Raw genomic sequence first — 68,350 nt, 5'->3', positions numbered from 1 at the left:
CAGAAAAAAATATTTGAGGAACTAGTGGCTTATAATATTTCAAACTTCAACCTACAGATTCAAGAATCTCAATAAACCTCAAGTAGAATAATCATACCTAGGCACATCATATCCAAATTGCTAAAAAACGAATCTTAAGATCAGCAAGGGCAGGGGCTGGAGGGAAAGGATCACATTACATGCAGCAGAATAAAGACAAAAATAACTTCTAACTTCTCATAAGACACAACGTGAGTCCGAAGTCAATGGAATGATATCTTTGAAGTCCTGAAGGAAGGAGGGGAGAACCTGTCAATCTAGACTTCTGTATCTAGCAGACATACCTTTCAAAAATGAAGGCGAAAAGAAGACATTTTTAGAGCAACAAAAGCTGAGAAACTTAGTTACCAGCAAGCCCGCACTACAGAAAAATGTTAAAGAAATTTCTTCAGGTTGAAGAGAAATAATACCAGTTGGAACTCAAATCTACATAAAGGAATGAAGAACACCAGGAACAGTAAATGTATGAGGAATGTAAAACACCTTTTGTTTTTTGTGTTTTTTTTTTTTTAAATATTTCTTTAAAAGAAAATTGACTGCTGAAAGCAAAATTAGCAATGTATTTTTGGGTTTATAGCATATGTTGAGGTAAAATAAGTAACAATAGTACAAGAGGAAAGGATGGTAAGTGGATGTATACTGCTTAAAATCTTATACAGGAAGTGACATAATAGACTATGCTAAGCTAAGGCTGTATATGGCACTCTCTAGAGCAACCACTAAAAAAAAAAAAAAAATGAAGAGGTATAGTTAAAAAGCCAACAGAGGGAAACAAAGTGAACTACCCAAGCAAAATAAAACAAAAGCAAATAAGAAGCCCAGAATGAGATAAAAAGAAACAAAAAGCAGATGGGACAAATGAAAAGCAAATACCAAATAAACCTGGGAGCCAAGTGTAATGGTTCCTGAAGAGATTAAGTTTCTGTGGAAAAGTGCTTAGAAATATTTTTATACTCACCAAATCACATAATCATGGCAGCACACAAAATAAATGGTAAATAGCTACAATAATTTACACGTACTAATTTAATATATTGTTGTTGTTAATTGCCATCAGCTGGGCTCCAACTCATGTCAATCTCATGTACAATGGCACAAAACATTGCTGGCTCCTTCACCATCTTCGTGACCACTGGCATGCCTGAGTTCATTGTTGCAGGCTCTGTGTTTCGGGTGCCTTCCAACCTAGGGGGCTCATCTTCCAGAACTATACTGGACAACATTTTGATGTGATCCATAGGGTTTTCATGGGCTATTTTTAAGAAGTAAATCACCAGGCCTTTCTTCCTAATCTGTCATACTCTGGAAGCTCTGCTGAAACCTGTCCACCATGGGTGACCCTGCTAGTATTTGAAATACCAGTGACATAGCTTCCACCATCACAGCAACACTGACGGATGGTGGAATGTAATATGAATGGGTTTCTAATAATTTCCATTTATTATCTCATACCCAAGAGAAGATTTTAGGACCTTGCTTCCCTGCAGTTTCAACAAGAAGCTTAGAAATTCTGCCTTGCAACAGATAAAATACATCCAAAGACTAAGAGACATTTCCCCAGTGATGAAGGTTATTTTTGATTCTATGGCTGGAAATTTCACTGTGGCTGTTTGAGACAAAAAGCTTTGGGTATAGCTTTTACTTAAGCTGCCTGGCCTAGAGATTCTAAGTAGCTGATCTGCTAGCCTCCTGAAAGAGGCAGTGGAAAGAGATTAGATTTTGGAGCCAAACAGACCTGCAGTTAGGGCGTTGAACAGTCCCCTATATGAACTCTGAGGTCACTCCACAGTTGGTGTGGAGAAAAAGACAATGAGCCAGGTGCAAATGTCCTCATTGAATGTGGGAGAGTGACCTGAAGGTTGACAAATAGCAAGAATGAGGAGCAGGGCCTGGGTATTATAGATGTAAGTAACCTAAGCCTCAAAGCAGGACTTTATTTATGGTAACACTGGAGTTCCAGAGGGCACATTGGGAAAGGTTCTGTGGAAGGGAGGCCATGGGAGGAAGGCAGAGTCTGGGGCTCAAAGCTGCAGAAAAATCATATTATGGGAGAGGATAGGTGAATGGAGAGTGTTTAATTCTCTGTCTCCGTTTGATTTTCCTTTTGTTTTCAGTCAAGTTCTTTAGAAATTGTCAGTCTTCCTGGGCTGTGCTAAGGAGAAGGAAATATTTCGTTATTGCTGTTGATCACAGAGCAGGACACTGGGACAGGATTGAGACCCACGTGTGGACTCCCCAGTTTTGCAGATGCTTGTCAAACCATGTCTCTGTAAAAACACTTGGAGGGCTCCAAGTTTCATTTATTGAGGCGGATTCTTCCCTTACAGATAACATCTCAGATTTAATTCCACCACTGCGGCTATAATGTAAACATGAGCAACATAATCTCCATGTGCTTTGGTTTTCACAATCTATGAACTGTGGAACAGGATATTTATAATGTACCCAACTGACGAGGAGGCTCATCAAATACAGTAATTACAAAGAGTTTTATGTCATGTGTGATAAAATAAAATTAAGACTCCATTTCTCTAGCCTTTAAAAACAATGTGTGATGCAGTCAAGGCACCATTTTACAATGACTAATGAAATCTAATTTAAAGACAAACATCAGTAATTTATAAAATTGAAAAAAAAAATGCCAAGGACTACTAGGTTTTTTTTTTTTTTTTACTTTAGTCAAAATTCACAAACACTTTTTATTTTTTTGTTCTCTAATGACCTCTTGATAGTCATAGAATCTTGTAATGTGATCTACATCAAAATTTTTGCCAGATTCTTACAGATTCTAAAGGTAATCGTTATTCAGGCTTCTTGGTACCATTTTGAAAGAGGCACTAAATGCAAGAACTAGTCTCTTTCCTTTGTCTACTTTACAACTCTACTTCCTTGTCTTTTCAGTGGAATTTAGGATGCTTCACTGTTTTAACCTGGCAATAGCCTCCAAATTAAAGAAAGGCATTTGTTTGACTTGTAATTCTTTCTAAGGTAGAACTTTCTTTTCAGTCCTGAAGTATAAATTGGACTTTTAAAACTTGCTGAAAGCAGTGTCAAGGGGGTCAGTGTCCATGGTAGAGTTGTCCCTCTAGCAAGTTCTGGGAACACCTCACTCCAGATTGCCTCGGTCCAGAAGCCTATAAAGCAGGCAAAGGCAAATCCAGTTACGTAATCATTTCCCAAATCCGATGTTTTGATGCTTTGTTTTACTTTTAGATGTGGCCAATTCTGAAGGCCTCTGAGCCCATGAGCAAAATTAAATACACACACTGATGCTGAGCAGCAGGCGAACTCCCACACACAGAAAAAACACCACTCAGTCAGACTTCAGCTGTCTGCATGGCAAAGGTCCTAAAAGAAAGACTTTGCACAAAGCTTTTGAGGTCAAGAAACCCAAGCCTACATAGAATAATTTGCTCTTACTTTTTTGTCTTCATGGTTCTGATTTTTAAGTGTAGGGGATTACCCATTGCCTGGAGCTCATTAATCACGGTAGCTTTTGATTATGAAAAGTGCAATCCAAAAGATAGTACTCTGAAGACTTGGCAGGGAGCTTCTATGCCCATCCTGAAACGTGCCAGAATACCCTGTGCTCTGCCAACTATGATTACACTTGGCATTAATTGAAGATGCTGATAGATATAAGCCTTCCTGAGTTGAGCCACCTGGAGCAGATTAAAATCTAGGTCCTGCCGGTGAAGAGGTCTGAAGGATTGGAATACAAGGCTGTTTTAATATTTCCCAAGTCAGGCTGTTTAGAAACATCCATACATCAAATGTTCATGGATCTCATACAATTTCCTTCTCAGGGGAGAATTCAATTACCAGTAACATGAAGTGGGATTAACTCATTGTGGCGAGCCATCTGGAGAGAGAAGAGTCACTATCCCCTGTAAATATGTTCAGTGATTCGCCACCATGATTTTGAAGAAGTTGCTGGAAGTGTTCAAAGGCATAAATGATGTTTCTTATGAAAGCCTTGTTCAGTTGACTGATGAAATTAAAGTGCAACTGGAGGAAAATTTACACCTCCCTGTATTGTTAGATATAGTGCTGGAAGATGAGCACCTTAGGTTAGAAGGCAACAATGGACTTAAGTGTGCCTTTGCTCGCGAGAATGGCTGGGCAGTGTTTCCTTCTGTTGCACGTGGGGTTGCCACCATGCGGAGCTGACTTGAGGGCAGCCAACAATTCTGCGCTGAACTATCCCTCTGCCACAGGAGGGCGATATATAGGATTCAAGGACAGGCTTGGGTACTTGAAAAGATTTAGTAGAAAGCCTGTGGGAATCATCCTGAAACTGAAGATTGTTGCATATGTAAACAGAATGCTCATGAAAAGGAAAATGGGTGGAGGAGACTGACAGAGTAGCTCCGATGAGTCAGAATTCAGCTCTTTAGATCTATTCTAGAGTGTCAGATAAGGACGCACCTGAAGAACAAAGAAATAAAGTTAAATTAGTCTCAGAAATTAACACCCAGCAGAGTGCAGGAGGCAGAGGAAGCCTTCACATTTTAATTGAAGAGAACTAATTGGCATAAGAAGCCCTGGTGGCACAGAGGTTAAGTTCTAGGCTGCCAACTGAAAGGTCGGTAGTTTGAACCAAACAACCACTCCTGGCAGTCAGCTTCCGTAAAGATTACGGCCTTGGAAACCCTGTGGAGCAATTCCACTCTGTCCCATTGGGTTGCTATGAGTTGGAATTAACTCAACGGCAACAAGTTCTTGGTTTAATCTGCATTGTCTGGGGATAGAGACAAGATGGCCCAGACATGAAGAACTTGGGAGACTGAGGGTCAAAGTCAGAGTCCTCTAGACCAGGTCATACTGCAATGATGCCAGTCCTCAGAGTAGTAAGGATGCCAGTGCTCTGGAGGGGGAACTGAACCTCAACTAAAAAATAAATGCTGGCCATAATAATTTGACTAGGAAATTACTGTACTACAGAGGCAGTACCAGATAGATTAGGAAAATATACAGATTTCTAAAAACTGGCTTCATCAAATATTTTCCATCTTTATAGTTAAAATTCCAATGAAGTATGCACGAAGTATCCTTTTTAGTTTGTAAATAAATTATGATGTATCCAAACAATAGTACAATAAAGCCATTAAAACTATAAAAAAAAAAACTATACACATACGTAAATACATATAATCATATATATATATGATTTTGAGTGATATTCATAAGCCTCATATAAGCTTTCAGACGCAGGCATTACGCAAAGGGAAAATGACAAAACTAAATAATATAAACTACATAAAATATATCATGACCAAATTGGCTTGGTCTCAAGAATTTAATGATGGCTTAACATTAGTAGGTATATCTATTAATATAATGAGTAAATTCACATAGTTACAAATTTTAAAAAAGGATCACCTAATTAGATGCAGGAAAGTCAACAAAATTCAACACTCATTTACGAGAAAAGCTCTTAGTAAACTAGCAATAAAATGAAACTTCTATATCCTGATAAAAATTAACTACCAAAAATCTACAACAAACATCATATGTATTGGGAAAATGTTAGAAGTGTTCCCTTTAGAGCCAGGACCAACCCAGGGTGCCTGCTATCACCACTTCTATTAAACATTTATTAGAAGCCCAAGCCAGGACAATAAGATTTGAAGGTGTAAGGACTGGAAAGGAAGAGAGTAATCTACTCTTATCCACAGATGTGTGATAAGATGGTTTTCATAGAAAATTTAAGGAACTCTTTAAGACAAAATGCTGTATATGACAAGAGAATTTGGCAAGACTATTGGATAAAATATTAACATAATAAAATTGAACTCAAATACACAAGCAACGAACAATAAAAAATTAGAGTATGTAATTAAGCACACACACAAAACCAAACCCGTTGCCGTCAAGCCAATTCCGACTCATAACAACCCTACAGGACAGAGTAGAACTGCCCCAAAGGGTTTCCAAGGAGCAGCTGGTGGATTCGAACTGCCCACCTTTTGGTTAGCAGCCAAATGCTTAACTACTGTGCCACCAGGGCTCCAAGCACACACACAAATTAGCAAAAGCAAAAGTTACAAGGTATCTAAGAATAAATCTAATAAAGTTGTAGAGGCTCGTTATGGATAAAGGCATAAAACTGTAGGAAGACATGAAAGAAAACCTAAATAAATCGAGAGTTACATTATTTTAATAAATATGATTTAAAATAGCTATTTTCTGCTCCTTAACCTATAAATTCAATGCAATTCCAATAATATTCCAATAGTGTTTTTTATGCTACTAGATTTCATATGGGGCCCTGTCTTTTTCTAACCAAAAAGTCAGCGGTTTGCATCTACCAGCTGCTCCTTGGAAAACCTAGGGGGCAGTTCTACTCCGTCCTATAGGGTTGGTAGGGGTTGGAACCAACTGACAGCAACAGGTTTGGTTGTTGTTCTTTTTTTTAGATTTCATATGGAAGGTGATTTTACATTTCATTTTGAAGAATGGAGAGCCAAGAGTAGCCAAAAATTTTTTTGAAGAAGGGAGATTTATATTTGGCAGATACTATAACTTAATATAAAATTACAGGACTGAAACAGTGTGGTATTGGTACAGGGATAGACAAGTAGGCCGATAATAAATAGACATTTAATAAATGTTTCCAAAACAACTGACCGTTCTTGTTTAAAAAAAAAAAAAATCAAATTTCTACCTCACATTATATGCAAAATTCAATTTCCAGTGGAATAAAAACTTAAATGCAAAAAACAAATCTGTTAAACTTTTAGAAGACAAATAGAAGAATAACACTGCACATTGGTGAGAATGTGGGAAAACAGGATAGTTTATCCATAGTTAGTACAATCACTTTGAAGAGCAACAGGGGGGTCATAATAAAGCTGAATGTTGAGCATTATTCCTTGTTATTATTCTTTGACCCAGTAGTTCAAAGTCTAGATGTCTACTCTAGAGAACTTCAGCACAGGAGGTTTGTACAAAGCTGTTCATTGTTGCAAGGTTTGTAATAGGTAAAGAATTAAAAGATTCGACTGTCTTTAAAAAGGATAAGGGATGTCTTTTAAGAAGTATAAAAGATTTTGCTAAAATAGATTCTATACAGCAGTTTAAATGAATGAATCAGATCTGTATCTGTCTGTCTGTCATCTATCTCTTTCTTCCTATGTATCCACAAATCTTTAAAAACATAGTATTGAATGATAAAATCAAGTTGCAAAATATACCTAAGTATGATGTCATTTATGTGAGGTTCTAAAACACACTAAACAATGTCATTGGTTATAAAAGTACGAAAATACACATGGAAATGGGGAGAGAGAAAAGGAAAGGAGAAGAATAGGGAGTGGAATTTATATGTAGTGCCATGCTTAGTTTCTTTGGAGAACAAGAGAAGGTGCAAGGAGAAAAAGGGAAATTTGAAGCAAATATAACAGAATATTAACATCCCTATGTTAACACATTATACTGGTTACATAGATATCTATTACATGGTTGTCCTTGTTTTCTGGATATTTTAAATGTCTCATAATTAATTATTTTTTAAAGATACTCCTGCTATATGAAGTGGAAAAAGCTACAAAGCTAAATATTTCAGTTAGAACTCTAGGTTCTAAAGATAGAAGGCCCATTTCAAACTGGTTAAAGAAGAGGGGATATTTATTAAGTTGAGTAAATAAAAAATCAAGATGTAACCTTCAGGTGAGTTTGATCCAGCAGCTAAACAATGTCACCCATGACTGGGATTCTCTACATCTCTCTATTCTGTTTTCTAGTTATTGGCTTCATCTTTGGTTATATGCAATCCCCTCGATCCAACAACCAAAGCTACAGACTCTCGCTCGTGGTGTTTTCAGATCTTAATTGTCACATTATGTTGTCCAGAGAAAGAAAAACAAAGCTTCTTTTTCCCAGTTGGCTCAGCAAACAATTTGCTGCATCTCAATGGCTCAGTTTGGCTTATATGCCCATCTGTGAACAGATCCTCAGGGCCAAGAGTATGGGATCAAGTAAATGGCTTAAATCAATCAGCATCTAGAGCAGTGGCTCTCAGTCGAAGGCAGTTGTGCTCCCCAGAGGACATTAGACTTAACATAATGCACTGGAGACATTTTTGCTTGTCATAACTGGGGTCAGGGAGTGCTGCTGGCATCTAGTGGGTAAAGGCCAAGAATGCTATTCAACACCCTACAATGCATAGACAGTTCCTCCCACTCACCCCCCCACAACAAGGAATTATTTGGCCCAAAATATCCATAGTGCCAAGATGCTATATGAGAAACCCTGCTCTAGATGCATCCAATCTAAATTATATGACTAAGAATGGCAGAAGGAGTGTTATAGAAAAGTCACAGTGAGTGCAGAGAGAAGGGAAAATAATTAAAATGCATTGACTACAAAGATATGGAAAAGACTGAAAGAATATACACCAAAATATTATCAGCAATGATTTCTGGGACAGTATTCAAGAATTTTTTTTGCTTACCATACTTCTATTTTCTAATTTATCTAAAAATGAAAATGAAATATTAGTGAATTTTTTAAAAATCATTTGAAAAGTGCAAAAGAAGTATAGTTTCACCAAAAAATAGTAACTTCCTCTAAAACTTTATTCCTCATAACAGATCAGTTTCATGGTGTATGCTTTTACATGTTGTTATTGTTAGTTATTAACTGTTTTGTGTTCTGTTTTTTTCCCCTTGACAGTATTTCACATAGACCATTCCATAAATCCAGACAGTCTTTGTATTTGACATTTTAATGGCTATATAATATTTCATTGTGTTAATAAGTCAAGGTTTACTTATCCATTTCATGGTTCTTAATGATTTGGATTCTTCCGCCATTATGAAAAGCATAGCTATAAACATCTTTGCAAAAATAAAGTTATCCAAGGAGGTGGAGCCAACATGGTGCTATAGACAGAAGCACCATGCCATCCCTCCACAGGAAAGACCTGAAAAACTAAATAAAACAAAGACAAGCATCAATCCTGGAACCCTAAGTATCAAATAAAGAGAACAAGAACTCAACCAAGCACGAAATGGAATAAGAAACTGACACAGAACAGAGAGTGAGGAGAGGTAACAGAGCGAAGGTCCCTTATCAGCTAACGCAGCACAGATTCACCATCTTGGACTCCTGTTAGAGATCAGTGGACAGGGAGTATGGAAAAGCAGCTTCATGGAGCTCCCAGCAGAGGACAGAGCACCCAGTAACCAGTGATACACGCTTTCCCACCCCCCCCAACATTCTTCACCTTGCTCAGCCTCCACTGCTCCCAGTGGGCTGCAATCACTCGAGGTGCCAGTTCTGTACTGCTTGGATTTGCCCCACCCACACTGACCAGCTGCTTCAGTGCCATTTCTTTATTTATAGTACTTTTTTTGGCTTCTTTTGGTTTCTTCTCTGTCTCTCACCCCTCTCCCCTGCACCCATCTTTATCTCAAACACCTGGCCCCATGTGCCATCTTTGCTTCTTCTTGACAGCCTGTGAAGTGCTGCTTGGCTGAGGAACTTCTTTGCCAGTCTGCGCCACCATGCTGGTGGGATCCCTGGAGCCTTTTTTATGTTTATTTTTCTTCATTCTTCAGTTTCTTGTCTCTATTTACCTTCTTTTCCTGTCTCCTGAATACCTGGTGCTGTGTGCCATTTCCACCTCTTCTAGCCAGGCTGTGGCCCGAGGCCTAGGAGAAAATTCCCTAGTCAATGGTGGGATCTCTGGGAGCATTTCTTTACTTTCTTTCTTTATCTTTTTCTTTTTTCTTCATTTCTCAGTTTCTCATCTCTCTTTACTTTCCTTCTTTTCCTGTCTCCTGAATACCTGGTGCTGTGTGCCATTTCTGGACCTTCTAGACACTGTGCCCCAAGGTCTGGGAGACATTTTCCCAGTCGTCAGTGGGATCACTGGGGGGATTTCTTTCTTTTTTAAAATTTTTTATTAATTTATTTATTTTTCTTTCTTGACTTTCCTCATTTCTTGGTTTCTCCTCTCTCCACTCCAACGTAGGCTCCCTCAGTACTTTTTATTTTATTTTTGGCTTCTGTTTCTACTCTTTCTCTTCTTTCCCATACACCCTTAGCTCCACACATCACAACCTCCTCCCCCCCTCCCCCGCCTATATGCATCATGCACTGAACTTTGCACCCCTAAGCAGCACAAGCATGGCCTACCGGAACCTGCCTTGCACTGGCCCCCAGACCGACCTGTCGGCCACAGTACAAGCCACAAACACCCCTTGCCAGCCTCTCCCATTCAGCTGGACCTGCCCTTCTGTACCATAGCTGAGCAACTGGCCCTCCCCATTGGACAAGAAGGTGAAAAGTATCATGCCTACGGACAAGTGAACAACAAAGAACACACAGCCCGCCTGCCCAGACATAACCAAATAAAACAAACAAAAAAACAGGATGAAACAAACAAATCCACAATCAATACATAAAGGAAATAACTACTGAATATTCCAAAGACAGCAGACAATATCAAAACAAACAAACAAACAAAAAAACAGGCCAGGATGTTTCCAGTAGGCATCCAAAATAAAACACCAGATGACTTTCCAGTAGAAGAAAAACCATTGCAACTACCTGATAGGGAATTCAAATCTCTACTATTCAGAGCTATCCAAGAGTTGAAGCAAAAAGCAGACAAAAATGAGGAAAAAAATGGACAAATTCATAGAAAAGGCAGGTAAATCCATGAAAAATACAGACAAAACAATGGAGGAATTCAGGAAAACAATAGAGGAACAAAATGTCAAAGTAAATTCACAGCTAGAAATCATACAAAAACAACAGTTAGAAATCCAAAAGATAAACAACAAGATTTCAGCATGGATAGTGTCATAAAAGATCTGAGAAGCAGGTTTGAAACAATGGAAGATAGGATCGGTGAAACTGAAGACAAATACTTGGATATCGCTCTGTTTGAGGAAAAAAGAAAAATGAAGAAACCCTGAGAATGATGAGGGATACAATCAAAAGCAAAAATTTACCAGTGATCAGAGTTCCAGAACAGGGGGAGAAAATGAAAAACAGATCACTGAAGAATTGCTCACAGAAGAGTTCCCTAATATGAAAGATGAAAAGCTGACCATCCAAGAAGCTCAACAAACCCCATATAGGATAGACCCTAAAATAAAATCACCAAGGCATATCATAATCACGCTCCCTAAAACCAAAGACAAAGAAAGAATCTGGAGAGCAGCTTAAGAAAAACCAAAATTTAGATACAGAGGGGAAACAATAAAACGAAGCTATAATTACTCAGCAGAAACCCTGCATGTAAGAAGGCAATGGGATGACATATATAAAACCTTGAAAGAAAAAAATTGGCAACCAAAAATAACATCCTGCAAAACTCTTGTTCAAATATGATGGTGAAATCAGGACATTTCCAGATAAACAGAAATTAAGGGTATATGTAAAAACAAAACCAAATTTATAAGAATTATTAAAGGGAGTCCTTCAGTTTGAGAACAAACGACATCACACAACAGCCTGAATATAGGATGCAGGATCCCACCAGCCAGATAGTAACCTAGGAAATGAACTCTCAAGGACTATTCAAAACTAAAAGATTTAAAGCAGGGAACCAGAGAGATTAATCTGTAAATGACAACAACATCATAACAATAAAAAAGGGAATAAATGGTGTAGGTATAGAACTTTCTAATGGAGAGGAAAGCAAGGAGATACAAAATAATAAAAGACTGGTTCAAACACAGATAAACAAGATAAGGGTAAATTTCAAGGTAACCACAAAGAAAGTTAACCTACTCATCAAAGTAAAGAAGAAGAACATAAAGTCTCAGTTAAAACAAAATCTACAAAAATGAAATGACATCCACAAACAAAAGGAATTCTGTACTGGAAAGTAAGATTAACAAACAAAATGTCAGCACCACACACACACAAAAAAAAGCACTACAAAATGACAGCAATAAACCCACACCTATCAATATTTTTTTTATCAATATTATACTGAGTGTGAATGGCCTAAATGCATCCTTAAAAAGACAGAGAGTGACAGAATAGATTAAAAAAAGAAAAGGATCCATCAATATGCTGTCTATAAGAGACACACCTTAGAAACAAAGATATAAATCTATTAAAAATGAAAGGATGGAAAAATATATATATCAAGCAAATAGCTACAAAAAAAGAGCAGAAGTGGCAATACTAATCTCAGATAAAATAAACTTTAAAATAAATGCACCATAAATGAAAAAGAAGGGCATTACATAATGATTAAAGGGATGATCCATAATGAACACATAACCATAATAAATATCTACACACCCAATGATACGGCTCCAAAATACATCAAACTCTAACAGCACTGAAAAGCGAAATTGACAGTTCCACAATAATAGTAGGAGATTTCATCACACCAGAACATCTAGAAAGAAACTCAACAAAGATATAGAAGATCTAAAGGCCACAATCAGCAAACTCAAACTCATACATATATATAGAACACTCCACCCAACAGCTGCACAGTACACATTCTTTTCCAATGCACATGGAACGTTCTCCAGAATAGACCACATCTTAGGCCACAAAGCAACCCTCAAAAAAATCCAAAACATTGAGATAATACAAAGTATCTTCTCTGACCACAATGCAGTCAAGGTAAAAATTAATAACAGGGAGAGAAAGAAAAAAATCAATTACATGGGAACTGAATAACATCCTGCTTAAAAACCACTGGGTAATAGAAGAAATCAAAGATGGAATAAACACATTCCTAGAATCAAATGAGAATGAAAACACATCATACAAAAACATTTGGGACACAGAAAAGGCAGTCCTCAGAAGTCAGTTTATAGCAATAGATGCACACATCAAAAAAGAAGAAAGGAACAAAATCAAAGCATTAGCTACACAACTCAAATAAACAGAAAGAGAACAGCAAAAGAAGCCCACAGCCACCAGAAGAAAGGAAATAATAACTATCAGACTAGAAATAAATGAAATAGAGAAGAGAAAAACACTGGAAAGAATCAACACAACCAAAAGTTGGTTCTTCGAAAGGATCAACAAAATTGACAAACCTGTGGCCAAATTGACAAACCTGTGGCCAAATTGACATAAGAAAAACAGGAGACGATGCAAGTAACCCAAAAAAGAAATGAAATAGAAGACATTACAACAGACCCAAGTGAAATAAAAAGGATCATAACAGAGTATTATGAAAAACTATACTCCGACAAATTTGAAAACCTAGAGGAAATGGACAAATTTCTAGAAACACACTACCTACCCAAACTAACACAAAATGATGTTGAAAATCTGAACAGATACATAACAAGAGAAGAGATTGAAAAGGAAATAAGAAAACTCCCAACCAAAAAAAGCCCTGAATTGGGGGGGCAGGGCCAAGATGGCAGAATAGTCAGACGCTTCCGGCAAACCCTCTTACAACAAAGACCTAAAAAAAACAAGTGAAACAATTACATTTATGACAAGCTAGAAGCCCTGAACATCAAACACAAAGTTAGAAAACCAACTGAGTGGCAGGGGAGGGAGAGATGGTTCAGAAGCATAGAACAGTTGCTGGACCTGAATCGCCGAGAACCCTCAGGCTGTGGTGGGTTGGTGGTAGCATCTGGCCACAGTTTTCTCAGGGAGAAGCAGCCAGCCGCACAGCCTGCTCACACCTCCGGAACCAGAGAAGAACGGCTCTCTTGGCAAAAGCTAAGTGCTTGTGCATATTTTACTACGCCCCCAGGCCCCAAGCCAGCTTCAGTGGCTGTCGATTTCCCTGGGCCTGAGATAGGTTCTGTTGCATGCCCTGAACCATTCTCCTAGCCTTGAAGAAGGAATAAATTCACAACGGGGGAAAAGATAATCTGCCAACTCCACTAACCTGGGGAGCTTAGGACAGAAGTGGCTCCTGTCTAGATATAAATGGTCTGTGGACTTTGAATACCTTTCCCCCTGCACGGACCTGTGTGGGCCTATTTCAGGATAATAGGCCCTTGTTGGCAGACTGCAACTGTTTCAGCTGTGCAGTGGAGAGGTGGGTGCTTGATGTTTGACACCACTTTGCCTATTAAACAGGTTCCTCACCTATACACAGCAGGGGCCTAAGAACTGGTGGCTCCACTCAGGTCACCCAGCCACCCACAACAGGGGTCCAAGGATAACTGGTACCTCCCAGTCCTGACAACCAAAAGCATTGGGTGCCCAAGGTCCATCTGCAGAACCCACCCACCTGTGCACTCTAGGTAACAGGGATGCACTTTACTCACAGACACTCAGGGGATGGCTGTCAACCCCCCTGCCTTGTTCAAAGAGTGACCCTTGCTGCAACCAGATACCGGTACCTACACCAATCACCCCTGCCCCTCTAAGACTGTAGGACAGAGCCTGTACCACACACTTGATGACCAGCTACCTGAACACCTGAGCTGAATCCATCATACAAGAAAAGTGAATGGACTACCAGACTGATATACCTGATAACAGTCTAGCCATCTGGTGACAGGACTTTAGACCTTGAAAGATGAAAATAATCAAGCTAGTTCACTCAAGCAACCTATGTGGGCATATCAAAACAAAACAAAGCAAGAAACTAGGACACAGGAAGCAAACATAAAATAAACTAATACGATAACTTATAGATGGCTCAGACACGAGAGTCAATAACAAATCACATAAAGAAGCAGACCATGATCACTTCAACAAGCTCTCAAAATAAAGAATCAAGGGATCTTCTGGATGAAGGAGCCTTCCTGGAATTATCAGATGCAGAATACAAAAGATTAATATACAGAACTCTTCAAGACATCAGGAGGGATATCAGGCAATACGCAGAACAAGCCAAGGAACACACAGATTAAGCAGCTGAAGAAATTAAAAAGGTTATTCAAGAACATAATGAAAAATTTAATAAGCTGCAAGAATTCGTAGAGAGACACCAATCAGAAATTTCAAAGATTAACAATAAAATTACAGAATTAGACAACTCAATAGAAAGTCAAAGGAGCAAAATTGAGCAAGTGGAAGGCCGAATTGGTGAGCTTGAAGATAAAGCACTTGGCACCAATATATTTGAAGAAAAATCCGATAAAACAATTAAAAAAAATGAAGAAACCCTAAGAGATGGAAGCAACCAAGGGGCCCATCAGCGGATGAAAGCATAAATAAATTATGGTATATTCACAAAACGGAATACTATGCATCGATAAAGAACAATGATGAATCTGTGAAACATTTCATAACGTAGAGGAATCTGGAAGGCATTATGCTGAGTTAAATTAGTCAGCTGCAAAAGGACAAATATTGTATGAGACCACTATTATAAGAACTCAAAAAATAGTTTAAACAGAGAAGAAAATATTTGATGGTTACGGGAGCAGGGAGGGAGGGAGACAGAGGGGTTTTCACTAATTAGATAGTAGATAAGAACTATTTTAGGTGAAGGGAACAACAACACAATATAGGAGAGGTCAGCAAAGCTGAACTAAACCAAAAGCAGTTTCCTGAATAAACTGAATGCTTTGAAGGCCAGCATAGCAGGGGCAGGGGTTTGGGGACCATGGTTGCAGGGGACATCTAAGTCAATTGGCATAATAAAATCTGTTAAGGAAACATTCTGCATCCCACTTTGGAGAGTGGCGTCTGGGGTCTTAAACACTAGCAAGTGGCCATCTTACATGCATCCATTGGTCTCAACCCACCTGGAGCAAAAGAGAATGAAGAATACCAAAGACATAAGGTAGTTATGAGCCCAAGAGACAGAAAGGGCCACATAAACCAGAAACTACATCACCCTGAGACCAGAAGAACTAGATGGTGCCCAGCTACAACTGATGACTGCCCTGACAGGGAACACAACAGAGAACCCCTGAGGGAAAAGAAGAGCAGTGGGATGCAGACCTCAAATTCTCATAAAAAGACCAGACTTAATGGTCTGCCTGAGACTAGAAGGACCCCAAAGGTCATGGGCCCCAGAACTTCTGTTAGCCCAAGACAGGAACCATTCCCAAAGCCAACTCTTAAGACTGGGATTAGACTGGACTATGGGGTAGAAAATGATACTGGTGAAGAATGAGCTTCATGGATCAAGTAGACACATGAGACTATGTGGGCAGAGCCTGTCTGAAGAAGAGATGAGAGGGCAGAAGGGGTCAGAAGCTGGCTGAATGGACATGAAAATAGAGAGTGGAGGGTAGAAGTGTGCTGTCTCATTAGAGAGAGAGCAACTAGGAGTATATAGCAAATTGTATATAAGTTTTTGTATGAGAGACTGACTTGGTTTGTAAACTTTTACTTAAAGCACAATAAAATTTTTTTAAAAAGCCCTGACTCAGATGGCTCCACTGGAGAATTCTACCAAACATTCAGAGAAGACCTTACACCAGTACTACTCAAACTATTTCAGAACAGAAAAGGAAGGGATACATCCAAGTTCATTCTATGAATCCAGGATAACCCTGATACCAAAACAAGGCAAACACCACACAGAAAAGAAAATTACAGCCCAATATCTGTCATGAATATAGATGCAAAAATTCTCAACAAAATTCTAGCCAATAGAATTCAGCATCATATCAAAAAAAATAATACACTACAACCAAGTAGGATTCATGCCAGGTATGCAAGGATGGTTCAACATTAGAAAATCAATTAATGTAACCCACTACGTAAATAAAAGAATCACATGATCATCTCAATTGACACACAAAAGGCATTCAACAAAGTTCAGCACCCATCCCTGATAAAAACTCTCAATAAAATAGGTATAGAAGGGAAATTCCTCAACATAATAAAGTGCATCTCTATACAAAATCAACAGCCAACATCGTTCTTAACTGAAAAAATTCCACTTAAGAACAGGAACAAGACAAGGTTGCCCTTTATAACCACTCCTACTTGAAATTATACTGGACGTCCTAGATAGAGCAATAAGGCAGGAAAAAGAAGTAAAGGGCATCCAAACTGGCAAGAAAGAAGTAAAATTGTTCCTATTTGCAGATGATACGATACCATACATAAGGAACCCAAAAGACTCCGCGACAAACATACTGAACTTATAGAAAGACTCAGCAGATTAGCAGGATACAAGATAAACATACAAAAATCAGTTGGATTCCTATACACTAATAAAGGGAATAACGAAAAAGGAATAAGGAAAATAATACCATTTATAATAACCCCTAAAAAAATAAAATACTTAGAAATAAATCTAACCAGGATGTGAAAGACCTATACAAAGAAAACTACAAAACACTAGAGGAAGAAACCAAAAGAGATCTACATAAATGGAAAAACATACCATGCTCATGGATGGGTAGGCTCCACATTATGAAAACGACAATTCTACCCAAAGCAATCTACAAATATAATGCAATCCCAATTCAAATGCCAACAACATTCTTTAAAGAGATGGAAAAACTAATCATTAACTTTGTATGGAAAGGGAAGAGGCCCTGGATAAGTAAAGCACTATTGAAGAAGAAGGATAAAGTAGAACTCTGCACTGACCTCAGAACCTACTATATGGCTATGGTAGTCAAAACAGCCAGGTACTGGCACAACAATAGATACATTGACCAATGGAACAGAATTGAGAACCCTGATGTAAATCCATCCACCTATGGTCACCTGATCTTCGACAACGGTCCAAAGTCCATCAAATGGGGAAAAGAAAGTGTTTTTAACAAATGGTGCTGGCAAAACTGGATGTCCATTTGCAAAAAAATGAAACAGAACCCATACCTCACGCCATACACAAAAACTAATTCAAAATGGATCAAAGACCTAAGTATAAAACCAAAAACAAAAAGATCATAGAAGAAAATATAGAATCCACGCTAGAGGCCCTAATACATGGCATAAACAGGATATAAACCATAGCTAACAACACACAAACTCCAGATAATAAACTAGATAACTGGGATCTTCTAAAAATTAAATATTTGGGCTCATTGAAAAACTTCATCAAAAGGGTAAAAAAAGAACCTACAGAGTGGGAAAAAATTGGGGGCTATGACAAATCCAACAAAGGTCTAATCTCTAAGATCTACAGGAAAACCCAACACCTCTACAACAAAAAGACAAATAATCCAATTAAAAAATGGACAAAGGAAATGAAGAAACATTGCACCAAAGAAGACATTCAAGTGGCTAACAGACACATGAGGAAATACTCAAGATCACTAGCCATTAGAGACATGCACATCCAAAGCACAATGAGATACCATCTCACCTTGGCATTAGTGGCAGGAATCAAAAAAAAAAAAATAGAAAATAACAAATGTTGGAGAGGCTGCAGAGAGATTGGAACTCTTATGCACAGCTGGTGGGAATGCAAAATAGTACAACCATTTTGGAAAATGATATGGTGCTTCTTTAGAAAGCTAGAAATAGAAATACCATATGATTCACCAATCCCACTTCTGGGAATATATCCTAGAGAAATAAGAGCCGTCATATGAATAGACATATGCACATCCATGTTCATTGCAGCATTATTCACAATAGCAAAAAGATGGAAACAACCTAGATGCCCATGAACAGATGAGTAGATAAACAAACTATGGTACATACACACAATGGAATACTATGCAACTGTAAAGAACAATGATGAATCAGAAGCATCTCACAACATGGATGAATCTGGAGGGCATTATGCTGAGTGAAATAAGTCAGTCACAAAAGGACAAATATTGTATGAGACCACTACTGTAAAAACTCATGAAAAGGTTTACACATGCACACAAAAAAACCAATCTCTGATGGTTATGAGGGCAGGGAGGGGTGGGGATAGATAAGTGATAACTTCGGTGAAGGGTAATATGGTACACAGTACTGGGGATGTCAGTACAACTTGTACAAGGCAAGGTCATGGTAGCTCCACAGACACATCCAAACTCCCTGAGGGACCAAATTACTGGGCTGAGGGCTGTGGGGACCATGGTCTTGGGGAGCATCTAGCTCAATTGGCATAACATACTTTATAAAGAAAATGTTCTACATTCTACTTTGGTAAGTAGCATCTAGGGTTTTAAAAGCCTGTGAGTGGCCATCTAAGATACTCTACTGGTCTCACCCCATCTGGAGCAAGGGAGAATGAAGAAAACCAAAGACACAAGGCAAAGATTAGCCCAAAGGACTAATGGTCCACAACTACCACAGCCGCCACCAGAATGTGTCCAGTACAAGTAGATGGTGCCCAGCTACCACCACTGACTGCTCTGACAGGGATCACAATAAAGGGCCCTAGACAGCTGGAGAAAAATGTAGAACAAAATTCTAACTCACAAAAAAAGACCAGACTTATTGGCCTGACAGAAACTGGAGAAACCCTGAGAGTACGGCCACTGGACACTCTTTAAGCTCAGTAATGAAGTCACTCCTAAGATTTACCCTTCACCCAAAGATTAGACACATCCATTAAACAAAAGGAGACTAAAGGGGCACAACAGCCCAGGGGCAAAGACTAGAAGGCAACTGAGGACAGGAAAACTGGTAATAGGGAACCCAAGGTCAAACAGGGAGACTGTGGACATGTTGTGGGATTGTTAACCAATATCATAAAGCAGTACATGTGCTAACTGTTTAATGAGAAGCTAGTTTGTTTTGTAAACCTGCATCTAAAGTACAATTTAAAAAAAAAGGAAAAAAAATAAAGTTATCTACCATATTGAGTTCTTTTCTTTGGATTTGCTCCCCAAAGCAGATTTGCCAACTTGAAGGATCTTATGGGTTCTGGGTCCTTGCTACATGTCAGGTTTCTTTCCAGAAAAATAATGCCAGTGGCTTTACAAACAATGCATATCCGAGTACCCAAGGCTCTTTTAGCTTTGTCTTTAAAACATCTCTTATAATAATCTAATATGCATGAGATAGCATATTGGGCTATTTTGATTTGCATTTCTTTAATTATTTGGGAAGCTAAGCACTTCCCAAGTGTTTGTTCACTATTTGTGTTTTCCCTTGTGCAAACTGTTCATATCCTTTAACCATCTGTCCAGTCAGATCTGATCATTGCCCATATAGATTAATATTATTTTCCCTTATATTTATAACAACAAATGTTTATTGATTATACTTATCATGATGTTCCCTGTTTTCTTTTTCCAATTTGGAACTAATCATCTTTTGTCCTTTGTTCTGTGGTTCTTGTTTATTTTTAATTTTCATGCACCTGAACCTGTCAACCTTATCATCAGTTCATCAGTAACTTCTTTTATTGTTTTCATTGTCAGAAAGCCTTTTTTATTCCAAAATGGATATGTATAGCATTGTTTTATTTCACATGTATACATATACATATGTATGTATATATACATGGAAACCCTGGTGGCGTAGTGGTTAAGTGTGGCTGCTAACCAAAGGGTCGGCAGTTCAAATCCACCAGGCACTCCTTGGAAATTCTATGGGGCAGTTCTACTCTGTCCTATAGGGTCGCTATGAGTCGGAATCTACTCGACAGCACTGGGTAACTGGGGTATATATACATATACATATATATACAATTAAATTGGAAATGAATTATTTTGGTTGGAGTGAGTTATTAATCTAAGCTTTAGACTCTAAGGTTATTTTCCCCATATTGATAGTCACTGGAAACTTATATTGAATAATTTTAAATCCCTCTCTTTATAATAGATGAGACACATATTGATTTAGGGAATATTTATTTTATCTCTTTGGCCTATTTTTTGGTGCTTATTTCAATCAGCAGAATACATTTATTGATGTTCCTTTTTTTTTTAAGAAAGGCACTTCAATATCTGGTGAGGTTAATTCTCCAATGTTACCTTTATTATAAAAATATGCTTCTTAGCCATCTTATTTTTCTACATTTATTTTAATTGTCTACTTCTATAAACTAACGCATTGGGATTGTAAATGGTATTGCTTAAATCTATAAGTTAACTTGAACACTATTTTAATCTTCAATATTTCAACTTTCTGGTCAGCAGAAGAGTATATCTTCCCATTTTTCACCAAAAATCATATACTCACAGACTTAAGAGACTTTAGATATTATTTCAGTTCTAGTTCTAAGCCACCCTGCAGTGCAGGAATTGATTAGTTCAAAAACCAGTGTCTGGTTAGGGCCATAGCCAAAAAAAGAACTCATGACCTATCTCATTTTATATTTTTTATATCACACCATTTATTAAAGTCTTGATTTACTACATGTAAAGCTTTAAATGTAATAAATTTTGTAGATATAAATTGTTTTGGTGTTGTTGTTAGGCGCCGTGGAGACGGTTCTGACCCATAGTGATCCTATGTACCAAAGAATAAAACACTGTCTCGTCCTGTGCCTTTCTTACAATCGTTGTCATGCTTGAGCCCATTGTTGTAGCTACTGTGTCAATCCTTCTCATTGAGGGTCTTCCTCTTTTCCACTGACCCTGTACTTTACCAAGCCTGATGTCCTTCTCCAGTGACTGATCCCTCCTGACAACATGTCCAAAATATGGACGATGCAGTCTCGCCATCCTTGCTTCTAAGGAGCATTTTGGCTGTACTTCCTCCAAGACAAATTTGTTCATTCTTTTGGCAGTCCGTGCCCAATATTCTTCGGCAACACCACAATTCAAAGGCGTCAATTCTTCTTCGGTCTTCCTTATTCATTGTCCAGCCATCACAAGCATATGATACAATTGAAAATACCATGGCTTGGATTAGGCACACCTTAGTCTTCAAGGTGACATCCTTGCTTTCCAACACTTTGAAGAGGTCCTTTGCAGCAGATTTGCCCAATGCAATGAGTCTTTTGATTTCCTGACTGCTGTTTAAATGGATGTTGATTGTGGAACCAAGTAAAATGAAATCCTCGTCAACTTCAATCTTTTCTCCATTTATCACGATGTGGCTTATTGGTCCAGTTGTGAGGATTTTTGTTTACTTTAAGTTGAGGTGTAATCCACAGTGAAGGCTGTGGTCTTTGATCTTCATCAGTGAGTGTTGCAAGTCCTCTTCACCTTCAGCAAGCAAGGTTGTGTTAATGAGCCTTCCTCCAATCCTGATGCCCCGTTCTTCTTTTTATAGTCCAGCTTCTTGGATTGTTTGCTCAGCATACAGATTGAATAGGTATGGTGAAAGAATACAACCCTGACGCACACCTTTCCTGACTTTAAACCATGAAGTATCCCCTTGTTCTGTCGGAACAACTGCCTCTTGATCTATGTACAGGTTCCTTATGAGCAAAATTAAGTGTTCCAGAATTTCTGTTCTTTGCAATGTTATCCATAATTTGTTATAATCCGCACAGTCGAATGCCTTTTCATAGTCAATAAAACACAGGTAAACATCCTTCTGGCGCTCTTTCCTTTCAGCCAGGATACATCTTACAACAGCAATGATATCCCTGGTTCCACATCCTCTTCTGAATCTGGCCTGAATTTCTGGCAGTTCCCTGTTGATATACTACTGCAGCCGTTTTTGAATGACCTTCAGCAGAATTTCGCTTGTGTGTGGTATTAATGACATTGTTTGATAATTTCCAAATTCGGTTGGATCACCTTTCTTGGGAATAGGCATAAATATGGATCTCTTCCAGTCAGTTGGCCAGGTAGCTCTCTTCCAAATTTCTTGGCATAGGCGAGTGAGTACTCCCAGCACTGCACCCATTTGTTGAAACACCTCAATTGATATTATGTCAATTCCTGGAGCCTTGTTCTTCACCAATGCCTTCAGTGCAGGTTGGACTTCTTCCTTCAGTACCATCAGTTCCTGATCATATGTTACCTCTTGAAATGGTTGAACGTCGACTAATTCTTTTGGTATAATGACTCTGTATATTCTTTCCATCTTCTTTTGATGCTTCCTTCATCATTTAATATTTTCCCCACAGAATCCTTCACTATTGCAACCTGAGGCTTGAATTTTTTCTTCAGTTCTTTCAGAACTGTATGAAGTATGAATTCAGGAAAATTGGAAATGTCATAAATGAAATGGAACGCATAAACATCAGTATCCTAGGCATTACTGAACTCTAATGGTCTGGTATTGGCCATTTTGAATCATATAGTCTACTATGCCGGGAATGACAACTTGAAGGGGAATGGTGTTGCATTCATTATCAAAAAGAACATTTCAGGAGCTATCCTGAAGTACAACGCTGTCAGGGACAGGATAATATCCATACGCCTACAAGGAAGATCAGTTAATATGACTCTTATTCAAATCTATGCACCAGCCACTAAGGCCAAAGATGAAGAAATTGAAGATTTTTATCGGCTTCTGCAGTCTGAAATTGATCGAACATGCAATCAGGATGTATTGATAATTACTGGTGATTGGAATGCAAAAGTTGGAAACGAAGAAGGATCAGTAGTTGGAAAATATCACTTGGTGATAGATACAATGCCGGAGATCAAATGGCAGAATTTTGCAAGACCAATGACTTCTTCTTTGCAAATACCTTTTTTTCACCAACATAAACAGCGACTATACACATGGACCTCACCAGACGGAATACACAGGAATCAAATTGACTGTATCTGTGGAAAGAGAAGATGGAAAAGCTCAGTATCATCAGTCAGAACAAGGCCAGGCCCGAACATGGAACAGACCATCAATTGCTCCTATGCAAATTCAAGTTGAAACTGAAGAAAATCAGAGCAAGTCCATGAGAGCCAAAATACGACCTTGAGTATATTCCACCTGAATTTACAGACCATCTCAAGAATAGATTTGATCACCTACTTTATATGGAAGGGCCTCCTGCAGTAAAGCATTACTGAAGAAGAACAAAGTGGGAGGCCTCACACCTCACGCTACCTGATTTTAGAACATATTATACTGCCACAGTAGTCAAAACAGCCTGGTACTGTTACAACAACAGATACATAGACCAATGGAACAAAATTGAGAATCTAGACATAAATCCATCAATATATGAGCAGCTAGTATTTAACAAAGGCCCAAAGTCTGTTAAATGTGAAAAAGACAGTCTCTTTAAAAAATGGTGCTGGCATATCCATCTGCAAAAAAATGAAACAAGTCCATACCTCACACCGTGCACAAAAACAAACTCAAAATGGATCATTTATCTAAAACAATAAAGATCATGGAAGAAAAAATAGGGACAATGCTAGGAGCCCTAATACATGGAATAAACAGTATACAAAACATTACTTACAATGCACAAACACCAGAAGAGAAACTAGATAATTGGGAGCTCCTAAAAATCAAACACCTATGCTCATCCAAAGACTTCACCAAAAGAGTAAAAAGATTACCTACAGATTGGGAAAAAGTTTTAACATTTCTGATCAGCTTCTGATCTCTAAAATCTACAGGTTACTGCAAAAACTCAACAACAAAAAGACAAATAACCCAATTAAAAAATGGGCAAAGGATATGAACAGGCACTTTATTAAAGAAGATATTCAAGTACCTAACAGATACATAAGGAAATCCTCATGATCATTAGCCATTAGAGAAATGCAAATCAAAACTATAACAAGATTCCATCTCACTCCAACAAGGCTGGCATTAATCCAAAAAACACAAAATAATAAATGTTGCAGAGGCTATGGAGCGACTCGAACACTTATATACTGCTGGTGGGAATGTAAAATTGTACAACCACTTTGGAAACTGATTTGGTGCTTCCTTAAAAAGCTAGAAATAGACCTGCCATATGATCCAGCAATCCCACACCTTGGAATATATCCTAGAGAAATAACAGCCATCACACAATCAGATATATGCACACCCATGTTCATTGCAGCACTGTTTACAATAGCAAAAAGACGGAAGCAACCAAGGTACCCATCAATGGATGAGTGGATAAATAAATTGTGGTATATTCACACAATGGAATACTATGCATCGATAAAGAACAACGATGAATCTGTGAAACATTTCATAACACAGAGGAATCTGGAAGGCATTATGCTGAGTGAAATTAGTCAGCTGCAAAAGGACAAATATTGTATGAGACCACTATTATAAGAACTGGAGAAATAGTTTAAACAGAGAAGAAAATATTGTTCGATGGCTACAAGAGTGGGGAGGGAGGGAGGGAGAGGAGTACTCGCTAATTAGATAGTACACAAGAACTATTTTAGGTGAAGGGAAAGACAACACAATACAGGAGAGCTCAGCACAACTGGACTAAACCAAAAGCAAAGAAGTTTCCTGAATACAATGGAACGCTTCAAAGGCCAAAGTAGCAGGGGCGGGGGTTTGGGGACCATGGTTTCAGGGGACATCTATGTCAATTGGTATAACAAAATGTATTTAGAAAATGTTCTGCATCCCACTTTGGTGAGTGGCGTCTGGGTTCTTAAAAGCTAGCAAGTGGCTATCTAAGATGCATCAATTGGTCTCAACCCATCTGGAGAAAAGAATGAAGAATACCAAAGACAGAAGGTAAAGATGAGCCCAGGGGACAGAAAGGGCCACATAAACCAGAGACTACATCAGTCTGAGACCAGAAGAACTAGATGGTGCCTGGCTACCACCAATGACTGCCCTGACAGGGAACACAACAGAGAATCCCTGATGGAGCAGGAGAACAGTGAGATGCAGACCTCAAATTCTCATAAAAAGACCAGACTTAATGGTCTGACTGAGACTAGAGGGGCCTTGGAGGTCATGGTCCCTGGACCCTTTGTTAACCCAAGACTGGAACCGTTCCTGAAGCCAACTCTTCAGACAGGCATTGGACTGGACAATAAGACAGAAAATGATACTGGTGAGGAGTGGGCTTCTTGGCTCAAGTAGACACTTGAGACTATGTGGGCAACTCCCGTCTGGAGGGGAGATGAGAAGTCAGAGGAGGATAGGAGCTGGTTGAATGGACACAGGGAATACAGGGTGGAGAGGAGTGTGCTGTCTCCTTGGTGGAAGAGCAGCTAGGAGTACATAGCAAGGTGTGTATATATTTTTGTATGAGAAACTGACTTGATTTGTAAACTTTCACTTAAAGCACAGTAAATAAATAAATAATAGCTTTGATGCATTGAACACTAATGACCAAAGACCAGACAAGTTGTGGAACGACATTAAGGACATCATACGTGAAGAAAGCAAGAGGTCATTGAAAACACCAAGATGGATGTCAGAGGAGACTCTGAAACTTGCTCTTGAACGTTGAGCAGCTAAAGCAAAAGGAAGCAATGATGAAGTAAAAGAACTGAACAGAAGATTTCAAAGGGTGGCTCGAGAAGACAGAGTAAAGTATTATAATAACATATGCAAAGAGCTGGAGATAGAAAACCAAAAGGGAAGAACACACTCGGCATTTCTCAAGCTGAAAGAGCTGAAGAAAAAATTCAAGCCTCTAGTTGCAATAGTAAAGGTTTCAAGATATAAATTAGACATACCCTATTTTGTTAGTTTCCAGGAACTTCCTAGACTATGGTAGAAAAAAATGAGCATACATGTTGAACTTTGGGCAGATAGAAGCAGATATGGTTTCTTCAGTGTGTAGAGTCTATTCCCTTCCATCACACTTTCCGAAGCAGTTTTTCGGTAAGGGAAAGCAAATCAGCTTTTGAACTCATCTCCCATTCTCTGGGTAGCTCTATCTTATCTTTTTATGGATTTTATTATTAATGATTATTTTTGGAGTGCTTATAGTTTTCAGGGAAGTATGGTAGATACACAAAGAAATAAAGTTACAGAATGTTGCATCTCCTGGAGACAATTAAATTTGGGACACCAGATGTATACCATACCAGTTTCATGTAACAGAAACATGCAAATAACAATGGCTTAAACAAAATATGGGCTTATTTGTCTCTCATGTAATGGGAAATCTGAATGTAGACAATTGGTTCCACGATGTCATTAGAGATGCTCCTGCCTTCTACTTCTCTAATGTCAGGTGTGATTCTCATCTTCATGTATACTAGAAGGCTGCTAATGCTCCAGCCATCATGATTGATTTCCAGGCAGAAAGAAAATGAGCAAAGTCAGCCCACTGACTTTGTGTTAAGTCAGTCAGCTCCTCCTTAACTAGCTTTCCTAGACTCCCTTCTAGTGACAACTCTTCCTATCCTTGCCCAGAACTGTCATATGACCACCACTAGCTATAAGGGAGGAAATCCTGGTGGCGTAGGGGTTAAGAGCTATGGCTGCTAACCAAAAGGTTGGCAGTTCAAATCCACCAGGTGCTCCTTGGAAACCCTATGGGGGCAGTTCTGCTCTGTCCTGTAGTGTCACTATGAGTCAGAATCAACTCGACGGCAATGGGTTATGCCTTAGCTACAAGGGAACTGGTAGACCTAACATTTTAACTAGGCACATTGCTACCCTCAATAATATTAAAGCTCCATTTGTAAGGAAAGAGGTAAAAGTTGATAGTGGGCAAATAACTAGTAGTCTGTACCACTCAGTGATGAAGTGGAAAGTTAAATATAAAGTAGTATTTTGTTCAGGCTAAGACCATATGGCCAAGATTGTAGGATTAGTAAATTGTCTTAGTGGTTAAGCTGGATCTAGACAACTGGTGGTGGACAGAGGGGGCACCTCAAGACCAGAAGGGGCCTGAGTAAAGGTGAGGTGAGAGTCCTCAGGGCAGGTTTAAGAGAGGATGCCTGCAGGGAGGATGAATTCCTCTGTGTGTGTTTGTGTTTTTGGTAGGAAGTTGGAGTTGTTTGTTTTTCATTGTGCTTTAAATGAAGGTTTACAGAGCAAATTAGTTTCCCATTAAATAATTAATACACATATTGTTTTGTGACATTGGCTGCCAACCCCATGACCTATCAACACTCTTCCCTTCTCCACCTTGGGTTCCCCATTATCGGCTTTCCTGTCCCCTCCTGCCTTCTAATCCTTGCCCCTGGGCTGGTGTGCCCATTTAGTCTCATTTTGTTTTACGAGCCTGTCTAATCTTTGGGTAAAGCGTGAACCTCAGGAGTGACTTCAGAACTGAGTAAAAAGGGTGTCCAGGGGCCATACTCTTGGGGTTTCTGAGGTTCTGTCAGGACAGTAAGTCTGGTCTTTTTTTGTGAGTTAGAATTTTGTTCTACACTTATCTCCGGCTCTGTCCAGGACCCTCTACTGTGATCCCTGTCAGAGCAGTCAGTGGTGGTAGCCAGGCACCATCTACTTGTGCTGGACTCATTCTAGTGGAGGCTGTGGTAGTTGTGGTCCATTAGTCCTTTGAACTAATCTTTGCCTTGTGTCTTTGGTTTTCTTCATTCTCCCTTGCTCCAGATGGGGTGAGACCAGTAGAGTATCTTAGATGGTCGCACACAAGGTTTTAAGACCCCAGACGCTACTCACCAAAGTAGCATGTAGAACATTTTCTTTATAAACTGTGTTTGCCAATTGAGCTAGATGTCCCCCAGGACCATGGTCCCCGGCACTCAGCCCAGTAATTCAGTCTCTCAGGGAGTTTGGATGTGGCTATGAAGCTTCCATGACCTCGCCTTGGTCAAGTTGTGCTGGTTTCTCCAGTATTGTGTACTGTCTTAACCTTCAACAAAGTTACCACCTATGTATTGTCTATTTAGTGTTTTTTCCCTCCCTTTTTTTTTTTATACCTCCCCTCCCTCGTTAACCATCAAAGATTGTTTTTTGTGTGTGTGTGTAAACCTTTTCATGGGTTTTTATAGTAGTGGTCTCATACAATATTTGTCCTTTGTGATTGACTTATTTCTCTCAGCATAATGCCCTCCAAACTCATCCATGCTGATGTTGTGAGATGCTTCTCAGATTCATCGTTGTTCTTTACGGTTGCATAGTATTCCATTGTGTGTATGTACCATAGTTTGTTTATCCAGTCATCTGCTCATGGGCATCTAGGTTGTTTCCATCTTTTTGCTATTGTGAATAACGCTGTGATGAACATGGGTGTGCATATGTCTATTCATGTGATGATTCTTATTTCTCTAGGATATATTCCTGGGAGTGGGATTGCTGGATCTGTGATATTTCTATTTCTGGCTTTTTAAGAAAGCACCATATTGTTTTCCAAAACGTTGTACCATTTTCCATTCTACCAGCAGCACGTAAGAGTTCCAATCTCTCTGCAGCCTCTCCAACATTTGTTATTTTCTGTTTTTTTGATTCCTGCCAGTAATGTCAGGGTGAGATGGTATCTCATTGTGGTTATGATTTGCATTTCTCTAACAGCTGTTTTTTTTGAACAGCTAGGGATCATGAGCATTTCCTCATGTGTCTGCTAGCCACCTGGATGTCTTCTTTGGTGAAGTGTCTGTCCATTTTCTTTCCCCATTTTTTAATTGAACTATTTGTTTTTTTTGTTGTAGAGGTGTTAGATTTTCCTGTAGATTTTAGAGATTAGACCTTTTTTGGATTTGTCATAGCCAATTTTTTTTTTTTTTTAACCAGTATGTATGTTCTCCTTTTACTTTTGGTGAAGTCTTTCAATGAGCATAAGTGTTTAATTTTTAGAAGCTTCCACTTATCAAGCTTATATTCTGGTGTTTGTGTATTGTTAGTTATGGTTCGTATCCTGTTTATGCCAGGTATCAGGGCTTCTAACGTTGATCCTATTTTTTCTTCTATGATCTTCATAGTTTTTGATTTTATATTCAGGTCTTTGATCTGTTTTGAATTAGTTTTTATGTATGGTGTGAGCTATGGGTCCTGTTTCATTTGTTTACAGATGAATGCCCAGTTTTGCCAACACCATTTGTTAAAAAGACTGTCTTTTCCCCATTTAATGGACCTTGGGCCTTTGTTGAAGATCAGGTGACCACAGGCAGATAGATTTACATCCAGTTTTCAATTCTGTTCCATTGGTCAATGTGTCTGTCATTGTACACGTACCAGGCTGTTATGACTACTGTAGCTGTATAGTAGGTTCTGAGGTCAAGTAGTGTGAGCTCTACTTTATTCTTCTTCTTCGATAGTGCTTTACTTAGTCCAGGGCCTCTTCCTTTTCCATATAAAGTTAATGATTAGTTTTTCTGTCTCTCTGAAAAATGCTGTTGATATTTGGATCAGGACTGCATTGTATTTGCAGATTGCTTTGGGTAGAATTGACGTTTTCACAATGTTGAGTCTACCTATCTATGAGCATGGTGTGTTCTTCCATTTATGTAGGTCTCTTTTAGTTTCTTCCAATAGTGTTTTGTAGTTTTCTTTGTACGGGTCTTTTACAGCCCTGGTTAGATTTATTCCTAAGTATTTTATTTTTTTAGGTGCTATTATAAATGGTATTTTATTATAAATGGCATTACTTTCCTGATTTCCTTTTTGTCCATCTCTTTATTGCTGTATAGGAATCCATCTGATTTTTGTATGTTTATCTTGTATCCTGCTCTTCTGCTGAATCTTCCTATTAGCTCCAGTTGGTTTCTTGGGGAGTCTTTTGGGTTCCCTATATATAGTATCATATCATCTACAAGTAGGGACAGTTTTACTTCTTTCTTACCCATTTGGATGCCCTTTATTTCTTTTTCTTGCCTTATTGCTGTAGCTAGGACTTCCAGCACAATTTCAAATAGGAGTGGTGATAAAAGGCATCCTTGTCTTGTTCCTGTTCTCATGGGGAATGTTCTCAGCCTCTCTCCACTAAGAATGATGCTGGCTGTTGGTTTTGTATAGATGCCCTTTATTATGTTGAGGAATTTCCCTTCTATGCCTATTTTATTGAGAGTTTTTATCAGGAATCGGTGTTGGACTTTGTCGAATGTCTTTTCTGCATCGATTGAGATGATCATTTGACTCTTTTCTTTTGTTCTATTTATGTAGTGGATTACATAAATAGAATTTTCTAATGCTGAACCATCCTTGGATATCTGGTATGAATACCACTTGGTCATGGTGTATTTTTTTTTTTATATGATCCTGAATTCTATTAGCTAGAATTCCGTTGAGAATATTTGCATCTATATTCGTGAGAGATATTGGTCTGTAATTTTCTTCTTTTGTGTGGTGTCTTTGCCTGTTTTTGGTATCAGGGTTATGCTGGCTTCCTAGAATGAGTTTGGAAGTGTCCCTTCCTTTCCTATGTTTTGAAATAGTTTGAGTAGTACTGGTCCGAGCTCTTCTCTGAATATTTGGTAGAAGGATTCCTCTTGGTTTTGATGTGCCTTTCTGGGAACATGGAACGTGCAGAAATGATACATTGCTCATCAACTCTGCTTACCCATCACTGTTTTCCTCATTAAATCTTCGTAATAATAACATTTAAAAAATACCAGCTACTTGCCAGACAGTACTAGGTTTTTTAATATACATCCTCCCTAATCCTTGCAATAACTTCATTTTAGGGATAAGGAAACTGAACCATAAGATTGGCTGAATGCTTGACCAAGGTCATGTATCTTTTAAGTAAAAGGAATTCTGACTCAGGGCTGTCTTACACCAAATTCCATGTTTTTCCACAATATTATAATGTTATGTTCATTTCTTAACTTTATTTGCGAGTTGAGGTGATGATGGGTGGGTTAACTTTTGCTATTCCTTGATACTTTCTAAACTGTAAACTTCAAGGGGATTTTAAAAACTTCTCAGCTAACTAGCAATGTGCCGATGGGCAAGCTACTTAACATCTCCAGATCTGAATCACTCCTTACTACCCAGCTACAAAACCAGACAAAGACATTACCTGAAAAGAATTTTACAAACTAATATCCCTCATAAACATAGGTGCAAAAATTCTAAACGAAATTTTAGTCCATGAAATTTATGTATAAGTATATAAATAAGTATATATAAGACAGATAATATATCTTGACCAAGTGGAGTTTATCTACAAGTACTAACTTGGTTTATCATTTGAAAATCAATCAACAAACCAAAAAAAAGAAGCAAAAAACATATAATCATCTAAATAGCTGCAGAGATTCATGCTTCACGCAATATACAAAAACCCATTAAAAATGGCTCAAGGAACTAAATATAGGGGCATGGATGTCAGGCCTAATTTTTAACGATAGATATTACCTGATATGATAACAAAAACACAAAACAGCAAAAAGCAAAATAGGCAAAGGACCTCATAAAAATTAAATACTTTTGTTCATCAAAGGGCTTTATCAAAAAAGTGAAAAGGCTACAGATTGGGAAAAAATTTTTTGGATCTCATATATTCAAAAGAGTCTAATATCCAAAATACATAAAAAAATTCTACAACTTACCAACAAAAAGACTTACCAATCAAAAACTAGGCAAAGGACTTAAATAGACATTTCACCAAAGAGGATACTTATATGGCTAACAAGCATGTGAAAAGATGTTCAAGATCTTTAGCCATCAGAAAGATGCAAATCAAAACCACAATTAGATATCACTTCACTCCCACTAGGATGGCTAAGATTAAAAAAAAACTAAAACCAGGAAATAATAAATATCAGTGAGGATGTGGAGAAATTGGAACTCTTATCCATTGCTAGTGGGAATGCAAAATGGTACAGCCATTATAGAAAACAGTTTGGCATTCTCTCAAAAAATTAAACCTAGAACTACCATAAACCCATTGCTGTTGAGTTGATTCCAACTCATAGTGACCCCGTAGGACAGAGTAGAACTGCCTCATAGGGTTTCCAAGGAGCACCTGGTGGATTTGAACTGCCAACCTTTTGGTTAGCAGCCATAGCTCTTACCACTATGCCACCAGGGTTTCATATGATCCAGCAATTACACTCCTAGGTATATACTCAAGGAACTTCAAAGCAGCTACACAAACATACACATGCACGCCAATGTTCACTGCAATACTATTCACAATAGCCAAAACATGGAAACAACCTAAATACCCATCAGTGGATGAATGGATAAACAAAATGTAGTACGTACATGCAATGAAATGCTACTTGGCCATAAAGGGAAATGAAGTCCTGATACATAGTACAACACGGATGAACCTTGAAAACAGTATGCTGAGTCACATAAGTCAGACACAAAAGGACAAATATTGTATGATCTCACTTACAATCCAAGAAGCTGGACTATACGAAGAAGAATGAGGTATCAGGATTGGAGAAAGACTCATTATCAACCCGGGATATGTAGATGACACAACCTTGCTTGCTGAAAGTGGAAAGGACTTGAAGCACTTATTGATGAAGATCAAAGACTACAGTGTTCAGTATGGATTACACCTCAACATAAAGAAAACAAAAACCCTCACAACTGGACCAATAAGCAATATCCACAGAGAAAATATTGAAGTTGTCAAGGATTTCATTTTACTTGGATTCACAATCAATGCCTATGGAAGCAGCAGGTAAGAAATCAAATGGCATGATGCATTGGGCAAATCTGCTGCAAAAGAAGTCTTTCAAGTGTTAAAATGCAAAGATGTCACTTTGAGGACTAAAGTGAGCCTGATCCAAGTCATGCTATTTCGAATCGTCTCACATGCATATGAAAGCTGGGCAATGAATAAGGAAGACTGAAGAAAAACCAATGCCTTTGAATTATGGTGTTGGGGAAGAATATTGAACATACTACGGACTGCCAGAAGAATGGAGCCCTAGTGGTGAGTTAAGAGCTTGGCCACTGACAAAAAGGTAGGCAGTTCGAATCCACCAGCTGCTCCTTGGAAACTCTATGGGGCAGTTCTACTCTGTCCTATATCGTTGCTATGAGTCAGAATTGATTTGACGGCAATGGTTTTCATGGTCAGAAGAATGAACAAATCTGTCTTGGAAGAAGTAGAGCCAGAATGTTCCTTAGAAGCAGGGATGGCGAGACTTCATCTCACATACTTTATCAGGAGGGACCAGTCCCTAGAGAAGGACATTGGTATCTAGTACTGCTATAACAGATATAACACAAGTGTAGGGCTTTAACAAACAGACATTTATTCTTTCACAGTTTAGGAGGTTAGAAGTCTGAATTCAGGGTTCCACCTCCAGGGGAAGACTTTCTCTGTCGGCTCTGGGGGAAGGTCCTTGATATCAATCTTCTCCTGGTCTAGAAGCTTCTTAGTGCAGGGACCCCAGGTCCAAAGGACACACACCACTTTCAGCTCTTCTTTCTTGGTGGTCTGAAGTCCCTCTCCCCCCTGCTAGACTCCCTCTTTTACATCCCAAAAGAGATTGACTCAAGATACAACCTAATCCTGTAGATTGAATCCTGCCTCATTAACTGCCTCTAATCCTGCCTTATTAACATCATAGAGGTTAGGATTTACAACACAAAGGGTAATCACATCAGATCACAAAATGGTGGACAACAACACAATACTGGGAATTATGGCCTAGTCAAGTTGACACACAATTTTGGGGTACACAATTCAATCCATAAAAGACATCATGCTTGGTAAAGTAGAGGGTCAGCACAAAAGAGGAAGACTCTAAACAAGATGGATTGACACAATGGCTGCAACAATGGGTTTAAACATAGCAATAATTGTGAGGATGGTGTAGGGCCAGGCAGTGTTTCATTCTGTTGTACATGGGGTCACTACAAGTTGGAACCAACTCAACAGCACCTAACAACAACATTTATATGAAATGACAAGTGTAGGCAAATGTATAGAGACCGAGTTTATTAGTGGTTACCAGAGATATGAGGGAGGAGAGAGGAAAAGCCACTGTTTGAGAAGCAGAGTATTGGTTTATGATGATGAAAAATTTGGCATCGATTCAGGGTAATGGTTGCACAGAATGATTAATGTAATTGATATCACCAAGTTGTACACCTGAAAAACAGTGAATTGGCAAATGTTGTGTTATATATATTCTTACAACAATAAAAATAAATGATAAATAACTGCAGAAAAAGCATGTGACAAAAATCCAACATCCCTTTCTGATAAAAATTCTCAGCGGACTACAAATAATTGGGAGTTTCCTCAACCGGATAAATATCATCTATGAAAAACCTACAACTAATATCATGCTGAATGGTGAAGCTACGTGAGTCAGGAGAAGCCTCCAACCTGACACCTGGCCTACGGACTTGGGACTTGCCAGGCTGTACAGCCATGTGACCCATTTCCTTAAGATACATATCTCTCTCTCTGCTGTTAGTTGCTGTCAAGTTTCAACATAGTGCCTGGTCCTGTGCCATCCTCACAATCGTTGTTATGCTTGAGCCCACTGTTGCAGCCACTGTGCCAATCCATCTCTTTGAGGGTCTTCCTCTTTTTCACTGACCGTCTACTGAGCATGATGTCCTTCTCCAGGGACTCGTCCCTCCTAATAACATGTACAAGGTATGTGACATGAGGCCTTGCCATCCTTGCTTCTAAGAAGCATTCCGGCTGTACTTCTTCCAAGACAGATTCGTTCATTCTTTTGGCAGTCCATGGTGTTTTTAATGCTCTTCTCCAACACCACAATTCTAAGGCATCAGTTCTTCTTTGGTTTTCTTTATTCATTATCCAGCTTTTGCATGCATATGAGGCAACTGAAAATTCCATGGCTTGGGCTAGGCACATCTTAGTCCTCAAAGTGACATCTTTGTGTGTGTATGTATGTGTATGTATGTATATATCAAAAAAAAAAAAAAAAAAAAACCCAGTACCATCAAGTTGATTCTGACTCACAGCAACCCTATAGGACAGAGTAGAACTGCCCCATAGAGTTTCCAAGGAGCACCTGGTGGATTCAAACTGCCAACCCTTTGGTTAGCAGCCATAGCACTTAACCACTGGGCCACCAGGGTTTCCTATATATATATATACACACACTTCACTGGTCTTGCTTATCTAGAGAACCCCACCTAAGACAGCATCCATGTTACAGAGGAAAAATTAAAACTGTCTGTCTTTGCTTATAACATGATCATTTATGTAGAAAATCTGATAGAATCTATAGACGTGTTACTAGAATAAATGAATTTAGCAAGGTTGAAGGGTACTAAATCAATATAAAAATCTATACACTAGCAATATGTAATCATAAATTGAAATTAATAAAATAATGCAATAGCATAAAAAATATGAACTACTTAGAGATAAATCTGTGAAATGATGTATAAGACCTATGCACTGAAAAACTACCAGCACTGCTGAGAAACATTAAAGAAGATCTAAAAAATTGAGAGACATCTTACTCATGGGCCAGAAATTTCAATACTGTTATGATATCTATTCTCCCCAAACTGATGGGTACATTCAGTGCAATTCCAATCAAAACTCAAGCAAGTATTTTAGTAGAAATTGAGAGGCTGAATCTAAAATCTGTGTCATAATGCAAAAGACCAAAAAGAGCCAAAAGTGCCTTGAGAAAAAGTGAATTGCAAGACTCACACTACCTGATTCCAAGCCCTGTGGTCAGTGATGCAAAGATAGATAGATAAATGAAAGAGACCAGAGAGTCCAAAAATAGAGCCACACATGACAGAGATTCAAAGGCAGTTCAGTGGTCAAAGGATAGTCTTTTCAACAAATGGTGATGGAACAATTGGATATTCACATGCAAAACAAAACAATTTTGCCATATACAAAAATTAACTCAAAATGAATCATAGACCTAAATGTGAACACTAAAACTACATAACTTTTAAAATAAACCATGGGAAAAAATTGTTGTGACCTTGGGTTAAGTAAAGATTTCTTAATATGACACTAAAAAAGTATGATCCATAAAACAAACAAAAAAAATCAGTAAATAGAACTTCATCAAAATTTAAAACTTCTGCTTTTCCTGAGACACTGTTAGGAGCCTGAGAAGCCAAGCCACAGACTGTGAGAATAATGTTTGCAAAGCCTATATCTGATGAAGGATTTGTATGCAGAACATATATAAACAACTTTCAAAACTCAGGAATAAGAAAACGAACAACTTGATAATAAACGAGCAAAAATTTGAAGAAACACTTCACCAACGAAAATACGCCCACTACAGATAAGCAGATGAAAATACGGTCAACCTCATTACCCACTCCAAACAAACAAACAACAAAACCAGGTGCCGTGGAGTTGACCCTGACTCATGGCGACCCCGTGTGTGTTAAAATAAACTGTGCTCCATCGGGTTTTCAGTGGTAGACTTTTCTAAAGTAGACCAAAACCGAAAACCCAAACCCATGGCTGTCAAGTCATTTCTCACTCACAGCGACCCTACAGAACAGTGTAGAGCTGCCCCATAGGGTTTCCAAGGAGCTGCTGGTGGATTCAAACCACAGACCATTTGGTTAGCAGCCAAGCTCTTAACCACTGTGCCACCGGGGCTGAGGTGCCTCTGGGTAGACTCTAATCTTCCAGTTAGCAGCTGAACTCAGTAACAGTTTAGACCCCCAGGGACTCCTCATTAGCCATTACTCCTACTACCACTACCACTACTACCGCTACTACTACTAGCCATTACTCCTACTACTACCACCACCACCACCAGTTGCCTTACAGTCCATTCTGATTCATGGTGACCCTATGTGTTGCAGAGTAGACTGCACTCCATAGGGTTTTTAAGGCTGTGGCGTTTTGGGAGCATATTGCCAGACCTTTCTTCAGATCACCAGGCCTTTCTTCCCAGATTCCTCTGGGTGGGTTTGAACTGCCAACATTTTTGTTAGTAGTTGAGCCACCCAGGGACTCCTTCATTAGCTGTTAGGGGACGCGAATTAAAACCACAATGAGATACCACTACACTATTAGAATGGCTAGGATTAAAAAGTCTGGACATCCAAGTGTTGGCAAGGATATAGAGGAATCAGAACTCTCTTAAACTGCTGGTGGGAATGCGCAATGTGACAACCACTTTGGAAAAGTCTGACAGTTTCATATAAAGTTATACCTACCTCATTTTTTTTAATGATCCAGCCATCCCATTGCTAGGTATTTAACAAGAGAATAGAAAGCATATGTCCGTACACAGATTTGCACAGGAATGTTCCTGTTGTTGTTAGGTGCTGTCCAGTCAATGCCAACTCATAGATACCCCATGTACAACAGAATGAAACTTTGCCCAGTCTTGTAGCATCCTTCTGATCCTGGTAAGCCCATTGTTGCAGCCACTGTGTCAATCCGTCTCGTTGAGGGTCTTCCTCGCTTTCGCTGACCCTCCTCTACCAAGCATGATGTCCTTCTCCAGGGCACTGATCCCTCCTGATAACATGTCCAAGGTACCTAAGTCTTGCCATCCTTGCTACTAAGGAGCATTCTGGCTGTACTTCTTCAGAGACGGATTTGTTCGTTCTTCTGGCAGCACATTGTATGTTCGATATTCTTCGCCAACACCTTGGAGAGTTATTTCTGATAAAGAAAAGTTGGAAACAACATAAATTTCTAACAACAAGTGATTAGATAAATACATTGTGGTATATCCATTCAGTGGAATAATACTGAAGCCAAAAAAACGGTTGCCGTGGAGTCGATTCTACTCATAGCGATCCTGTAGGACGGAGTAGAGCTGCCCCATAGGGTTTCCAAGGCTGTAATCTTTACGGAAGGACTGCTACGTCTTTCTCCCTCACAGCAGCTGGTGCATTTCAACTGTCCACCTTTCGGTTAGTAGCTGAGAGCTTAACCACTGCGCCACCAGGGCTCCTTAATGGGATACTACTCAGCACTAAAAACGAGTGAACATTTGTTACACGGAAAAACATAAATGAATCTCAGTTATCCTGAGGGAAAGAATCACACATATTGTATGATTCCATTTATATATAATTCTACCCACCAAAAAAATATATAACTCTAGGAAACGCAAACTGATCTACAATGACAGAAAACAGATTCGTGGGCGGCAAAGCCGAGTGAGGAGAAGGGGGAGCAGGCGAGCCGGCCGGCAGGGGCAGAGGGCGGCTGGCTGAAGCCGCGCGGAGGGGTGAGGTGGGAGGGGCGGAGCGGGAGCGCGGCGCGGGCGGCGGTGGGAGCCGGGAGGCGGGGCGAGAGGCCGAGCGGGGCGGGAAGGCGAGCGGGCGCGCGGGCGAGCAGCCGGCGGGCGGCGACACCGGTTTGGGCCTCGGAGGTCGCTGCGGCCGCGTCATGGCGCGCCTCCTCCGGGCGCTCTTCGGCCTGCCCGTCCGGGAGGCGCCTCTGCGGGCAGTGCGGGGCTGTGCGGGCCGCTGTGGCCTCGGCGCAAGGCCCAGACAGGGGGACGCAGGTAGGACGCGGACCTCGCGCCCCGCAGACCCCGCCTCTCTCCTGCTTTCGGTTTCACGTCATTTGCTGTGACTTGTAAGGAACCCTGGTGGCGCCGTGGTTAAGCACTCGGCTGCCAACTGAAAGGTCAGCAACTGGAACCCACCAGCGACCCTGCGGGAAAAAGATGTGGCAGCCTGCTTCTGTAAAGATTACAGCCTTGGAAACCCCTGGGGGAGGGGGTGGCTCTCCTCTGTCCTCTGGGGTCACTGTGAGTTGGAATCCACTGGACGGCAACGGCTTAACAGGTTTGCTGAGACTTAATGCCCGAGAGCCCCTTCTAGATCAGGTGCATCCTTTCTCCTGAAACGTCTACTTGCCTCTGACCCGATCGTTGCCGCCTGAGACCGTGATTCCTAAACTTGGGAAGGGATCACTGAGCTCTGCGAGAATCTGATAAAAGGTGTAGATCGTCTTCTCAAACATGCACACATATTTTATTTTTCAAAAAATACCCGTCTCAGGAGGCCTTGAAGCTTATGCAGGGACTCCAGGTGCAGAACGGCAGTTGTAGGCTTAACAACCCGCCTGTGGTAACCCATTGCTACAGAGTGGATTACGACTCATAGCAACCCTATAGGACAGAGTAGAACGACTTGCCCCCATACAGTTTCCAAGGCTGTAATCTTCACGGAAGTAGACTGCCACATCTTTATCCCGTGGAGCCACGGGTGGGTTGGAACTGCTGACCTTTCAGTTAGCAGCCTAGCTCTTAACCACTGCTCCCACCAACGCTAGCCCTTGTCTTTTACACTATACCCCTCTTCCTAGTTCTGCCTCCTTCCTTTTTTCACATATGAGAAGCAGGTAATTTAGAATTTGAATTCCTGTGGATTAGTTTCCTGCCCTGGGAGATATGTGGGCTAATAATTTGTTCCCTCTTTAGACCGATAATCATTATTTGTTAGAGTTTGGTGGTGGCTATGCAACAGACCAGTGGAAGTGTGTGTGTGTGTTCTGCTAAATTCCTTTGACATCTCTGTTTGGAGCATATTATTTCACCATTAGGAAGAGACCTACGTCAGCTGGCATGGTATTTTAGATATTATTTCAGGTAGTTTTAGTGTCCCTTTTGGATTGGCTTCCTGGGCAACTGTCCAGCTGGCCCACCTCCAAGTTCAGTTCTGTATGTGCCCATTGAAGACATTAGAGATTAGCTCCCTGGATGTTTTTTTAAAAAGTAGTGTTAATAACAGATATATGCACACCCATGTTTATTGCAGCTCTCTCTGCAATAGCAAAAAGCTGGAAGCAACCAAGGTGTCCATAAATGGATGAATGGATAAATGAATTGTGGTATATTCACACAATGGAATACTATGTATCGAAAAAGAACAGTGAAGAATCTGTGAAACATTTCATAACATGGAGGAACCTGGAAGGCATTATGCTGAGCAAAATTAGTCAGAGGCAAAAGGACAAATATTGTATAAGACCACTATTATAAGATCTTGAGAAATAGTATAAACTGAGAAGAACACATACTTTTGTGGTTACAAGGGGGGGAGAGAGGGAGGGTGGGAGAGGGTTTTTTTTTTTTTACTGATTAGTTAGTAGATAAGAACTACTTTAGGTGAAGGGAAGGAAAATACTCAATACATGGAAGGTCAGCTCAACTGGACTGGACCAAAAGCAAAGAAGTTTCTGGGATAAAATGAATGCTTCAAAGGTCAGCGGAGCAAGGGCGGGGGCTTGGGGACCATGGTTTAAGGAGACTTCTAAGTCAATTGGCAAAATAATTCTATTATGAAAACATTCTGCATCCCACTTTGAAATGTGGTGTCCGGGGTCTTAAATGCTAACAAGTGGCCATCTAAGATGCATCAATTGGTCTCAACCCACCTGGATCAAAGGAGAATGAAGAACACCAACGTCACACAATAACTATGAGCCCAAGAGAGAGAAAGGGCCACATGAACCAGAGACTTACATCATCCTGAGACCAGAAGAACTAGTTGGTGCCCGGCCACAGCCGATGACTGCCCTGACAGGGAGCACAACAGAGAACCCCTGAGGGAGCAGGAGATCAGTGGGATGCAGACTCCAGATTCTCACAAAAAGACCATACTTAATGGTCTGACTGAGACTAGAGGAATCCCGGCGATCATAGTCCCCGAACCTTCTGTTGGCCCAGGACAGGAACCATTCCCGAAGACAACTCATCAGACATGGAAGGGACTGGACAGTGGGTAGGAGAGAGATGCTGATGAAGAGTGAGCTATTTGTATCAGGTGGACACTTGAGGCTGTGTTGGCATCTCCTGTCTGGAGGGGGATGGGAGGATAGAGAAAGTTGGAAGCTGGCAAAATTGTCATGTAAGGAGAGACTGGAAGGGCTGACTCATTAGGGGGAGGGCAAGTGGGAGTATGGAGTAAGGTGTGTATAAACTTATATGTGACAGTCTGACTTGATTTGTAAACGTTCACTTGAAGCTCAATAAAAGTTAAAAAAAAAAAAAAAAAGTAGTGTTAACATGAACCAGAGAATACATCATCCTGAGACCAGAAGAACTAAATGGTGCCCGGCCACAACCGATGGCTACCCTGACAGGGAACACAACAGAGAACCCCTGAGGGATCAGGAGAACAGTGGGATGCAGACCCCAAATTCTCATAAAAAGACCAGACTTAATGGTCTGGCTGAGACTAGAAGGACCCTGGTGGCCATGGCCCCCAGACCTTCTGTTGGCCCAGGACAGGAACCATTCCCAAAGCCAACTCTTAAGACATGGATTGGACTGGACAATGGTTGGAGAGGGATGCTGATGAGGAGTGAGCTACTTGGATCAGGTGGACACTTGAGACTATGTTGGCATCTCCTGCCTGGAGGGGAGATGAGAGGTTAGAGGGGGTTAGAAGCTGGCAAAATGGACGTGAAAAGAGAGAGCAGAAGGAGGGAGCAGGCTGTCTCATTGAGGGGAGAGTAATTGGGAATATGTAGCAAGGTGTATATAAGTTTTTATGTGAGAGGCTGACTTGATTTGTAAATTTTCACTTAAAGCACAATAAAAATTGTAAAAAAAAAAAAAAGTGTTAAGTAAATAAGAACATTGGTATGTGGAGTTGTAGCTGATGTAGCATGACTTCCTCTCTTGGCCTCATAACCCTTTGGTGTCTCTGATAAGCCAGTCAGATGCCATTTGTTGCGAACCTACGATGTATCAAGCACTGCCCCGCTGAGACCACAGGTGAGAGAAACGTCACAGTTGTGGGCTGGAGCTCTCCACATCTCCATTTAGGGGATAGTGGTTTTAGTGGAAATGCTTCCTTCCTGTGTGTACAGAATGCTGTCAGAAGCAGCCTAATGAATTGCCCTGGGATCTAAAGTTCTTCAGCACCGTTAAAATTGGACCAGACACCAATACATAACTTAGCAGACTCCCCTCACTCCCGGGAATGTATTCTGTGGGAATAATTTAAAAGAAGAACAAAGCTATATGCAAAGATGTTTTTAACAGCACCACTTTTAAGACTCATGTCAGAATCGACTCGATGGCAATGGGTTTTATTTATTTATTTATTTTTGGTTTACTTTCAAGAACTGGAGACTAGCTGTAACCCAAATGTCCATCAATTAAGGAATGTTTAAGTAAACCATGATGGTCCAAAACAACAAACTGTTAGGCATTCATTAAAAAATGATAAACATGTTTTGAGGTTAAGAGCTTCAGTGGCCGACAGACTGAAATCTGAGTCTTGGCTCTGTCACTTACTAGATGCATGTCTTTGGGGAAGTTTCTCATGCTTGAAAAGCTCAGACCTCAGGTTTTTTTCTTTATAAAATAAGGGTAATGATAGGATCTATCCAGCGGGGTTGCTGTATGGAATGAAAAAAAAAAACCAAAAACCACAATGCATTTAAAGAAAATGCTTTAGTAAGAACTTAGTTAAGTACTGAATAATATGTTAGTTATAATTACATCAATATGGCAAAGAAAAACAAAAATGTAGTAACATTTAACCTACACTGTGGACTTGGAAAGGATTAAGAAAGAGAGAGACATTGGGGGGAAATGAGGTGTCAGATGTGATAAAGACTGTTCTCCAGTGGTAAGATTTCTGATATGCTTAGAGGCAAGGCCCCTGTGATTTTGTCATCCAGATTAATAAAGAACAAGTTGAAAGAGGGAAGTGAGAAGTGTCCTGGAAAAAACAATCTGTTGTTTCAGGAAATGTTCTTTCTAGAGATAAGCTGCTAGGAAACCATCCAAGTAAGCGTTTAAAACAGTGCAGACACTGTGATGGGAGTGTAGACTTGTTCAGCAGATTAGAATGGTTTGGGAATCGTTCATACCGGTTCCTAATGGGTTCCATAGGTTCAAGAAATACCTGTGGCAGCCTAGCAGTATAGCAGCTATAGCCGGAAAGGTTGGCAAAACCAGAAGGAGGGAGCCGGTGGGTGACCATATGACCAAGAGTGGGTTTCCTTAGAAATGAGACTGTCAAGGCCTACCTCATGGAACACCTGACCAATGAGAAACTATAGCTCTTGCAAATCTCAGCACACAGAGAAAGGAACACAAAGGAATCTGAGTTTATCAGAGCATAATTCAAGGGAAAGCTGTATAGCTGTCTAGTACAGTAATAGCAGCAGCTCAACTTACTGGCTTTTAAATAAGGTCTTAATGCTGATGAGTTCCAAATTTACATATCCAACTTGAACCTCTTCTAACTAAATTCATATATCCAACTGCCTACTTGTTATCTCCATTTGGATAGCTGATTGGCATTTCCAAAATTAACACAGCCAAAACCAAACTTCCAAACCTGCTCCTTCTGTAGTCTTCCCCATCTTCCAGTACCCAGACAAAAAAAAACCATTCAGTCATGACCCATGACCTTGACCCTTGACCCTTTCCTTTCTCTTATACCCCACATCTGATCATCAGCAAATCCTCAACTCTACCATCAGAATATATCTAGCGTCTGACCCTCCAAGCACTTCTGCTACCATTCGGATCCAAGTGCCTTCCATCTCGTCCAGATGATTAAAGAAGCCTCCTAACTGGCTTCCCTGCTTTAGCCTTTGCTTCAATTTACTTGTACATCAGCTTTTTAAATATGTTAGATCGTGTCACGCTTCTGCTATAAACCCTCCCATGGCTTCCTGACTCACTCAAGCCAAAGCCCCTTCCAATGGCCTTCAAGGCCCTAAATTATCTGGCCCCCCATTACCTTTCCGATAGCACTTTAACATTCCCCTCGCTCACTCTACCCCTCTCGCTCTGGCCTCCTTGCTGTTCCTCAGATACGCCAGGCACACTCCCACCTTCTTGCTTATAATGCTGTTTCGGATATTCATGTGGCATGTTTACTCATTTGCTTCAACTCTTTGCTGAAATGTCACCTTAGGAAGGCCTTTCTTGACTACTGTGTTTGAAATTGGGTGTGTGTACATGCACACACATGTAAGTACACACATACATCTATTGTGGCACTCTCTAATCCCCTTCCTGGCTTTTAAAATTCACCTTATAAAATTCTATAGCCCTTTTTAAGTTTGTTACTATACCTCTACGTCATAAGGGCATTGATTTTTGCCCATTTTCTTTACTGGTGTATATCCAGAATCTAGAATAGTGGTGGGATAGAAGCTAATGTTGTGAGGAATGACAGAGAATTGAGGAAGTATAGAGAGTCTTGTTAAGGAGTTTGGTTGTGAAAGAGAAAAGAAAAATAGGGTAGTATCTGGGGCGGGGAGAGAGGGACGGGGTGAGGAAAATAAAGCTTGTGTTACTTTTCTTCTCACCACGAGAGACTCAGCACATCTAGGTACAGGTAGCAAGGGGCCAGTAGAGTGGGAGAAGTCCATAGTTCAGGTGAAAAGGGGGATCCTGGTCCTTACGGAGGCAAAAGGAAATGGGTTCAAAACAGCAATGACTGGAAAATACATGGATAGGAGGAGGGGTCACTTGTTCTACAGAAACAAGGTAGAAGAAGGAAGGGATGAGTGTGGATGCAGGTAATTGTGAAGGTGTGGTAGCAGGAAATTGAGGGGGTTCCTTTGTGGTGGCTTTTGATTTCTCAAAAGTGAAATCAACTGTTGAGAATAAGTGACAAAGTGGTAGAGATGATGGTTTAAGGTACATAGAAAAGATTGAAAATACCTGTATTTATTTCCAAGGATGCTGTAATATAGTGCCACAAACTGAGTAGCTGAAACTACAGGAATGTATTCTCTCACAGTTTTGGAGGCCAGTAGTCCGAAGTCAGGGTGTTGGCAGGCCATGCTGTCTTTGAAGGCTGTAGGGGAGCACCTGTCCCATGCCTTTCTCTTGACTTCTGCCGGCAATCCTTGGCCTTCCTTGGCTTTTAGACGCATCACTCCAATCTGCCTGCACTGTCACTGTCACAGGGTATTTTCCCTGTGTGTTTATCTGTCTCTGTCTCTTCTCTTCTTCTTAATATACCAGCCATTGGATTTAGGGCTCATGCTGTTCCAGTATGACCTCATCTTAACTAATTACATCTGCAGAGACCCTAGTTCCAAATAGGATCACATTCTGAAGTTCCAGGAACAATGTGAATTTTGAGGGGACACTATTTAACCCAGTATAGTATCGATTGTGGTGAAATGGAACTATATAATAATTGTCATGGTTCATTGAGACACCAGTAAAATTGGTAACTTTGAGTTTATAGTGACAAATATCTTTCCATTTGGACCTCCTCCACTAGTGCCTAACAATACAGGTGTAGGCATGGATAAGGTAGTTTTTTAAAATAAACTTTATTGTGGAATGACTTAAGATTTATAGAGAAGTTACAAAGATCATACAAAGAATTCTTGTATACCCATCACTTCTTAAGTTACCGTGGTTTATTTGTCAAAACTGAGACACTGGTACATTACTATTAGCCAAACTCCAAACTTTGCTTGGATTTCACCAGTTTTTCCATTAGTACTCTTCTGTTCAGAGCTGCAGTCCAGGTTCCACACTGCATTTCGCCTGGTGTGTGACAACAGTTTCATAGCCTTTCCTTGTTTTTCATGGTCTTGACAGTTTTGAGGAGTACCAGTTTGAAATTATCCAGTACTAGTCAAAATTTGTCCCTCCATATGGATTTGTCTGGTTTTTCCTCCTCATTAGACTGGGATTATGGGTTTGGGTGAAGAATAACACACAGGTGAAGTTTCCTTCTAGATTCATGTACCCTTCTGCCATCTCTCTTCCTGCCTTTGATACACACACACACACACACACACACACACACACACATACTTGCTTATGTATTTATTTGTTTTGCTGAACCATTTGAGAGTTAGTTGCAGACATCATGCCACTTTACCCTTAAATAATCCAAAACCACACCAAACCTACTCTGTTCAAGTTGATTCCCACTAATAGTCATCCTGTAGGACAGAGTAGAACTGCCCCATAGAGTTTCCAAAGAGCAACTGGTGAATTCGAACTGCCGACCTTTTGGCTAGCAGCTGTAGCATTCAGTAGCTGTTACCCACTGTGCCATGTCTCCTAAGATGAAAGATATTCTTCTATAAAAACACAAAACAATTATCATACTCAGGAAACTTAATGCAAACGTAATACTATTGTTGAATATTTTGTCCATATTCAGATTTCCCCAATATCCCAATATTGTGGATTGAATTGTGGCTCCAAAAAACATATGTTGAAATCCTAACCCCGTACCTGTGAATGTGATCCTGTTTGGATATAAGGGAGTTTCTTTTTTTTATGCTAATGTGATCATACAGGAATAGAGTGGGTCCTAAACCTAATCCTTTCTAAGTGGTATCTTATATAAAGGTAAAATAGACATGGAGCTCCACACACAGTAAATAACACCACAGTGCATCCATAGCAGCAAAGGAATGCCAGGGATTGGTGGCAGTCCCTGGAAACTAGGAGAGAGGCCCACAGAAGGCATCAACACATCCAAGGCCTTGATTAGGGCCTTTAACTTCCAGAACTGTGAGAAAATTAATTCCTGTTCTTTAAGCCCACCCACTTATAGTATTTTTGCTATAGCAGCAGTAGGTAACTAAGACCCCCAATGAAGTCTTTTATACTCATTGTTTTTTTTTTCTTGGAGCCAGAGTTCAACAAGGGTCACATGTTGCTTTTAGTTGTATATCTCTCTAGTTTATTTTACTCTAAAAGAGTTGAGCAGGCTTTTTATTTTTTTATGACATTGACCTTTTTTTTAAGGATCAACGGCATTGTTTTGCAGATTTCCCCTCAATTTGGGCTTGTCTGATTGTTTCTTCATGATTAGATTAAGGTTAAATATTTTTAGCAGGAAAATTATGTGGGTGGTGTTGTGTTTCCCCAGTGCATCTTCTTAGGGGGCCCATGATGTCAGCTTGTCCCACCACTGGTGATACTGACTGTGCTCACATAAGGTGATGACTTCCGGATTTCTCCATTGTAAGGGTACCTTTTCCTCTGTGTAATTAATAATCTGTGGGGTGATATTTTCAAAACGTGTGACTATTCTTTTCCCCAACAGTTTTTCACACAGGGCTTTTAGAATCCCCTGATGATTCTTGCTTGAATCGCTTACTATTTTGTAGTTTTTAAATGGTTCTTTTAAGAGTTGTATCATTTCTTCTCCATTTATTATTTGGCATTCTTCCTGACAACTCTGAAAGACACTGAGCAGGAATAATTGTCACATAAATTTTGCTTCGCTCCCCGAAAGATGGGTTTCTGAGAAATTGTGTGTAACTGAGGTCACATTTTCTGTGTTCAACTTCAGACGTGTGTTTCTATAGGAAAAAAGAAATCCCTATAGCCTTATTGTTGTTAGGTGCTGTTGAGTTGGTTCCAACTCATAGCAACCCTATATACAACAGAATGAAATGTTGCCCAGTCTTGCGCCATCCTCACAGTCTTTGCTATGTTTGAGCCCATTTTTGCAGCCACTGTGTTGATCTGCCTCATTGAGGGTCATCCTCTTTTTCACTGGCCCTCTACCAAACCTGATGTCCTCCAGGAATTGGTCCCTCCCAATAACATGTCCAAAGTAAATGAGACAAATTCTCGCCATCCTCACTTCTAAGGAGCATTCTGGCTGTATTTCTTCCAAGACGGATTTGTTCATTCTTCTGCTATAGCCGTATAAAAAGTATATTTAAGAAAGGAACAACTTTTAATATATTTAACAGATAAAGGAAATCCTGGTTGCACAGTCGTTAAGCACTTGGCTGTGAACCAGAAGGTCGACAGCTTGAACCCACCTGCTGCTCCGTGGGAGAAAGATGTGGCAGTCTGCTTCCATAAAGATTTACAGCCTTTCTACGAGAGGGCGGAGGGAAGGAGGGTGGGAGAGGGTTATTTACTGATTAGATAGTAGATAAGACCTACTTTACGTGAAGGGAGGAACAACACTCAGTACAGGAGAGGTCAACACAACCAGACTAAACCAAAAGCAAAGAAGATTCCTGAATAAACTGAATGCTTCGAAGGTCAGCAAAGCAGGGGCAGGGGTTTGGGGACTATGGCTTCAGGCGACATCTAAGTCAATTGACAAAATAAAATCTGTTAAGGAAACATTCTGCATCCCACTTTGAAGTGTGGCGTCTGGGGTCTTAAACACTAGCAAGTAGCCATCTAAGATGGATCAGTGAGTCTCAACCCACCTGGATCAAAGGAGAATGAAGAACACCAAGGTCACAAGGTAATTGTGAGCTCAAGAGACAGAGAGGGCTACAGGAACTAGAGACTGCACCATCCTGAGACCAGAAGAACTAGGTAGTGCCCGGCCACAACCAATGACTGCCCTGACAGGGAACACAACAGAGAACCCTGAAGGAGCAGGAGAACAGTGGGATGCAGATCCCAAATTCTTATGAAAAGACCAGACTTAATGGTCTGACTGAGACTAGAAGGACCCTGGCAGTCAGGGTCCCCAAACCTTCTGTTGGCCCAGGGCAGGAACTATTCCCAAAGCCAACTCGTCAGACATGGATTGGACTGGACAGTGGGTTGGAGAGAGATGCTGATGAAGAGTGAGCTACTTGCACCATGTGGACACTTGAAACTATGTTGGCATCTCCTGTCTGGAGGGGAGATGGGAGGGTAGGGGGGTTAGAAACTGGCAAAATGGTCATGAAAGGAGAGACTGGAAGGAGGGAGTGGGCTGACTCATTAGGGGGAGAGTAAATGGGAGTATGTAGTAAGGTGTATGTAAGTTTATATGTGAGAGACTGACTTGATTTGTAAACTTTCACTTAAAGCACAATAAAAATTATTTAAAAAAAAAAAAAGATTTACAGCCTTTGAAACCCTGTGGGCAAGTTCTACCCTGTCCTATTGGGTCGCTATGAGTCAAAATCGACTTGATGCCAGTGGGTTTGGTTTGGGTTTCACAGATAAAAACCTTTTTATGAAATGTAAACAATAATAAGCAATTAATTTATAGTATGGAAATACCATATTGTATAATATTATGAGCTTGTGATAAAGATAAATTTTTTCTTGCTGAAGGATTTTTAGGACCTTTTTTTTTTTCGTTAACCATAAATGAATTTCAGATATAATTTCCTCACATGCTCAACGTGTAGGTGGTGACATCACAAGTGTTTAGCATTTCATCTTCAATGCTATGAGCCAGTTTGGGCCTCTGTTTTCTCATTTGTAAGTTTGAGATTTGGATGGAGTATAAGATCCTTCAAATTCTTAATGCTGGATAATTTAAAACGTTTATTATATAAGCAAGAGTCTTGGTAGTGCAATGGTTAAGCCCTTGGGTGCTAACTGAAAGGGTGACAGTTCGAATCTACCCAGCGGCTCCATGGGAGAAAAGACCTGGTGATCTGCTCCTGTAAAGACTGTAGCCTAGGAAACACTACGGGCAGTTCTTTTCTGCCATATAAGGTCACTCTGAGTCAGAAAAACTTGATTACACAAGAACAACAACAAATCATTACACAGGAGCCTGGATGGCACACGCAGTTTGCGATTACACCCACCCAGCGGCTCCATGGGAGAAAGACCTGGTGATCTGGCCCTGTAAAGATAGAAAACCCTGTGGGCAGTTCTACTCTGTCACATGGGGTCGTTTTGAGTTAAAAGTCAACTGGGTGGTACCTGACAACAACAACATTGTGTAAGCTGGGCTCCCTGCTCCCCTTTGTTTGAAAAAGAATATTGTCCGGTCACTTTTGTTTATACTCACTGGAGTAAAAGTGGTAAGATAGAACCCAAAGGCAGTGAAGAAAAGAAATAAATTAAGGACAAAAATCACGAAGCAAAATGATAGATTGTGGTAAGGCTCAGTTTCTCTTTCAGGTGTAAGCTACAGGAGCCTTTTCCTTTTTCCACACAAGAGGGTTTTTAATACAGACCTCTCATGAGTCAGAATCGACTTGACGGCAACGGGTTTGGTTTGGTTTTTGGTTATGACAGACAAAAACAGAGCTATCTTTATAAACCAGCAAAGGAGAAGCATTTAATAAACCACCAGCTCAACAATTTTTTTCTATTAAATCACTCAACTACTCCCAGCTGTATCCTGACAGGACGTGCTCCTTTGAAACTACTGGTAGAAGAGAGAGGATCAGTTACTACCCTTAGGTACCTGAAGAGAATGTATTCTGCGTTATTTCATATTTCAGCTGCCTCTTAAGCTTCAGTGCCCAAGAGGAACTAGAAAACTGGCTGCCTATTTATTACCGATTTCTTATTAAAAATGATTCTAATAAGTCATTTCGTACCTGAGCTTTCTGGTCCCTGTGAAGATGACAGGGTGGGAGAGAGTGGGAAGGGGACTGGCTTATTATACTGGGTGACTGAACTTTAGGAGAAAGGCCAGGGAAGATAAGTTTATTGTGCCTTTTTGATTTAATAAAAAATTCCTGTTTAACAATACAGGGTCTCTGACAAAGTGTGAGCCATCTCTTGCCAAGAGTGACTGGCAAAGGAAACTGACCCCAGAGCAGTTCTACGTCACAAGAGAAAAAGGAACTGAACTGGTAAGCTAAGCTGATTCACATTTTTCTGATGGAGTGTATGGGGGTGAGGAGGAATTTGAATTAGATCATCTACCAAACCTAACTCATCCTCTCCTACTCTGCACATCTGGTCTCAGGGCATCAATACCCTTCTGCTTGTAGAAACCAGAAACTTCACCTGGACGTACCCCTCGCTGGCCTCCATCACCTTGTCCTGTCTATTCTGCCTCCTAGATAACCTTCAAATCCTTCTTTTCTCCATTGCTCCTGCCTCCACGCTAGTCCACGTTACCATCATCTCTCACTTGTCTGGCTGCAGCAGCTTCCCCACCGTTCTCCTCGCAAGCCATTCTCATGGCCACCAAAGAGGTCTTTTGAAAACACAAATCTGACCACATCTCTCCCTTCTAAAAACCTTTCAGTGACTTTCCACTGCTTTCAAGATGAAGAGAAAGATTGAAATGGCTAGTATGGCCCTGTCTGTCCACATCCCCAACCTCAAATCCAGCCAGCCTTCCTCCTGATCTCAGCACTTTAGCCATACTGTCCTTCTTTCTGCCCTTACTCTGGGTTCCCTGTCACCTTCAGGCGCTACCTTCTGTCCGATCAGCCCTGCCTCTAATCACAGCTACCTTTTAGCTCACTTCAGCCCAAATCACACTTTCTCAGGAAATCTTTTCCCACCCCCAAGCTAGATTTGCTTTTACCAGTGCTTTTCCTTCATAGCGTATCCCCTTAGCACCTAACACAGCGCCCGGCTCTGGTAGGCGCTCATAATGTTCGTGAACGTTAAATGACTGTAGGCTAAGAAGTAACTCACCTAAGCTGCATTCAGCAATCTCCACTTCCATTCATTTCTTGAGAGAACAGCCTTCTGGGTTCCTCATTATAATACCATTTTTTACAACACTGTTTCTTAACAAGTAGTCCATCTTAGACCCAAATATATCTACCGAATTTAGCTCTTGAACTTTATTATGAGATCTTTTCAGTTGTGAAGCAGGCCCCACAGAGTGGACCACAGCACAGTGGCCTCAGAAACTTGCAATATACTTACATTTGTACTTTATTAGCACCTGCAGAATCCACGTAGCTGTCCCTGTGCTCGTGCGCTTAGAATCATGGTCTCACCCTCATCTTCTCTGATGCTAAAGTAATCAGAAAGGCCAGCAGAGCCCAGTAGGTTCTTATGAAATACTGGTAGTTTCTTAAACTTCCTATGGATACAATTTTAATAAAGCCTGTCCTGGGAAAGGGGCTGCATTCGCCAGTATTTTAGATAGCACAAGGGAGTCACACTAATGGCACCGTGTGTGCAGTTGTGCATGTTACCAGAATATCCTAAGCCAGCCCTAGTTCTGAGATACACAGAGCCTGGAGACGAGCTGCCAGATGTTTGGGAGAATAAATCTGTGGGCTTCTTAAACAGATGGTACAGTACACTCTGCGCATTTGGCCATTTTACAAATTGAGCACCATCCATTATTTTAACTAACGTTTTGAATCCCTTGCAGTTGATCCATTCCCGTGTTTAAGTTTCAGAATATTGCACAACTGTAAGCCTTAGTTAGCTTCATGAGGCTGAGGAAAGCAAAGCAAAACAGCCAAGCTTTCTATTTGGTGACTCAAAATTAAAATTCAGTTACACATGTTTTTATTGGGCAACGGTCTGCTAGGTATTGGGAAAACAACAAAGAAATATTAACAAATCCTTACCATGAAGGAGTTCACAGCCTGGCTGAGCAGTAACTAAAAGTCAGTATCAGTAGACAGTAGACAGTAGGTGTGGCGCAGGTCCTTCATGTCTGTCTTCCAGGTCCACGTTTCACATGCTTTGCCCTACGCCGAGCTCCAGGAGTAGTAACCAGGCTCCTTTGCCCTCTGGCTATCGATTGAGTTCTATGAGTGGGAGATGCCAACAAGATCAGAGGGCAGGGTAGAGAAGTCGGATCCAGGGTCCTCTCTGGGCTAAAGGCTGGCAGTGGCTGTGTTCCTCTACTACAGGGTGCACCTCCTGCCAGGCGGCTCTCGCATACAGCTGCAGCCTCACCAGGTTCTGGAAACTGCCCTCTCTGTTGTCCCCTAGGCCTAGTAGGGGTAGTGTATCCTCACAGTCACTAACCAAGGGGTGTTTCAGTGTCCCTCATTGCTTTCCATGGGCCCTGCCCCCACCATTGTAGAGAGTTCTGCATCAAATCATCTGTGTTCTTCCCTTTTCAGTGTGTCATCTGTTTCCAACAAACGTGCTGTATTGACAAGATCAAAGAAGGGAGAATTCCCATTGGTTCAGATAAACGTGGAAAACCCAAGGGATATCGCAAACATCATTCTCTCTCTGACCCTGTTCTATCCCTGTACAGCCAGCCACTTTGGTTCTCCCATTTAAATAATTCTTGAATCAATCCTCTTCTTATTTCCACTGCCCCTGCCTCAGCTAAATCCAGGCCTGCATTCGCAGCCTCCTGAGGATTCTTTGCCTCCACTGTCTTCTTGCCCCTGCTCCAGTCAGTTCTTCTTATGGATGCCAAGTGATCATTCTAAAAACCAACTCTGATTACGGTGCACTATGTCCACTATATGCAACCCAGTTTAAGATTTTCCAATGCCTTCTCATTTTCATTAGGATAGAATTTAAATTAGTTTTAAAAAGCAAAGATGTCACTTTGATGACTAAAGGTGCACCTGACCCAAGCCATGGTCTTTTCTGTTTCCTCATATGCACGTAAAAGCTGGACAATGAAAAAGGAAGAATGAAGAAGAACTAATTCATTTGAATTGTGGTGTTGGCGAAGAATATTGACTATACCATGGACTGCCAGAAGAATGAACAAAACAGTCTTAGAAGAAACACGACAAGAATGCTTCTTAGAAGCAAGGGTGGCGAGACTTCGGCTCACTTTCTTTAGACACATCATCAGGAAAGACCAGTCGCTAGAAAAGGACATCACGGTTGGTAAAATAGAGGAAAAATGAGGGAAACCCTCAATGAGATGGATTAGCACAGTAGCCGTAACAATGGACTGAAACACACCAACGATCATGAAGGTGGCACAGGAGCAGGCAGCATTTCGTTCTACTATACATAAGGTCTCCATGAGTCAGGCCAACTCAACAGCTACTAATAACAGCAATCAAAGTCCAGTATGATCTAGCCCCTTCCCACCTATCCAATCTCATCTTTTCCCATTCTCCCCCTTGCCTTATCACATGGGCCTTGCCCAAGCCACTCTGCCTTTTTGAAATACTGTTCCATTTCTTTATCTGATTAACTCTTATTCCTCCTTCAAAACTATTTGCTATTTTGTCATTTTTCTATAGTAACCATCAATTTCTTGTGCAATTAATAATATTAAAAGGTAAAAACAAACAAAAAACCCTGATCTCAGACACCATCTGGTGCAGAAAGCCTTCATGAAACACCATTAGCAGTGAAGGGCCCCGGTGCTCCCCACACTCCATGCTGATCTCTCTATCATAGCTATTATTACAGTGTGTTAGAACTGTCCTTCAGTGGTGCAGTTAAAAAGCTCATCTGCTAACCAGAAGGCTACAGGTTTGAGTCTACCCACAAGCATCTCAGCAGAAAGGCCTGGCAATCTACTGCCCAAAAATCAGCCTTTTAAAACCCTATGGAGCACAGTTCTACTCTGAGGCACATGGGGTCACCATGAGCCAGAATGGATTTGACCGCAACTGTTTATTATTATAAATGTCAGCTCACTTGTCTCCTCCCAGCTAGGTAGCAAAGTCTTTGAGTGCAGAAACTGTGGTTTTTTTTTTCTTATCTGCAACACTAGCACGCCATCCAGGATATAGTAGGTTTTCAAAGATTCCAGCTTCTTTCCTGACTCAGCCTGGTGACTGGCTGAGCCATTCCAAGCTTTGGCTTCTCTTCCATCCCACAAGATGGGATAATGCTTACCAGCAGACACCGTGGTAGTGGGTCTTCATAGTTAGCTTGTGCCAGGGTTTTTTTTTTTTTTTTTTTTTTTCCTTTGACAGAGGAGATGGTGAAAGGAAGTGGGCAAAAATAGGATCTTTTTTGTACAATGCAGTCCAGTTTCCAAAATAACATTAAAAAATATTGACTTGGCCCAGTCATTGCCTCAATGCTCCTTTTGTTCCTCTTGGAATACCTTTGAAAACCTGCAAACTCTTTAAGCCATCGTTAACATAGTAATTCCATTTAAGAAGTCACTTAGGCACTTAGGCACTAGGAGACTCTAGCTTATTATTTAACATTTATTAAGTGTCCAAGGTCCGAAACTGCGTGAAGCATATGAAAGACACAGCACCTGATCTCACTGATCTGTGCTTTTTATGCATTTATATTCTGTCTTTAATTGGAGATTTCAAAGTGTTTTAAACAGTGGACTAGCTTCCTAATGAATGAACTCTATTGGAATGGAGACCAAAACCTTACACAATCACCAAGGATGAGACCCAGTTCTCCTGCAAAAAAACCCCAAGGTGCTGTGTAAATACAAAGCATTATTAATGTCATAATTTGAATGTTTGCCACAATAAAAGCCAGGTTGTAAATAAGCCTGCAGGCTGCTTCATTATAATTTACTGTCTGGTGATATTTGCACTTAGTCAAATTAGTACAGCGATTCCTTGATTTGGGGGCATATCTATCATCTCTCCTGCTGTTTTGAGAAATCTGAACATGGTGGGTCTCATTTACTTTCAGCCTTTCAGCGGGATCTACCTGAATACCAAGGAGGCAGGGATGTACCACTGTGTGTGCTGTGATAGCCCACTCTTCAGGTAAGGTAAAGAATAAAGAGACAGCAAAGAGCAGAGACAATCTCATCTCATTTGAGGCCTTGGGAAGATAAATGCCTTCTTACTTGGCATCGTTGCTATAAGGAGAACTATTCATATAAGATACTTCCCTGCTTTGATTGTTTCTAGCATTTAGAGCTGTTAACAAGACTTCTTAACCTGTATTCTTCTCTCCTATATCCCTGAGAAATAACAAACACAAGAAAAACTTGGTGGGTACCTTAAGATAAAGCTATTAGAATTTTTTAGAGGGGCAGTATTTAAAGAAATCTAAACCATAATCCCATTTGCTTGGTCATGTGATTAAAACTATATCTCTCCCAGGGAAAATGGGTTTATAACTTAATTTAGGAAATGTGGAATTTTATGAGGATAAATTCCCCACAGTTCTTGACAGTAGTGAATGCCATGCCTTCTTCTGTATAGCTAAAAGTAAATTTAATTGTCCCTTGATTTCAAAGCCTCTTTCAAGTCAATCAAGATCTGAAATCTCTCAACAAAGGCTTTTTTGTTTAGACATGCAGGAAACGGTCTTAAAAAAGTAGATTCAATGAAGGAAAAAGGAAAACATCTTTGAAGTCCTGTTTTTCAGAACTTCAAAGATGTTTTCCTTTCTTGTGCATCTAGCCTAAATTGGTTTAGAATAAAATATAAATCAAGCCAGCTCTGTGACTCTTCCATTAGGCAGTACTTCATTGTGTCCTTTGGGCTTTGAGCAGACTGGGCTGTCCCAGCCGGCTGCTAATGTGGGCTGCGTTAGGAAAGCCATACCCCTGCCTTCAAGGATGGAGAGCGATTAGGATTGATTTTCCTTCATGCTCCCAGAAGGGCAGGACTTTGCCAGATTCACTTGCTCTCAGTGGCCCGTGTGGAGACATCTGAGATGGCAGTCGGCCCAGGACGGCATGGCATAAACTCGGAGAAGTAGGTTGATTGTTACGCAGTAAAGTGTGCAACTGGTATTTTTGGGACCTTAATAGTTCCTTGATCTTTAGTTCTGTTAAAGAGAAGAAGTAGGACTTTGAAATGGTCAGCCTGCTTTCAGCCAAAGAACCATATTGTAAAAGTATGAAAGATCTCCTTGTTACTATATATTCATCGTACAAAACTTCTATCTTTGGACAGTAAAGACAAAAGATGAGAAGTCATCCTTGTAAGAGGAATCTCCGAGATTTTATTTTTTACTTTTTTTACTTCATTGGTGTTTCAGTTTCTGCATTTCTAAGGACAAGGCCTTCTTACTACTCAGTCTCATCCTCTCTCTGCCACGCAGGTTCAGTCATAGAATCATGGGATGTTGGAGCAAGAACGGACCTGAGAGACCAGAGGAGAAAGGTCCATTCGGTAGAATTCTCTGATGGAAATATTCTACATCTTCCCTGTTCAGAGCAGTAGCCACTAATCCCATTTGACTACTGAGCACTTCACATGTGACTCGTGCAGCTGAGGAGCTGAAATTTTTATTTATTCTAATTTTAACTAATTTAAGCTTAAAAGGCTACATGTAGCTAGTGGCTACTCTGTTATCATGGTGGTTAAGAGCTACAGCAGCTAACCAAAAGGTTGGCAGTTCGAATCCACCAGCTGGAAACCCAGGGAAGAACCCAGTTCTTCCCTGTCCTGTAGGGTTGCTATGAGTCAGAATCGACTCAACAGCAATGGGACTGGAGTCCAAATTAAGGAAGTTAAATGACCAACCCCGAGTCATTGAGGTGGTGAAGCAGACAGGACTAATAGGAAAACCAGATGATTCTCCCAAAACCTGTTTACCAAGTGACCAGTTTGCTTAATGGCCAATTCACCTACATTGTTTCTCTTTAACTGTTTTAGTTGAAGAGTTTCCATCTCATTTTCTTAAGGACTTTTGAGTTTGTTTCTGTCTCAGAGTCCTACTGCAGCTGAGATTGGGAGAAATAAGAAGAATTTTTTCATTAGAGTCCTTTATGTCCTGGAATATAATTTCCCTGAAGACATATGGCAGTGTGGTAGAGGCTGTGGCTGCCTGGGTGTATATCCTGACTCCATTGCTGTGACCTTGGGCAAGCTTCTTAACTTCTTTGTGCCTTGGTTTCCCCATCTGTAAAATTACGATGATAAATGTACCTAATTATAGAGTTGTTGGGAGGATAAAGTGAACTATAAGTTAATCCGTGTAAAAGCACCAGAACAATGCCTGATGCATGCCAGGCACTCAGTGTTGTTGTTTGCTGCTGTCAAGTCCATTTTGACTCATAGCGACCCCATGTGACAAAGTAGAATTGTCCCAAGGGTTTTCTAGGCTGTAACCTTTATGGGAGCAGATCACCAGGTCTTTTTCCCATGGAGCTCTGGTAGGGTCAAATCGCCAACCTTTAGGTTAGCAGCCAAGCAGTTAACCATTGTGCTACCAGGGCTCCGTAAGTACTCAGTACATGTTAGCAATTTATATATTCTTAGAGATTGATCCTTCTTAGGGCTTTATTCATAAGTGCATATCTGATAATGAAGAATTCTTGAGAGTATAGTCTAATTAATGAGAGTATATAAATGAGTATGTTCATGAGTGTTCTTCCCATTGAATAGTCTTATGACTATATTCTTATTTTGCCTTTTAGCCTCTACCTCACCCTCACCCCATCCCCACCCCAGTCCCCCACCTCAATAGTAGGGAGCATAGACAAAGAAAAAGTATTTGTAAAATGCTTGTACAAAGTCAAAATGAAGTGAAAAATTGGTCAACTAAACTAATAAACAAGTAAATGCGGGGACCATTCCTCCTTGCTCTCGTACCTGTTGGGGCTGATTCCTACCTCCAGACCTTCCCTCAGACTGTGCGTACCTCCTGGAATTTGCTGACCTCCACTGTCTGCTAATTTAAGTTCCACTTACTCTTCAAGCCCCAATTTCTCCACAAAGCCTTCTCTGATAACACGCTCTCTTTTTTCTGTTCCAAATTCCTATCAATTTGTCATCAGTACCACACAATTTAGGACTTAAGTGTTCTCCTCTTGGTTCATATATTTTATTTTGTTGAAGAGATAAAACATAAGTTTCTTGAGGCCCTGGGCCATCTTCAGCTTCTTGTGCATACCTCATGGAGGCGCTCAATAAGTAATTCTTGATTGATGAATAATATCTGCCGTACACACTTTAACAGCAGTAGAAATGTTTAGAATATTAAATAAGGTTAAGGTTATGAAATCATTTTATAAATGTAAGAAAAGTAGGTACAACTGCTTGAGCGCTTACTATGTGCCAGGCACTGTGCTCAGTACTTTGTAAACAATCCCCACACTCCAATGAGGAAGCTATTAATACCCCATTTAATAGATGTGGAAACTGCAGCTTAGAGTCTTTAAGAAACATGCTCAAGGTCACACAGCTAGTAATTAACGGTGCTGAGAGCCCAGCGCTCGGCCTTTGTGCTGTGCTGCTCCTCAGAGAGGGCGGTGCTCCAATCAAGGAAGAGCCCCTTGCAGGCATACACCAGGCACTATGCCCAAGCTCTTCTCACACACACCATTTCATTCACTCCTCTCAGCAACGCTGTGAGGTGTTGTTATTGTTCCCCTTTCACACTGAGGAAACTGAGACTTAGGAAGATTAAATAACTTTCCCAGGGTTCTGCCATTAAGTTGCCAGCCAGAATATGAACCCATGTCTCTTGAACTTCAAAGCCCACACTTTTTAGTCCACACAGTCCGTTTGGGCAACACTGCATCACTGGGCACCATCCCCATCTGGTGGCAGTTTTCTGAATTATAGATATAAATCCCCAAGAAGACATAAGCAGCCTCAACAGGGATACCCCAGCCATTTTAACCCACCTTTTTTTTTTTTTTTAAGGACAGCAGCTCTGAGCTCCCTTCCAAAGCCTTGTTCCCAGCCGCATCTGCTAGACTTACCATACTCCCTCTTACAATCCTCTAGTCATTGGAATGAATGTGGGACATCCTTGGATATCTGCTGACGCTCCACGTTGGAGAGCTTTAATGGAGGGCTTCCAGGTCAAGAACACTTTTCAGGTTGTTAAACTCCCCTAGAGGCTGCAGTCTGTCATTAACCTTGGGATTGTGTGACACTGCCCCTCCCCTGCTTCCTCTATTCCCCTTCCTTCCCCTTTCTTCTCCCAACATAAGTCAATTCTGAAAGTGTTTATTTATTAAAATCTGTTGTGGGATATCACATTTCATGGGCACACATCTTCTTGAAATAGAAGGAAACAGAGCTTACTATTAGTTCACTGGTCATATAACATCTTGATGCCCTCCATGTCACAAGTAACTACGTAATGTTGTTTAAAGACCTCGTGTGTGCCCCTGATCCCTGACCCCCACTGAACAGAAATTTGTCTAAGACGTTAGGGTTGTCAGTTACCACTGGGTGCCTTTGCTGTTGATTTGGGAGCTGTGGGATTTCCAGAAATGAAAGCAAAGCAAAGCAAATAAAAACATAACAAGCTCAGCAAAAGGAACACCTCTAAGAGTAAAGGAGAAGAAATCCAGAATGGTTTAATTTTTCAAGTGTGGGCCTTATAATCTGCTAACCACTTAAATATATATTGGAATTTCTTATTGGCCTTAATAGTTAGGTCCCAGTCTTAAATTATATGTTGGGCCTCTTATATTACTTTGCAAGGTCTCTAGATTCTGTTAATTGCATAATAAAGGTTTACTGTTTCCCATAAAGTGTTTTAATGGCTTTTTATTAGTCTTAGATTCATTCATTTTTTTTGGTAATTTATTGTATTCCTAATTCTCCATCAAAATTCCTTTGATAATCACTAGTTTATATATGTGCTGAGGGTGGAAATGCTGAAGGTAATTAAAATATACTCATGGTGTCTTTCCCTGGGCTAGAGTGGCTGTAATGAATATTTTTGAACTCTTGGAAAAAGGTTACAAAGAACCCAACCTCAGTGTGCAGACATTTCTGCTTGGACCCATAGCTGCTTAGATTTCCTAGATATTTGTTATTAATAATAATGATGGTCATATTACAAAATAATAGCTGCCGACTGTTATATACCGCAGGAGGAAAATGTTGCAGTTTGCTTGCATAAAAGATCACAGCCTTGAAACCCTGTGGGGTAGTTCTGTTCTGTCCGGGAGGGTCGCTATGAGTCGGAATCGACTCAGCAGCAGTGGGTTTATGGTGTACCATGTGGTACAGTGGTTAAGCCCTTGGCTGCTAAGCAAAAGGTCAGCAGTTTGAATCTACTAGCCCCTCCTTGGAAACCCTGTAGGGAAGTTCTGCTATATAGGGTCCCTGTGAGTTGGAATGGCAAAGGGTTTTTTTTTTTTTTGGCCAGGCACATTAAATACAGAAAGTATCTCAAGTTGATCCTCTCAGCAATCCTGTGACGTGACAATGCCATTTCTGTGCTATGGATAAAGACGACTGTACTCTATGGATAAGAGGATTTAGAAGATTAAATAATTTCCCAAGGTCACACAAATGTAGCAAACAAAGCCTGGATCCACACCCAAATTTCAGACATGAAAGCTCTTACTCCTGCTATACCTGTGGTTCTCAAAGTGTGGCCCGAGTACCCAAGAGGTTCTCCGTGATCTTTGTCTGGGATCTAAGAAGTTCTTCCCTTTCCAATTACTTACTCACGTGAAGCCAAATTTTCTTCCTGTATTTCAACAAACCAATGTTTCAACAGGTTGAATGCAGAAGCACTATGAGGATTCAGCTGTCTTTTATTAAGCCAGACATTAAAGAGATTTCCAAAATGTAGAACAATGCATTCTTCTCCTAAATGTTTATTTCATTTTGGAAAACACAGTTATTTGTCATAAAAATGTTACTTATGTTAGCATGTAATGAATTTATTATTTTTTTTAAATAATTTCATGTATAATATTTTTCTAATTCTCAGTTCTAACTTCTAATTTGTTAAATACTGGTATATGTAACCTATGTACACAAAAGCTCTTAGGGACCCTCAGTAATTTTGGGCTGGAGAGGGGTCTGGAGACCAGCATGTTTGAGAACCACTGTATTATACCGGAACTGCTTCTGCTGGGCTTCCTGCTCTAAACCAAGCTTCCTTTTGAGTTCATAGTCTAAGGGATTTATTTGCCACTGTTTTCTTCTTTGTCCAGTTTTTGCAGGATTTAACATTCGATTATTCTCTTCCTCAAATAGGTAGAACCACCTCCCTACTATTTAAAATAAAAATTCTATTTTCCTAGTGCCACTTATAAAAAACAAAATGCATTGTTGTTGAGTCAATTCCAACTCATAGCAACCCTACAGGACAGAGTAGAACTGCCCCATAGGATTTCTAAGGCTGTAATCAGTAGTCTGTGTGGGACTTCCCCTGGAGGGCCAGGCTTCATGACAGTGATTGGCTAAGGGTGCCCACACTTATTTGTTAATAATAATAACCATAGCTAACGTTTGTGAGCACATACCATGTGCCAGGCATGGTGCTAAACTTTAAACTGTGCTCCAAGAGTATCTCCTCTCAGCAGCTCTGTAAGGTAGATGTTATTATCATCCCTATTCTACAGATGGAAACCCTGATGGCATAGTGGTTAAGTGCTATAGCTGCTAACCAAGGGGTTGGCAATTCAAATCCACCAGGCACTCCTTGGAAACTCTATGGGGCAGTTCTACTCTGTCCTATAGGGTCGCTATGAGTTGGAATCGACTCGACGACACTAGGTTTTTGAGGTTTATTCTACAGATGAGAAAACTGAGGCTTAGAGAGGTTAAGAGGCTAAACTCTCTAACCACATAGCCAAGAAGTGGCAGAGGCAACTCCTGAATCCCCGCAAACAGTCAGGCTTCTGTGTTTAGATAAAGCCTGAAATTCCTGTTGCTAAAAATGGCTGTTTCATCAGAGCTTGTACTTTTCTGATATACCAAGATCATGATAACCTCTTAAGGACCACTGTTATTTCATTTTTATTTCCCCCCAGTCTACACTTAAAACACATTGATTTGATCCGTGTTTCCTAACATAAAACCCGGTTCACAAATTTCCCAGTGTTTTTAGATCCTTGTTGGACATTAAGAAAGAAGCCTTTACCATCAGAGGAACAAGAAACCCTTTCAATGTGATGAGACAATGTCCTTAACAGTGAAGGTGAGGTGGGGAAAATTCCTGTGGAGCTGAATGTTGAAGTAGCTGGGCTTGGGATCTGGCAGAGGGGCTAGAGAATCAGATCCTGCTCAGAAGAAAAATGAGTCGGGGCATAAAATGCTCTTTGTGTATTACTAAGGGGCTCTGTAGCAGCTCTGTTGTGAATGTCTTCCACAGTTCTGAAAAGAAGTACTGCTCTGGCACTGGGTGGCCTTCATTTTCTGAAGCTCATGGTACGTCTGGCTCTGATGAAAGTAACACAGGGATCCTAAGGCGTCTGGACACTTCATTAGGATTGGCTCGCACAGAGGTTGTCTGCAAGCAGGTGGGTTTTTTTTTTTGTTTGTTTTGTTTTGTTTTCCCTAAGACTATCTCAGGTGTCACAGAGAGCTCTCTTGTCTTCAGCATATCTGGTGTTATTCCAAGGAGTGCCTTTGTCATTAAAACACATTGAGAGTCTATTCATGTTGATAATTACCACCCTCTCCCATAATTCTGAACACTATAGATGAGAAAAAAAGGCTTCCTGAGCTCCTCTCTGAAGTGGCCTTTCCTAGTTCTGCCTTCCATGGACGTGGGAACAGAGTTAGGACCTGAGGGAAAGAGTTGTCCCTCCAAGCTCTTGTAAGCAGCTGTAGGTAGCAGGAAGGCCCAGCGTGGTTAGTATCAATCCAACTTTCTCCTCAGTCTGCAGTGTCTCGCTGACAGGCAAAACAGTCCTCAGGGTGTAGCTCCTTCTGCAAGCCTCCTGTGAGAAAAAAAAAAAAAAAAAACTAGTTTTAGAGTGGCTTAAATCCAGACAGCAAACTTATTTTGATATCCTTGGGTGCTCACATTTTCTGACTCATTGCTGTCAAGTCAACTCCAACTCTCACGACAACTCCATGTGTGTCAGAATAGAACTGTGCTCCATATGCTTTTCAGTGGCTGATTTTTTTGGAATTAGATCGCCAGGCTTTTTCTCGAGATGCTTCTGGGTAGACTCAAATGTCCAACCTTTTGGTTAGCAGCCGAGTGCATTAACTATTTGTACCACCCAGGGACTTCTTTCTGACTCATGAGTTTTGCAAAACACCAGAGACAAGCAGATAAAGATATCATAGTCTTACCTTCAATTAAAAATGATAACACTCTAACTACAACAACTAATGCTATGAATGCTTACTATGTACCTCAAGAACTGTGTAATGATTTATATGCATTGTGTCAATTAATCACAGTAGCCCTATTATGTAAATATAATTGTTATCCCATTTTATAGATGTATATACCAAGAGTCAAGTTCAATAACTGGTTCACATTCTTACTGGTAAAGTAGAGCTAGTCATCACCACTGTACTCTATATTCTTTCATTTCTTAATCAAATTCTGACACAATACACAATGTCAAACACTGGAGTCAGGTGCCCATGTGGACTTCATGTGTCTGGTTTTACATAAAGAGCTTTGCTTCATCTGAAGAACTGACAGAGGCTTTTTTCCTTTTCAGTGTGAAGCTCATCTTGGGCATGTGTTTCCTGATGGACCTGGGCCCACTGGTCAGAGGTTTTGCATCAACAGTGTGGCTCTGAAGTTTAAACCAAGTAAACACTGATTATCTCAAGAGTCCCTTTCTCTTTCCACACCTTCATCTACATCTTCAATTTTCAATGCATATGAATGATTTATTGTATTTATTATAAAACAAGGCTAAGCTTGCTATTGGCACCAAGAGAGTCACAGCTTCTCTTATTTATTCACCTTGAGTCAGATCAACCCCGACTCCCACTTTGACTGTGGTATTTCACCAAATGACTGAGGGACAACTGTTGACTTCTGTAGGCTTTGCCTGGGACCGGAGAGCATGATTCTTTGGGGACCTAGGAGGTTGATAGATTAGTAAGCCAGAAAGATCCTCCAAAATGTTCCTAAACTTTCCAGTGCAGTTAAGTGCTTCATGGACATGCTAGGTGAGGGATCAAGTGCAAAGAGGTAGGAAAATTATGGGATGAGGGTAATCTTAGCTTTGAAAGAGGCATCAAAGAGTAGGGTTGTGGGAGAGCTGCGCTTTGGTGGGCACATGTGGTGATCAGTGGGATGCATGACTTTTTGGAAATTTTAGAATGTCTTGAACATCCTAGTTCCAATCTTTCTACCCACAAATAAGCTCCAATGGGAGCTCGTTAGATTTCAGTGATAATGAATGACATTCACCCTCATCCCTTTTGGCTACAAAGATAAACTTTGAAATGTTCAAGTAAAATTTTTTCTAGAATTTGTTTGATTTTTGTCTAAGTCTATGTATGTACTCTTTTATAAAAAAAAAAAAATTTTTTTTTTAATAAAGATGACACTAAATCAAAATGACCAAAAAATGGCTAGATCACATGGTACTAGGCGTTTGGCTGTAGCAAGACTTGCAACTCAAGTGTTTTACATATTGAGAGACTTGATTAATTTGTTACTGGAATTGTTTAAATCATTCTTTTTGAGACTTTATGGGTAGAAAGGAAACTTAATTACTCCATTTTGTCTTTATTAATTGGTTAGCTATACATTATTTTACTGTTCTTTTAGTGATTACCCTGGAAATCACCACGTGTTTTTAACTTTTATGTTCATATACAAATTATTACTTTTTTCTACTTCCCCGAGAGTACTATCTTAGAACATTTTAACAACATTCCTCCTTCCCATATCTTGTGTTACTATTGTTATATGTTTATTTTTACATACATTTTAAAACCCGTAATTCATTATTTGTAATGTGTATAGTCAATGTTAATTTATATTTACCTACATATTTAGACCTCCTGTTTCTCTTTATTTATGCCTGCAATTCTCTGATTCCCTACGTGTGATGGTTAGTGTTATGTGTCAACTTGGCTAGGCCATGATTCTGAGTATTATGTAATTATCCTCCATTTTGTGATCTAGTGTAAGGGGAGTTTCCTTGGGGGTGTGGCCTGCATATAATATATATGGATGTTCTGGCAGAACTCACTCACTCTTGATCCTGCATCTGACTAGTCATCCTCGGACCTCCAGTTCTTGGATATGAGCCAGCAGCCTGCTGTCTGACCTGCCCATTTTGGGTTCATCAGCTCCTGCTACCATGTGAGTCAGGAGAAGCCTCTAGCTTGACGCCTGACTGTGGATTTGGGACTTCCCAGCTTCCACCATTTCCTTGCAATAAATCTCTCTCTCTCTCTGTACACTTCCCTGGTTTTGTTCCTGTAAAGAACTCAGCCTAAGACACTGTAAGATTGTTTTTCTTCTACCTGAAGGCCTCATTTATTTTTTCTCTTAGTTTATGTTTGCTAGTGATGAATTCTTTCACTTTTTGTAGGTTAGAAAGTCTGTTTTCCCTGGGTATAGAATTCTAGTTTGGAAATTTTCCTTTTGGCGTTTTAAAATTTCATTCCATTGTCTTCTGGTTTCCATTATTTTTGCTAGGGAATCAACTGTCAAAATTATTGTCATTCCTTTGAAGTTAATGAGCCCCCACCCCCGGCTATTTTTTTTTTTCCTTTTTTTATGTTTTTCAGCAGTTTGACCATGATGTGTCCTGGTGTGGTTTTCACTGTATTTATTCTACTTGGGGTTTTTAGAACTCCTTGAATCTGTAGGCTGATATCTTTTATCAGTTTTTGAGAATTCTGTTATTATTTTTCCCTATTCTCTTTCTCCTCTCCTTCTGCAATTTGAATTACTGTATTTTTATGCAAATAATACGTGTCTTCTATGTTTTCTGGTTGTGCCCACCCCTTGCAAGGTATTTTTGTAGGCACGCTGTACTAATTTTCTTATAGTAATGTGGAAGAGGATTGGCATGGTGACAGTTGTGAGGGTGCCTAGTGGACAAGCATCCAGCAGACAAACCCAGAGGCCATATGGGATGGTTAAGATTGTGGGTCAACTACCAAACTTTCAGAGAAGAGTTAACACCATTACTACTAAAGGTATCTCAGAGCATAGAAAAGGATGGAGTACTCCTAAACTCATTCTATGAAGCCAGCATAACCCTGATACCAAAACCAGGTAAAGACACCAGGTAAAAAAGAAAATTACAGACCAATATCCCTCATAAACACAAATGCAAAAACCCTCAACAAAATTCCAGCCAATAGAATTCAACAACATAACAAAAAAATAATTCACCACAACCAAGTTGGATTCATACCAGGTATGCAGGGATGGTTCAACGTTAGAAAAACAATCAGTGTAATCCATCACATAAATAAAACTAAAGACAAGAACCACATGATCTTATCAATTGATGCAGAAAAGGCATTTGACAAAGTCCAACACCTATTCATGATAAAAACTCTCAGCAAGATAGGAATAGAAGGAAAATTCCTCAACATTATAAAGGGCATTTATACAAAGCCACCAGCCAACATCATCCTAATCAGAGAGAGACTGAAAGCATTCCCCTTGAGAATAGGAACCAGACAAGGATGCCCTTATCACCAATCTTATTCAACATTGTGCTGAAGGTCCTAGCCAGAGCTATTAGGCTAGATAAATAAAGGGCATCCAAACTGGCAAAGAACAAGTAAAGGTATCTCTGTTTACAGATGACATGATCTTATACACAGAAAAACCTAGAGAATCCTCAAGAAAAATACTGAAACTAAAAGAGTTTTACAGAGTACTAGGATATAAGATAAACATACAAAAATCAGTCAAATTCCTCTACACCAACAAAGAGAATGTCGAAGAGGAAATCACCAAACCAATACCATTTACAATAGCCCCTAAGAAGATAAAATAATTAGGAATAAATCTAACCAAAGACGTAAAAGACCTAAACAAAGAAAACTATAAGACACTACTGCAAGAAACCAAAAGAGACCTACATAAGTGGAAAAACATACCTTCCTCATGGATAGGGAGACTCAACATTGTAAAAATGTCTATTCTACCCAAAGCAATCTATAGATACAATGCACTCCTGATCCAAATACCAGTGACATTTTTTAATGAGATGATGAAACAAATCACTAACTTCATATGGAAGGGAAAGAGGCCCCGGATAAGTAAAGCATTACTGAAAAAGAAGAACTAAGTGGGAAGCCTCTGCTACCTGATTTTAGAACCTATTATACTGCCACAGCAGTTAAAACAGCCTGGTACTGGTACAACAACAGATACATAGACCAATGGAACAGAATTGAGAATCCAGACAAATCCATCCACATATGAGCAGCTGATATTTGACAAAGGCCCTAAGTCTGTTAAATGGGGAAAAGACAGTCTCTTCAGCAAATGGTGCTGGCATACTGGATATCCATCTGCAAAAAAATGAAACAGGACCCATACCTCACATCATGCACAAAAACGAACTCAAGATGGATCAAAGACCTCAATGTAAAGTCTAAAACGATAAAGATCATGGAAGAAAAAATAGGGACAACACTAGGAGCCCCAATATATGGCATAAACTGTACATTGTACAAACATCAGAAGAGAAGTTATATAACTGGGAGCTCCTCAAAGTCAAACACCTATGCTCATCCAAAACCTTCACCAAAAGAGTAAAGATTACCTACAGATTGGGAATAAGTTTTTAGCTATGACATTTCCAATCAGCATCTGATCTCTAAAATCTGCATCATACTGCAAAAACTGAACAA

General features: G+C 40.1%; 1 protein-coding gene across 1 annotated transcript; it reads left to right on the top strand.

Annotated features, from left to right (window-relative positions):
• Nucleotides 1–38,530: 38,530 nt before the first annotated feature.
• On the top strand, nucleotides 38,531–65,262 carry MSRB2 (methionine sulfoxide reductase B2). Its single transcript, XM_049881627.1, has 6 exons — nucleotides 38,531–38,565; nucleotides 38,608–38,915; nucleotides 50,790–50,890; nucleotides 55,563–55,639; nucleotides 62,910–63,057; nucleotides 64,222–65,262. The coding sequence occupies exons 1-6, from the start codon at nucleotides 38,531–38,533 to the stop codon at nucleotides 64,324–64,326; spliced, it is 774 nt and encodes a 257-aa protein (XP_049737584.1). The 3' UTR covers nucleotides 64,327–65,262.
• Nucleotides 65,263–68,350: the final 3,088 nt, after the last annotated feature.

Source organism: Elephas maximus, chromosome 4, assembly GCF_024166365.1.
Source record: "Elephas maximus indicus isolate mEleMax1 chromosome 4, mEleMax1 primary haplotype, whole genome shotgun sequence".
Lineage (NCBI taxonomy): Eukaryota > Metazoa > Chordata > Mammalia > Proboscidea > Elephantidae > Elephas > Elephas maximus.
Note: the sequence above shows the minus strand (reverse complement) of the source record. Positions and strands in the feature narration are given on the sequence as shown.

Bases quoted from the DNA above. Each gene is read 5' to 3' on its own strand.
- MSRB2 (XM_049881627.1), top strand. From the start codon at position 38,531: ATGACAGAAAACAGATTCGTGGGCGGCAAAGCCGA. The intron at 38,566-38,607 runs GTGAGGAGAAGG...CGGCAGGGGCAG, and splicing joins TTCGTGGGCGGCAAAGCCGA to AGGGCGGCTGGCTGAAGCCG. The intron at 63,058-64,221 runs GTGGGTTTTTTT...TTTCCTTTTCAG, and splicing joins CAGAGGTTGTCTGCAAGCAG to TGTGAAGCTCATCTTGGGCA.